This window comes from Mytilus trossulus, chromosome 3, assembly GCF_036588685.1.
Source record: "Mytilus trossulus isolate FHL-02 chromosome 3, PNRI_Mtr1.1.1.hap1, whole genome shotgun sequence".
NCBI classification, from domain to species: domain Eukaryota; kingdom Metazoa; phylum Mollusca; class Bivalvia; order Mytilida; family Mytilidae; genus Mytilus; species Mytilus trossulus.
In genome coordinates, this window is record NC_086375.1 from 85,455,530 (window position 1) to 85,524,176 (window position 68,647).

Sequence of the window (68,647 nt, forward strand, 5' to 3'; positions counted from 1 at the left end):
TTTGGGTTGTGAAATTTTACATTTTATGAAATGCAAAAACTAAACTGATTCAGACATGCAAATATCAACCCAACTGAGCAATATACAAGTACGTCAGGACGAGTCAACGGAATAAGGAAAGGAAATTCACGATTTAGGAAAATTGAAAATTGTTTTTGTATCAAAGAAATCTTGTTTACATGCAGATTCTATATCATCTGGTTTTCCAAAAAATGTAGTATAGAAATATTTTGTCACCACCGGACTCTCTCTTTCTCTCTCTTAATTCATTTTCAAAGGAATCATATTGATGTAACTTATACGACCTATGGGCAAAATCCGGGAGGGGTCACTTTTTACTACCAAATCGAATATGTTCTGTTAAATATCTATTTGAATTATTTATTAAAATTTTGCAGTCTAATGTTCTGAATTATTTCCCTTTGGTCACACATTATTTGTTTAAACTTTTGACAAACATAGAACTCTACAAAAGTTATCTGACCTATCAATGGATGAATATACCAACACTAAGTATAATTATGAAAAAATCAAATTATACCGTGTATAAGGACTTTATTTATTATAAAACAGAGTAAATGTGATATGATTGACAATATGACACTTATAATTATGTTTGTATATTTTTTGCCAGTATAATAGCATCGCATAAGTAATTTATTTACACACATCCTACATCACACATTCTTAAATTCCAACAAGATTGCATTGCATTATGGAATCTTACCAAGTTAGGTTTTTACGGTTGGTGTTGGAAGGGATAGCGTAGAAGTAGATATGAATATTCATGTACACTCGGAAGTTCTCTTAACGGAAGTAAATATGGGTCGTGCTAAAACAAGTAAACAAAATAGAAAAACGCACGCGCACATGCACGTGGGGACATCTATGAGAAGAAAGACTATATATTACAGATTACTTATGATTACAATTATTATATTTAACATGATTGAACAAAGCTAATAACATTTAAAATATATAGATTCTAACTGGGTACGATGGTGAGGTAAGTTAAGGTTCATCATAAGGAATTGAAAAATATGGCCGTGTTTACACCTCAAAAATTACTATGAGTACAGACAAACTGGTACATCCAGGAAAGTTTTAAGGCATGGCAGGAACTAGATATATAAAAGTTATATGAAGTCTACGTTTCAGAAAATTAAAAACTTACCTGCATTTTGATGTGCATTTTTTTCCAGTCTGCAGAAGATAGAAAAATAAACAAACACCCGAGTTTCATTTGATACGGTCCACTCAGTTAAACAGTTTAAACCTGTTAAATCACCTATTGTTTACAGGTGTATGTTGTCCATCTATTGTCCATTTTTAAAAATCAATACTACTCACAACATTGATTATATGAGGGGAGCTTCTCAATCGTTTTCACTACTTAGTTAATTTTTACACATTCTGCAGGAACGAAAAAAAATGGATAGCAAAATCTAGAAAAGTTTATAATTTTCTGAAACATAAAATGCATTTAAAATTTATATATCTAGTTCCTGCCATCCCTTAAAACTGTTGCAGGTGTATACATTTTTTTAGGTTAGTCTGTACTCAGAGTAAAATTTGGGGTGTAAATACGTCCATTTTAGCCAAAAGGTTATGATGAACCTTACGTTAGAGATCGTTAGAACACAGGAGTTTGGAATTTCGAGAGAAGCTCTACTGTGATAATCGACTTTATATTTTTACCCCCTTATTGATAGGATTTCAAACTCCTGTTGTTAGACATTTACAAGAAGTTCAGGTCACAGTAACGGACTTTTGTTAATTTAAAGGTAAATTAATAGATCAGCTCTAGTGTGAGATGATTTCCAAATGTTTTCAAATATCAATGCTATGTACATATACATATAAGTTTAACAATGTTTTAATAACCAAAACCATGCCAGGAAGTTAATGATTGGACCTATTGTCATGATTTTATTTTTATTTTCTCTTTCATCCTTTTTTCAAATTTTTTAAACATGGCCAGAAATTTTTAACATGCATGTATTTAAGAATTGATGTATTTACACTTGTATGCAAATTTGTCCGCCATTACATAAAATCACACAGGTTCCCGTAAACTTTGATATCATTATTCAAAACATTTGATGTTACAACTAAAATGTGATTGTTGCATGACGTGAAAAGGTTATTCGGAGGTGATATAAGGTCATTTGGAGGCAATATACAGCTAAATACCAAGAGTGTAAACAGGTTTATTGAATGCTTCTATTTGGTAATTCATTGGGGTGTAAAAGTGTTGACAGTCCTAAGCACTTCATTCTAAAAATGTGCGCACGGTCAACACTGTTACAACCCTATGAAGTTACAAAAAGAAGCATTCAATAATATAATTACATTTTTTAGCTATAATCATGAAAACACGAATTTTATAATAGTTTTATTTAATTCACCTAGCACTTTATTGTGAGACCACATGTTATCCTGAACGAAAAGTTTTATTGAGTAATGCAATTGCTTAAGGAATAACATGTGATGTGCAGTTAGCCAATTAGAGTAAAGTATTATAATGAAACATACATCTATTAACGTAATTATTAAATGTTAAAAGACTCCTTGAATCAATGTTACCTTGACATCATTTTTTAAAAAAAGTCTTTGTTTGCAACTTTTACCATGTACATCATATTAACATGAAGATATGTATATAATATTTTTTTCATTTCAGGTCAAAAATTAAATAAAATGTCTACCATTAACTTAAAATATCATCCAGATATTGAATCTGCTTATGCTGCAATTAGAAAGTATGAACTGGAGACCACTTCTAAGTACATATTATACTACAGAGAAGCTGGTTTCAATCAGAAAGGTAACTGTTTTGTCCCCTGCCACACAATGGCAGGAAATATATTTAATATTTTTAAAGCTTTTTTTTTCATCCTGCTAAATACAACAATACTCATATATAGACCTTAACTTATTTGTAAAGTTCACAGCAGTAAGAAACATTGAGTTATGGCAGAGTTATCTTCTTTCCTTTCATCAAGTTCATACAACAGGCTTGTTCTTATTGTTTTTGTAAATCCATTTAACAACAGAAAAAAGATATTGTGTTAAATTCTTTGATCATTACAAGTAAATTATAATTTTGATATATATATATACTTAACAGATAAATCATATTATTAAAGGAGGGATATTTGCAAAAAATACCATTCGAGAGAATGTTAATTTTCACGAGTCGTAAGGCGAGGGAAATTCATTCTCAAGACTAGTAGTTAACGTTAAAAAACACATTGATGATCGTGACATTACAAACGTCCAGTCAGATAGTGTATTTTTTGGCAAACAACACGGCATAGAGGGTAAAAAAGGCTTATCCTTTTTGCTTATACCTAGGCGGCGTTAAAAAATGAAAAATTTTCTTTTGATAACAGTAAATTGGTGAAAAATACACTGGCTATCAACCAATCAAAACCAAGGATTCTTAGATAAGGTGTAATTAAGTCCAAAATTATATACCGGTAAAGTGCGCTGGCAATATTGCATGTGCTTACAGGTTCAGTTTCTCTTGTAGACTTGGATAATTTGGACAAGAAAAAAATTTGGTGGGATAACCATATCCCCTTTGATGGTATTCCGTATTGCCTTTTGGGGTCTGAAGTGTGGGACTGTCATCACGGGCCAGACAGACATGTGAATGATAAAAAGAAACTTGTTGCCAAAAAGGTATTTCAAAATTTTCTTTTTAGCAATAAAAATAAGAAATTTATTTATTAACTTGAAAGACATTGTACATTTTACAGATTGATGTGTTAAATACAAACTAAATATATATGTACTTTTAATGTCTTTAATAGTTAATATATTTTAACAGTTTTGATTAGAATTAGTTTAATTTATAATACTCCTATCTCTTACATAGGTTTGGTAGATTCAAGGAAGTACATTGTGCAACCTTTGTACACTGGGTCCTATAAACAAGGTGATAGGTTGTGCTGCTGGAATAGGTCACCTTTTTCAGCTTGGAAATATTTGAATAGGGCGGTAAAACTATCAGAAATATTATTCAATAAAGTTCCCACAACTGCGTCAGTAATCTTTCTTGGTCAGTGTTTTATCAACCAATTTTCTCACATTTGACACTTTGTTATTCCACTTTTACATAACATTACATAGAAACCCAAATAATATTGGAAAAGAGATATAGGAAGATGTGTTCAAGTTGTGAGTGCCAATGAGACAACTCTCCATCCAAATAACAATTTATAAAAAAGTAAACCATTATAGGTCAATGTACGACCTTCAACATGGAGCCTTGGCTCACACTGAACAACAAGCTAAACAGGACCCAAAAATTACTAGTGTGAAACTATTCAAACGGAAAAACCAACGGTCTAATCTCTATAAAAAATGAGAAACAACAAGAAACATGTATATATTACATAAACAAATGACAACAACTGTACATCAGATTCCTGACTTAGGACAGGTGCAAACATTTGCAGTGGGAATTAAAAGTTTTAATGGATCCAAACCTTCTCCCTTTTTGTCGAGCCTTCGATTTTTGTCGAAAAAGAGAGACTAAGCGATCCTACATTCTGTCGGCGGCGGCAGCCACAAATATTCACTCTGTGGTTAAAGTTTTTGAAATTTTAAAAACTTTCTTAAACTATACTGGATTACTTCCAAACGTGGACAGAAGCTTGTTTATGATCACAAGATAGTATCCAGAAATTAATTTTGTAAAAATAAATTCCATTTTTTCCGTATTTTACTTATAAATGGACTTAGTTTTTCTGCGGGTAAAAAATTACATTCACTCTGTGGTTAAAGTTTTTAAAATTTCCATTACTTTCTTAAACTATCCTGGGTTTGTACCAAACATGGACAGAAGCTTGTTTATGATCATAAGAAAATATACAGAAGTAAATTTTGTAAAAAAATTAATCCATTTTTTCAATATTTTACTATTAAATGGACTTAGATTTTCTGCCAAGAAACAACACATTCACTCTGTGGTTAAATTTAAAAAAAAATAATAACTTTCTTATACTACTTTTAATTTGTACCAAAGTTAGATAGAAGCTTGTTTATGATCAAAGCTAGTATTGAGATGGAAATTTTGTTAATATTTTGTACATGTGTATGTGTATTTTACTTATAAATGGATTTAGTTTTTTTTTCCAGTTAACATTACATACAGGCTGCAGTTAAAGTTTTTAAACATTTATTAGATTCCTAAACTATCCTGGATTTTTACCAAACTTGGTCAGAAGCTTCTTACAATCAAAAGATAGTATCAAGAATGATATTTTTATTTTTTTTCCCTCATTTTTGTTGAGCCTGTGTTTTTCAGCAAAAGTAGGCGAGACACTGGGTTCCACGGAACCCTTACAAATTATGCTGAAACAATAGCATAACATCACAACATAGAAAAACACATGATAAAATATCAATTGGCAGACTTAGTTAGGAATCTGATGTACAGTAGTTGTCGTTTGTTTATGTAATATATACGTGTTTCTCGTTTCTCGTTTTGTTTATATAGATTAGACCGTTGGTTTTCCCGTTTGAATGGTTTTACACTAGTAATTTTGGGGCCCTTTATAGCTTGTTGTTCGGTGTGAGCCAAGGCTCCGTGTTGAAGGCCGCACTTTAACCTATAATGGTTTAATTTTTAAATTGTTATTTGGATGGAGAGTTGTCTCATTGGCACTCACACCACATCTTCCTATATCTATTAACTCAATCAAAAAACATAAATTAATACATAATAGGTATACATTTTTGAAATTTAAATTTTATGAAAAGGGTGGGGTAACAGAAACCCAATGACACCCCCTTTCAATTAAGTATTGAAGTATGTGCATCTTAAAAAAAATGTACATTTAGTTTTATCATTTAAATTTAAATCAGTACCCTGAGATAACCTTTTAATACTAAGGAGTCAATGAATTAAATTTAGTATTTTATAAGTTGTTATATGTGAAACACCTATAATTAATTGTGATACATACAATTGAGAATGGAAATGGGGAATGTGTCAAAGAGACAAAAACCTGACCATAGAGCAGACAACAGCTGAAGGCCACCAATGGGTCTTCAATGTAGGGAAAAACTCCAGCACCTGGAGGTTTCCTTCAGCTGGCCCTTAACAAATATGTATACTAGTTAAGTGATAATATAGATGATACATGCATGGATGTTGTATGTGCATTTTTTCCATTTTTTTTACAGGATGAGATGGAAGAAGAACATCCATACACCAAAAATTCAAAGAAAAGGTTTTTAGTTCAGAGTACCAAGAAGATGGACTGCAAGTCACAGATCACTCTTAAAGCTGTTGTTAAGTTTCCTGACTTTAAGGTAAACTATTCTTTTTCTTTCTTAAAGTAACTATATTCCTTAAATGGAAGATACCTAAAATGTTACCAGGAAATGGTTGTTTATGTTGCTTAAAATTGTTATAACACTCAATTCATGGTATCCTGATGAACATGGAAAATTATAGTACGAGCATGCATTTTGTACTTAAGACACATATTCTTTTTATGCCCTTAGGCACCTACAATAGTAGAGAGTCATTATTTTTTCTGGTCTGTGTTTGTGCGTCCGTCTGTCCCGCTTCAGGTTAAAGTTTTTGGTCGAGGTAGTTTTTGATGAAGCTTAAGTCCAATCAATTTGAAAACTTAGTACACATGTGCCTTATGGTATGATTATTCTAATTTAAATACCATTTGATTTTTTACCCCATTTCACGGTCTATTGAACATGGAAAATGATAGTTCAAGTGGGGCATCCGTGCACATTCTTGTTATTCATCTTCTTTTCCAATACATAGAATTACAAGTGGGGATATAATTAGTACTACAAGTAGAGTTTACTTTGTAGTAACTTTGAAAAGTACCTGTATAGTAATAATGTCCATTGTCCTATTATGACAAAAAATGTTTATAGTTATTATTCATTTATATGAATATAAAAAACTGATCCAATGTTACAGGTTGATGGCCTTGATAGCACTTACAGGAGAAAAAAATGTGCATCCAACCTTAGAGCAGCCAATTTCAATCATGTAAAGAAAGACGTGAAGATTGTGTTAATTCTTCCTGATGCCAAATCTCATCAGAATCATCTAATTGGTGAAGTAATGCATATATTTATCATCTTAATACAGTGCATACAAATAATGTAAAAATGTTTATAAAGTCATTGTTAATTTAGAAATTAGTGTGTTCATGACAACTTAAAAAAATGTGAAACATAATTAAAGCAATTACCAAAAAAAATATTACAGCTGAAATGATCACTGCAGATTTTAATAACTACAAATTTTGCAATAATTTACAATTAATTTGTGTGAGTTCTTTAATTTCTTTCCTACGATCTGATTTCTTCGGTCATTCTTTTTTTGTCATACGTAGGTTCAGATGTGCAGTTTCATATTTTATTAAACATGTTAAATATTTCATTCTTATAAATGTGAAGAAAAAGATATAGTTCCTCACATTTTTTTATTTAATTATCCAATTGTCAATGAATAAATAAAGAGAGTAACTTATCAAAGAATTCAAATATTGAAAACGTATTCAATAAGTGACCAAAGAACACAATGATTCTTGTATACACCAGGGACAGTCTACAATGTATACTAGTGGGACTAGTCACTTATAACCATGTCTATACAAATTTGCAGACAGAACTGTGCTGTTGCTGATGTCACTTGACTTCATAGCAATTTTTTTATATTTACGAATTTTTCTTCATAACTGTACGTTCAAGTTAAACGAAAAAACATTTTTATCAAAATTTAAACATTTTGTCATTGCAAAATGCTGTTTTTCAAAACATTCCTCAGATAGTTTTATAAAATATAAGATCTTTTGAACTTTGAGGTATTTTGTTAGTGAATTACAAGTGGTGGCCATCTTGTTCGATATGTAAACCCTTCTACACGACTGGAGTGTTCTTCAAAACGATACGTCTCAATCTGATATTTTTTGTCATGGTAAATGGATATTAATCAGATTTTATATTAACAAATATGTACTGTGAAATAAGCAAATAGCTAGTAGGTTCCTATATCAGAGATACGAAACCAAGTGTTTTGTTCAGTGGTATCGAAAGAAATGAGTCCCGTTAGTATAGAAAGTCCCTGAATACACATAAAATCAATAGGTTGTAATGTTGCTTATTGAATGTTTTCAATATATGTGAATTCTTCCATTACTTATTAGATATAAATGTTATGACATTCTCCTTTACTGTATACCATTTTATTAGTTGTCCCTATCCATTTCAGTTTTCAGGATACTCCCAACCACTTGATAGCCAAGTGAAAGAACACATCAGGGAATTGGTTTTTGATGGTGTCAGGAAAGTGTCCGAAATGAAGAGGCACCTAAACATCTTTGTTAAGAGAGAACTTTCTTTGGACATGCCTATAACTAACAGAAGATTTCATCCAAATGAGCGAGACATAAGAAATCATATGTATTTAGCCTTAACCAAGACAAGGTAGGATAATAGTCAGTACTATGGTCATGTGTTTGATTTTAAGTTTATCAGTCCACTACCAACATAGGTTGAAGGGGACCTTAGGTTTGCATCTGTCTGTCAGTTATAATCAGTTTTCCACACTTGTTTTCTTCATGATTGAAGACGCTGATTTGATAACTGGTATGTAGTTTTTTAATGTCAAGTTACAGATGTTCAATTTTTTGTTCCAGTGTAATGATTTTGAGTTATGGTACTTGGACTTGGAAAATTCACTCAAATAATTAGTTTCCACACCTTTTTCATCAAGCTTAAAGATTTTGTTATATTCTTTACATCATAACAAGTTATAGCATTGTGTTCCAGTAAAATGAAATTTTAATTAGTAGTGACTTAGAATTGAGCCTCACCGAAAGCTTTTTTTAACATGTTTTTATTAGCTCACCTTGCCTGAAGGGCAGGGCAGCTTTTGGTTTTTATCTTAAATATTATTATAAATAAAGATAAACTGTAAATAGCAATAACGTACAGCAAAATAAGAGCTCCAAATAAGTTCACTTGATCAAAGTGGTCAAGTGACCCCTTAAGGAACTAATGTTCTTTAAATTAAATTTTTAACAATGTTTATAAATTTTTAACAATTTTTACAAAATATTTCCCACTGTCACTTCTGGGCCAATTTCATTATAGATAGAGATAATTGTAAGCAGCAAGATTGTAAAGTAAGATCCACAAACACATCACCAACACCAAAACATAATTCTGTCATGAATTTATCTGTGTCCTTTGTTAAATATGCACAAAGACTGAGATGATCCACACAGGCTCTTTAGAGCCTTTAGTTCTTATCATTTTTTTTTCTTCATTTTTTTCCCTATAAACATGATAAATCATTCCAATATTTTCTATAATATATCATCTGAATATTGTCGATGATATGGTTCAAGAATGAAGTCTTTTGCAAAAGGGGGATACCATTTATAAAAAACAAAACATTTTTTTGGATTGTTTAATGGTATGATGTTGTCATCATCTGCGTTGTCGTTGTCAGACAACCAGATTCTAATAGAGTTTAAAAAGTAAGAAATTTGTATTTATGATTTTTTTTCAGGTTTTCAAAGAATGATCAACAGAATTTACAATGTCTGGTGAGGAAATGGGAGGCTGAATATACATTGGATACTTTTTAGCTCACCTGGCCCGAAGGGCCAAGTGAGCTTTTCTCATCACTTGGCGTCCGTCGTCCGTCGTCGTCCGTCGTCTGTCGTCGTCCGTCGTCGTTAACTTTTACAAAAATCTTCTCCTCTGAAACTACTGGGCCAAATCAAACCAAACTTGGCCACAATCATCATTGGGGTATCTTGTTTAAAAAATGTGTGGCGTGACCCGGTCAACCAACCAAGATGGCCGCCACGGCTAAAAATAGAACATAGGGGTAAAATGCAGTTTTTGGCTTATAACTCAAAAACCAAAGCATTTAGAGCAAATCTGACATGGGGTAAAAATGTTTATCAGGTCAAGATCTATCTGCCCTGAAATTTTCAGATGAATCGGTCAATCGGTTGTTGGGTTGCTGCCCCTGAATTGGTAATTTTGAGGAAATTTTGCTGTTTTTGGTTATTATCTTGAATATTATTATAGATAGAGATAAACTGTAAACAGCAATAATGTTCAGCAAAGTAAGATCTACAAATAAGTCAACATGACCAAAATGGTCAGTTGACCCGTTTAGGAGTTATTGCCCTTTATAGTCAATTTTTAACCATTTTTCATTAATTAAAGTAATCTTTTACAAAAATCTTCTCCTCTGAAACTACTTGGCCAAATTAATCCAAACTTGGCCACAATCATCTTTGGGGTATCTAGTTTAAAAAATGTGTGGCGTGACCTGGTCAACCAACCAAGATGGCTGCCACCGCTAAAAATAGAACATAGGGGTAAAATGCAGTTTTTGGCTTATAACTCAAAAACCAAAGCATTTTGAGGAAATCTGACATGGAATAAAAATGTTTATCAGGTCAAGAACTTTCTGCCCTGAAATTTTCAGATGAATCGGTCAATCGGTTGTTGGGTTGCTGCCCCTAAATTGGTAATTTTGAGGAAATTTTGCTGTTTTTTGTTATTATCTTGAATATTATTATAGATAGAGATAAATTGTAAACAGCAATAATGTTCAGCAAAGTAAGATCTACAAATAAGTCAACATGACCAAAATGGTCAGTTGACCCCTTTAGGAGTTATTGCCCTTTATAGTCAATCTTTAACCATTTTTCATAAATCTAAGTAATCTTTTACAAAATCTCCACTGAAACTACTAGGCAACAATCATCTTTGGGGTATCTAGTTTGAAAAATGTGTCCGATGACCTGGCCATTCAACCAAGATGGCCGCCATGGCTAAAAATAGAACATAGGGGTAAAATGCAGTTTTTTGTTTATAACTATGAAACCAAAGCATCTAGAGCAAATCTGACAAGAAGTTAAATTGTTAATCAAGTCAATATCTATCTGCCCTGAATTTTTCAGATGAATTGGACAACTGGTTGTTAGGTTGCTGCCCTCCAATTGGTAATTTTTAAAGAAATTTTGCCGTTTTTGGTTATCTTGAATACTATTATAGATAGCGATAAACTGTAAACAGCAATAATGTTCAGCAAAGTAAGATCTACAAATAAGTCAACATGACCTAAATGGTCAATTGACCCCTTAAGGAGTTATTGCCCTTTATAGTCAATTTTTAACAATTTTCATTAATTTGGTAAATTTATGTAAATTTTTACCAAATATAGTTCTCTGTTACTAATGGGCAAAGTTCATGATAGATATAATTGTAAGAAGCAAAATCGTTCAGTAAGGTAAGAACTTCAAACACATCACCATCACCAAAATACAATTTTGTCATGAATCCATTTGTGTCCTTTGTTTAATATGCACATAGACCAAGGTGAGCGACACAGGCTCTTTAGAGCCTCTAGTTTTTTAAGACTGGGGTGAGAATTATTAGTTACCTTATGAATATAAGAAATAGGAAAGATTATCAATGCGTTTTTGATGCTTTCTGTCTTTTTACTTTGTTTATAGGAGATTGAAGTTTATGATATTGTAAGTTTTGTTGGGAAGATATCCAAAAATATTTGAGGACACATCCTTTATGTTTGATAGATTTCCTTTATGCTATTAGAATTCCAGTATACAGTAACATATCTTGGTTACCTTAATCCATTTCTCAAATTAAGAGATATAGGAGGGTCTCTAAAGTTCTTCCTTTGACAATAAGTATGCTCTTTGTGAAAAAAATTAGTGTTAGCTTGATGTAAATGAGAGACTGCAATGCCAAGTGGTGTTTCTAATTCTTTCTTTTTCTCTTACAATATGCAGATCAGATGGTAAACAAAAAGAAAAAATTAATGATGATGTTGAGGAAGTTCCCCAGTTTCTTTTTGTTCATCAATCGGAAACACAGAAGAGGCTTCTAAATATTTATGGCCAGGAGATTTGCTTGTTGGATGCAACATATAAAACATCGAGATATGACCTTCCTCTGTTCTTGGTTTGCGTCAATACAAATGTTGGATATAGTGTTGTAGCGTCTTTTATAGTTGCTAATGAGAATCGCTACACCATTCAAGAGGCACTCATTAAATTGAGAGATTGGAATCCCATGTGGAAGCCCAAATATTTCATGTGTGATTTTGATTTGAGAGAAATTTGGGCGCTTGAACAAACATTTGAAGGTAAACTCAGGAAAAATTCATGAAACATTGTAACTGAATTATCAATTTCATGTTTTACAAATTACCTTCAATATCACTACTAACATATTTACTTTAATAAAAAAAAAGATTTTTTTTGCAAAATCAGCATAACTATTCAGAATAAGTGTATTTTATGCAAATTGAAAATATTATACAAACTATTGATCATTTCCTGAATTTATGATTAACTTTTATTTTTGAATATCAATGCATTGCTTAAATTATTAATTTTGTTTCTAGATTATATCCTCTACTTGTTGGTACGTATGATTTGGTAAGTGGGTGGTTGTGCTTTTTAATTGTTGTACTGGCATTTATATCACTATATATTCACATACGTACATACATACATCCTGAACATACATTGTACAAGCTTTTTTTAATCGCACAAGCTTTTGTTTATATCACCTGCTTATTATTTTTCTTTAGATTTATGCTCTTTTCTTTATATCATGAAGAGCACATTTTCATGTCAATACTTCATAATATGGCTGAAAGTTATTATAATGTTGTATACATATACATTGAAGGTAAACTTATAGTTTGGATAAAGAATAATTAGGATAGTGTTATTTTCCCTGATTAATTTATTATTAGTTTTACCATTGTTTCAGTTCTTAAAATTTTTTAAATATTATGAATCAAAAATTCAATTTCCCTTATTGTTTTCCTTAAGAGTATAAATTTCATACATTTTAATACTTATGATTTTCAGTTCCAGTTATCATAAAATGGACACATTATGGAAATCTTTCAGCTTTAATATTGTCATCTTTATACTTTTCTGATTGGTGGCTTACTAGTGTTTCAATATATATGTTATATATATATAAACGAGTCTAAATTGAAAACTACGTTCAAACCTATGACTGCGTTGGATAAAAACCGCAATTTTTATACGTGTGCATGTCAAACAAATTTCGTTGTAGAAGGGTCTATATATAGTCAGGGGCAGATCCAGCCAATTTCAAAAAAGGAGTAAAGAGGGATTTCAACTTTATACTCCCATTCAAATGCATTTATTGTCCTAAAAAAAAGGGTGTCCTACACCAGGACCCTTTGGATCTGCCACTGATATAGTGTACAGTGTTACATTCAGTGTTCTTATTTTAATTGATATTTTAGAGAAATAATTTAGTATAATTACTACTTTATTTCTAATAATTTGATGAACTAACTATCAGAAAGAGAAAACCTGCATTGTTTTTGAAAGTTTATAAATCACATTGAAAAAGTAAAAACTTTTTATATTCTGGCATATATGGTTTTTAAAAACACATATATGAAAATAAAATACAAAATAGATAATTTTACTGCAATTATATGGTTGGTCTACCTTGTTGCATCTTACTTTAAATTCCTTATTACAATTATTAGCTGATATTTCAAAAGAATTTTATTCCTTTTTTAAATAATTTTTTTTTTACACGACATAAAACCATATAGTTAACTCCTTACATTGATTTTATAAAAGTGAATTTATTGTTTATGTCAGTTGCAAATTACAGTATGAATGCATGTTACTTAGTTATCAAGTGTTTAGATGTGTTGATTTATGTAAAAGATTCTTTTGGAGTGTGCCATTGAGCACCTAAATACATAGCCTAATAATATTTTAACTTTGTAATTGAATAGAACGATTTGTATGTTTTAGGTTTAATGGTGTATCTTTGTGACTTCCATAGGGAACAAGCCTGGCACAGATGGCTAAGAGAAATTAAGCATGATTGCATTGATGAGAAAGATGAAATTAAAAAAATGTAATGCTTATTTATAAAGTTAAAAAGATATATTCATTGTCACATGTACTTCTGAACTCATAAAAAAATACTAAATTATATAATGTAGTTGATGCTACATGATGGTTAAAATTAAATGTTACTTATTGCATTTTACCAGCAACATACAAACGTTAAGATGTTTAATTATATTTCAAACAATCAATTACAGCTCTTCTATAAAAGCATGCAAAACAAAACTTTGGTCGGCTTGCTTACTATGTTTGCTTGGATGGTTGCAAACAATAGGTAGGTGGAGTTTCAATATATACTGGGATTTGATTGGACATAAATTGAAGTTAATGTTTATTGTCCAATCAAATTCCAGTATATAGTAAACAAACTACCTACCTGTTGTTTACAAACATCCAAACTATCACAGCAAGCAAGTTGATCAATGGTTTGCTTTGCATGCTTTTATAGATGAACTGTAAGTATTTAGTTTGCATACAGCACATGACTATGAGTAACAGTTTTCAATCCATGACAATTCTTTTAGAGTGCATAAAAGGAAAATGACCATGTTTAAACGAAAGTAGGCTCCCTGAAAATATAGCCCTCAATTAGGAAACATTTATTGATTTTGTCATACAGTCAGTTGTGAATAAATTCTGGAATGCACCAGTAAGACAAAAATTTCAAAGTTATCAAATTGTGACATATCCGTTTGTTAGTTACATGAATTAGTTACATATTTTTTCAAATGATTTGATTGAATAATTTTACTTTCAGGTTAAGAGAAATAGCTGATGCTGATTCTGCAGAGACATATGCAAATGCTTTGCAACAATTAAGAAGCAGTGATATTTTCAAGGCAAAGGTCTCCTTGAGAAATTGGCTCGAAAACAAATGGCTCCTGAACTGCAAGGTTTGTTAATTTAAAATTTAAATTTTGACACCAATTACCACCAGCTTAATTTTTTTGAAAAGTACAGGTATATAAAAGGGATAGTAGCTACAATTTTGACAAAATTATAACCAAGTTTTATAGCTGTTATAATCAAAGATATGTACTTAAAATATAAAATAAGATTGTTGTAATGTTAACATGAACTACAGATGTGGTAATACTTCATTATAAATATTGTGTTGTGTGTCTAGTCTTCTCATTGATTATGCATCTGTGGTGGAGAGTTGTCTCATTGTCAATCATACCACATCTTCTTATTTTTATATTATCAACAGTTGAACAGTTCAAATAACTTGCAACATTATCACACATTTTATACAATTGAAAAGTTGTTTATTACACAATGTTATTAGGTGTCTGTTTATTATAAATTTTTTCAGAGATGGTCAAAACTTTTCAGAAATTCACTCTTTAACATCAGAGTGAATACAACCAATGGCCTTGAAAGACAACACAAAGAACTCAAGGAAAACTACTTGACAGAGTATATAGATAAATCTCTGTCAAGTATGGTGACATCATTGGTAACCAAATACTTACCAGATAGTTATGAGAGGTATTTTTTACTCTGATAAGAAATTAATTTATTGTTTGAGACCATTTGCAGCCACTTTAAATCCCCAAAATGATTACTCTCATTATTTATTAGTAGTTAGGGAATACGTACCTAATGCAATTATTGACTGCATATATTTGTTTAAAACAATGTTAATTTTGGGTCAGTTTTTTTTTGTTGGTATATTGTATTATGAATATCTCTTTTGTAATCTAATAATGTTTTAAAAAGGTTGACTGAAGCACATTTTAAGAATGAAGAGTTCTATCCTTCTGACATTATGTGTGTGTTTCTGTCAATGCTTTTACACCAATAAAATTACAAAAGAAAGCTTTCAATTCTTAGTTAAATCAAAGTTAGAGATGCTGATTACACCAATACCATGAATACAGTAAATATTAATGCACATGAACAGTTCCTGTTATTCAAATTGTTGATTTTTATTCAGAGACCATGTTTGCCCATTCCTTAAGTTGTTTTGATTGTATCTCAAATTAATACTTTTAATGCCCCACCTACGATAGTAGAGGGGCATTACGTTTTCTGGTCTGTGCGTCCGTTCGTATGTTCGTTTGTCTGTCCATCCGTTCGTTCGTCTGTCTGTCCCGCTTCAGGTTAAAGTTTTTGGTCAAGGTAGTTTTAGATGAAGTTGAAGTCCAATCAACTTGAAACTTAGTACACATGTTCCCCATGATATGATCTTTCTAATTTGAAGGCCAAATTAAACTTTTTACCCCAATTTCACGGTCCACCTAACATAGAAAATGAAAGTGCATGTTTCAGGTTTAAGTTTTTGGTCAAGTTAGTTTTTGATGAAGTTGAAATCCAATCAACTTGAAACTTAGTACACATGTTCCCTATGATATTATCTTTCTAATTTTAATGCCTAATTATATTTTTTATCCAATTTCACAGTCCATTGAACATGGAAAATGATAGTGCGAGTGGGGCATCCATGTACTTTGGACACATTCTTGTTTTACTGTATTTCAAATTAATACTTTTTACACAATTTTAATTAAATCAAATAGATTGGATGAAACTCACAAGTCAAAAGTTCAAATATTTTTTAATTTTGTTAATTCACTTTTTTCGTTTTATTTGAAAACTAATGTTATAAAATGTCATTCTATCTTATTTACCAAATCCCATTCATCATTAAGGATGGTTCTATTTTCCAGGTATAAAGAATACAACATTCAGTCCTTGGATAACTATAGAAAGTATTCTAATGATGTTCCAGAGTTTTTAAGAAGCCGTCCAAGAAAATTTGTTGACCATTGTTTAGCCAGAATTCCACCTGCGGCTACACTGATCCCCATTGAAAATATGGAAGAAGTTAACCATGATATGCTGGTTAGAAGTGTTGAGTCTGACAATTTATACCAAGTTAGACTCAATGATGATTTACCGAAATGTTCATGTCCAGATTGGAGAAAACATCACTGGCCATGTAAGCATATGCTGGCAGTCATGATGAACATGCCAAACAAAGATTGGAATACACTGCCAGAGTACTACAAAGCAACCCCTCATTTCAACATTGATTTTGGACTTCTGGAAACAAACAGAACAGAAACACTGATTGTTAACAATGCAAGCAGCTCAATGAAAGATGAGTGCCAACAAGATTCAACTGCTTGCAGAGATAACACAGTAGAAAATTCCTCTTCCAAAGCTCGAAACTTATGTTTAGACAACATTAAACAAATTACATCTAATTTATTTTGTATTAATAACAGCCAATACCTAGAAGAGTTAAATAATAGACTGGCAGTGTTGGTAAAGGAAACGGAAATGGAAGCACCTCATCAAAATGGTCTACGATTAAATTTGCCTGCTACCAAAAAGAAGACCATAAGTAGAAAGCAGAAAAACAACCTTCAGCAAAAAAAAAGTAAGTTCCCCGTACAATTTTTTTGGGATAAAATTATGATTAAATTGTTGATTTTAATGATCACCTATTTAAAATGTCAAGAACAGTTTGTATTAAAAAGATCTGCTAGGAAAAAAGCAATTAAAAAGCAGTAAGGAACAGGTGTAATAAGTTTTTTAAAGTTGATGCTGCTTCACCTTGACCAAAACTTTGACCTAATACAGGATAAATGAACATGATTAATAGATGGACACACAGACCGGCAAACATAATGTCCTGGTACTATCTATAGTATTGAGGGCAAAAATATATACACTTCAAATTAAAGTGTGTAAAAGTGCTTCTTACACTAAAATTATTTCATGTATAAAGAAATTTGAGATTAAATGTGTTTTAGCATAGATGTTCATGTTCATAAGTATCTATGGTTTGTTTAGTTTTAATTGTGGGCTACCTTGACTGTTTGGAAGTTATGGCTTTTGAAAGATTGGAAAATGGCAAGACACAATTTAATGTAATAAAAATCTGGTTAACCGTCTTTTAGACAGCCTTTTGATTAATTTGAGTAATGTAGAACAGTTGAAGCAATATTAAATGCTTATTAACTTTAATTCAAATTGCAGGCAATTTCACAAGACGTCTTACCAAGAGATCTGCAAGCATAAAAAAAGTGCCATTTATGCGAAGACCACATTGGAGAAAGTACGCAAAGACACTATCACCGGTTAAAATGAGTTCAAATGTATATTCTGCAGGTAATAGTTATACATTGTTTGAATTTAGTTACCCTTTTATAATTGTACAAAGAATTAAGGGAGACAAATCTTACATTTATCAATTATTGTGTAAAAATATGAGTATCATTGTAGAGTGTTTGATCTTATATTGTAAATGATCTTTTCTAGATCATTCATTGAGGATTGTTGTGTTACCTTCCTTTTCTCATCTTATAATTCTTTTAGCATATATTCTCAAAAAAATGGTAATATAAAAACTTACATGATATATGTAATCAGATAGATCAACATTTATGTCCCCTATTAAAAAATATGAGAATAGCCTATGCACATTAATTTCATTCTATAAGGTTTTTTTTAATGAATTTCTAATGGAAATCATATATTCCTACATTCATATAAGTGTACTACAATACATATCCTCCGTGGAATTTTGATAAAGCTTGAGTCTTTCTGAACTTTTTAATTGATTACACTGACTTGACTGTTAGTACTGCTCTATGACTATTGCAACTCATTTACAATTCTAAGCAAATTGCAATTTGTTATATAAAACCATAAGTTGCAATCGGTGGAGAGCAACACTAACAGTCAAGTCACAGTAAAATGTAACTATTGAGAGTGGAGAAATACGGTACTGAAAATTATAAAAAAAAAATTGATGTTTTTATTATTGCAAAAAATGCAACAGGGTTATAAACTGCAATAATTAAAAAACTTCCAATTTTGAAATCTTTTATATGAATCAAAAAGGATTTTTCAGGATATCACAAAAAATAATATCTCATTTTAGTCTAAAAGGACATTGAATAATTTCTGAATTTACAAATCATTTGCCAAGGACAGACATTTCAAGAGTTAAAAGAAAGATTTATTAACAAGCAGTTGGGAAATGTAAAACAGCACATACTTCTATTATTTGATATATGGTTCAAGGAACAAACCTGCTAATGCATAAAAGAATTTAACAGAAAATGAATACTACAGCTGTTATTAATTTTTTAGGGCTATGCAATGAAGAGTCAAAGAAATCAATGACAATCAGCCTCACAGAAATAGATAGAAGAAATGGTAAGTATGAATTTAATTGTTTCAACAATAATTTATATGTTCCAAAACAAATAAATGATGGTGTAGGCACAGTAATGCATTTTGAAATTTTTCACACGATTAAATTATAGTGCTAGATGTTTTTGATTCTTACAATCTATCAATGTTAGTTGACAATATACTTCTTTGAAAATAATTCATAAATTTATAAGCCATAGATTTGTTGGAAATTTACACATGGCCTGCCTGGGTTATGATATTGTAATTTTTGAGATCTGTGTCTGTGAAGTATTAATGAAATTGGAATTCAACTTTATCATTTGTATACTTTTGTATAATTTCAGCAACTGACTTGTTGAGAAAAATTCAGTCAATTGGAAATGCATCCCATTATATTCTGGCCAAGGTTTATGGGGTAAATGTAACAGACATTGATATTGCATCACTTTTTGGGAATCGTTGGTTGACTGATCAGGTAAGTTTTAAAATATTCAAATATTCCAGATTAATTCTAATATTTTATATATTACATTTTTGAGTTGAAACCTATCAAGATCATGATTTTTTTTTACTTTGGTGGACATTGAAAATTGAAAATGGCCACGGAGGCCATAATTTTCATAGAAACTATAGATTTTTTTGATTTTTTTTAAATTTCTAATTTCAATGGATGTGGTTTAATGCAAACTCTCTTTGTAGGATTGATCATTAGTAGGTGCCTTCAAGGGTAAAATTGATGGATATTTTAATGACTTTTTTTAACAACATTTTGTATTGAAGATACATACTAGTTTTAATGTATATACTATATTCACTTCAAGGTGTGGAAGAATGTTATGACTTTGATGGTGTAATACTATACTAATACCTGCATTAAAGTGGTAACAATTGAAAACTGTATATTCTTTAAAAATTATAAATACTCTAATCCTAAACTAAGGTTCTAACATTAATTTAAGTGCTGATATATTTAAATTTTAAAAACATCACATTTTTATTAAGGTTATTGATGCCTACTTGGCTGTACTTTGTCAAGCACAACAAGACAATGGAAGAAATATCTTGCATATAACTGCTGCAGTAATGACCAACATATGCAAAGGAGATTCAATTGGTAATCAGAATCTATTCCAAACGGTAAAAGTCTATTGATTTAATGAACATTCAGTTAAAATCAATGCTGATATGCTATCATAATATACCAGTGCTAATAATATACAGCATAGTAATTACATTTATTACAGTCAAATGATTTTGAGAAAAATTTGAATTGATGATTTTACATGCTAAACATACATGATATACTAGTTAAAAACATGCATTGTTTTAATTCTGTCTTCTTTTTTTAATGATTAACAACCAAAAAAATAGCAAGGAACAAAGAGACTTAAAACTTAAAATCTATATAGAAAAAACCATTATCTACATGTAAGATTTTTTTTTTATATATTTTTAGAAAATCTTAACAGATTATGAGATGATATGTGGAGTGTATAATCAAGCAGGGAATCACTGGGACCTAGTGGTAGTTGACATTTAATAACATGCATGTCAGCTTCTTGTGATTTTGATTTCTGAATTTTTACATGATGTACCCTCATTTCTTTTTTTACTGCCTTTTAAGATGATATTAGGAATAGCATGTAGCAGTCATCACTGGAAATCTAAGGTTTTTTTTGATACCCCTCCCCCTTTAAAAAGGGGGTATACTGTTATAACTCTGTTGTCTATTTGTCAGTCTGTCATTCCCAAATTTTGATCACATTTTTCTCAGGAACTATAATACAAGGATATCTGAAATTTGGATTCAGGGTTTATAAAAGTCAGCCATATCGTGTGTTGTTTTTTTAGATTTATCACTCAACTACTTCCTGTTAACCAAAATATTTCGACGGGTGTATCATCAGTGAGCAGTAGCTCACAGTTCTACTTGTATTTTTAAATTTATTTTTTTTTATAGATATTAACACCAACTGATGGACGAATACAGTTTTACAATCCAATGGGTTTCGAGGCACCAGTTGCGTATCAAGTTCAAAGAAACTGGAGGTACTTTATATTTTATGTACTGATTGTTGTATGGCTGTTTATTGGACTTATTATGTTTTACCATTGTCTCTCCATCTGTTTGACTGTCCATCCTCATCATGTGGGACTATTTCTGATATGACATTGAGGATTTATGTAACTTTATTCTTTAAAAAGCAAGGAGCTTATCATGGGATCCTGGCACAGCAGAATATTTTATAAAATCTGCAAATCTATGTATACAACATGAAAATAGTTATATATCTAGTCAAATAAGTGAAAATTGCTAACGAAAATAATTCTATTATCAGTTTGAAAACAGCAGACAACATATAGTTTTCTTTTGAAGGTCAAATGACTTTTTTTATATGATTTGACAACATTTTTTCATTTCTTTCAGTGACTATTTGGCATATAGAACCCACTTATTTGCAGAAAAAACAATAGAATGGAAATTGTATGTTGAAAAACATGCTTTGCAGTTAGATGGTTACAATTGTGGTGTATATTGTTTAATGGTAATTAGTCTGTTATCTTTTTCCAATTGTTATGCTTATTTTAATTCATTCAAATGCTTTGGATACAACATCTTGATGTTTTTAATGAATTAAAATTGTATCAATGTATAAGACCAAAAGACATAGAAATAAATAGGTCACCGTACAGCCTTCAAGAATGATCAAAGACCATTCAGCATATTCAGCTACAAAAGGCCCCTAAATGACAAATGTAAAACAATTCAAGAAGAAAACTTACAGCCTAATTAATGTACAAAAATATGAACCAAAAATAAATATGTAACACAGCAACAAATTACAACCACTTTGTACAGTTTTTAATAAGGGATGATATGGAGATATTAATATATATGTAAATAATTATAAATGATGATATTCACATATTATTATTTTCATGGAAATATGTGAAATAAACACCATGAACTATAAGTTATGCCAAATATTGTAGTTTGCAGAGAGAATACTGTCAAAAAAAGAATTAACAGGCATTACACAAATAGAGGTCCAGGAAAAAAGGAAAGAAATTGCAGAGACCTTATTACTGTATGAAGGTAATTATATAGAAATTAAAATATCTTATGAAGAATTGACTTTCAGAGTATTTCTCTCCTTGTACAGTACTTTAAAAAAAAAAATCCTTTGTATGTATGTTTTTGTATAATCTGATGGATATATTTGATAATTTTCACAAATTCAGATGCATTCATCCCTCATTTTTTTTCAAAGACCAACCTTTAAATGAGTATTTTATAATCCACAGTTATAGGGGAAGAGATAAAATCTTCTTTTACCATCTTATATATAATTTTTGTAAACATTGAACATTTTTATTTAGATTCTACAAATGTGTGACAGTCTTGAGATTTCAGAAAATATCAGTGTTTATCATCAATTTCTCAGCAAATTCTGTTTGGAAAATTAGATCTTTACAAATGTAAATTGTTTTTTGATTGAAACTTGTCCATCAAATGATTTCATTGTTATCAGCATATTTTCAAGTAAACTTCAATTAAATTCTTTCCTTATTTCATAATTGAACCATCTGAGCACACTCAACCTCTCTTCAACAAAGAGTGTCACTCAAAACTCAAATGCAGTTGAACTGTTGCATTCAATTCAAATATATATCAACCATTTGGCTGATCTGAAATTAACAACTCTGACTGTTTTATTTTTATTTGTTTTTAATTTTGTAATAATTAAAACTTCCAAAAAATGTCTTGCAGTTTATATGAAAGATGCTTGTCCCTGCTGTGGATTTAATGTTCAAGAACAGCCTTGTGTAAGTAAAATCATATGGTATAGAATCAAGACATTCGTTTACAACAGACTACTGTAAATAAAGAAATTATTCCTGCATTTATTCTTCTGTTTTTGAAGAATGCAAAAGAATGTGAGATGATTTTTTTTGTGATTTCATGTTAAATCTGCATTGAGATATATGTATCAGATATCAGAATGAGAGTCTTAATAATTGCAATAATCACATAGCATTAAAAAAGTTGTAATAATTTCTAAATTTACAGTATATACAAGGAAATATTTTCATTGTTTGCCCCTGTTGTGGCGTAGGAAGCATTGAGTATGCTTTTATTAATTGAAATTATTTAATACTGTATATTCTGGCATTTGTTGAAGCCAGCACTCAGCTAAATGTTTTAAATCTATATTTGATTGTGTCTTACAATATCTATACCTGCTTATTATATGTAATGATTTTAACATACTGATGTAAACGTATTATAATTGTTTTATTTTCAATTTTGTGTATAATTTTTATATAAACAAATATTTTATGCAGATTGGTTGTTTAATTTGTGGTAGACACTTCCATAAACTTCCTTTCTGTGTTGGTGAGAGCCTTGCCAAGGAAGATGCTAATTTTTTCACTTGCAAGATGTGCGAAAACAATATCGTAAGTAAATGTCAATTTTGAAGTTCATATGATATAAAAATATGAGGATTTAGTATGAGTGATGGCTAATGAGACAACTCTCCATGTAAAAAGTTTACACATTTATAAAAACTTCTCCCCTGAAACTTCTGGACCAAATTTAACCAAACTTGGACACAACCATCACTAGGGTATCTAGTTTAACAAAGAACATGTCCCCGCCTGCCAACCAACATGGCTTAAAATAGAACATAGGGATAAAATGCAGTTTTTGGCTTACATCTCTGACTTAAGCATTTGACAATCAGATGTTGGTTGCTGCGTCTGAATTAATAATTTTATGGAAATTTTGCAGTTTTTTTGTTATTATTTAATATTATTATTGATAGAGATAAACTGTAAACAGCAATAATTCTTCGGCAAATTAAGATCTACAAATAAGTCAGACATGACCATAACTTTCAGTTGACCCTTAAGGAGTTATTGCCTTTTATAGTCAATTTTTTTTTAAATATCACAAATTTTTGTAACCTTTTACAAAAATCTTCTCCTCTGAAACTACTGAGACAAATTCAACCAAACTTGATCATAATCATCATTAGGGTATATAGTTTAGAAAATGTGTCTGACAACCTTGCTTTCCAACCAACATGGCCGACATGGCTAAAAATAGAACAGGGGTAAAATGCAGTGTTTGGTTTATATCTCTGAAACTAAAGCATTTAGAGCAAATCTGACAGTGGACATAAATATTCATCATATTAGAATTTATCTACACTGAAATTTTCAGACATATCCAACAACCCATTGTTGGGTTTCTGCCCCTGAGTTAGTTATTGTACGAAAATTTTGCAGTTTTTTGTTATTATCCTAGATATCATTATAGTATCTAATAATATCTAAAGATCTAATGCTCCAAATTATGTTTTTACCTTAATTTACATGATTTCCAAAGCATCAGTAAATACAGGTGAGCCACACAGGCTCTTGAGAGCCTCTTGTTTTAAATTAATAGGCACATGCCTCTCTGGTATCAAAGTGCAATTGGTATACCAAGATTTCTTTATATACATGAATTGTATACTAAGAACTTTATCCATTCTGGATTTGAAAAGCAGACCCTTTTAACCTTTTGTGAAGTGTCAGTTGTTTGTCAAACATTTTTTTTTTTTTTCAGATAACTTGTTATATATCAACATACTAAACTTAATAATTGTTTTATGCATTAATGTTTTATCTTCTGCAATTTAAATTTAATTGAAAATGGAAAAATAATTATCCTGTTCAAGAAAAAAATATAAATTATAAAATATATATTTTGTTTTTATTTATCTTAAAATTGTTATTTCAACCAGCAATTTTAATTTGTTGTAAGAAGTCAATAAAAAAAATCACAGAAAAGCTGAAAACACTCCTTAAAAAAGTGATATCATTATTAACCAGATCAAATAAAAATAAAATTGAAATATTATTTAACCACATATTTTTTTTATATAAAGATTCCAGACACAATAGATTTAGGTGGAATATTGGAAGAAAAGCCTGTTAAAGATTCAATTAATCCAGATCAATGTAAGTAAAGCTTAACAAATCTACAAAACTTTTTCTGCTTCATTCATCCCTAGTTATTTTCATTTCATTGATAATTTGTTATACCCCTGCTTTAAAAAAGGGGGGTATACTGTTTTACCTCTGTCTGTCCTTCCGTCAGTCAGTCAGTCGGTCCGTCCCATGAATATTTTCGTCGCATTTTTCTCAGGAACTACCATACAAGGATTTCTGAAATTTGGTTTCAGGGTTTATATAAGTCAGCTATACCGTGTGATGGGTTTTCAGATTCAATACTTGACAATTTCCTGTTTACCGAACACTATTAAATATATTATCCACTTGCGGCAGGGGTATCATCAGTGAGCAGTAGCTCGCAGTTTCACTTGTTTTATAAACTCCTTCATTTTAAAAGGCAGACATACAGCATTAAATGTATCATTTATGTCTTTATACAATGCTACATTTATGACTTATAAACTCTCCTTGACATTGTGAAAACAATTTGCAGGAATTCAAAAAACTTTAATATGTACTTTATATTTCCTGATAAGTTTTTATGCTAGGCAAGTAACATAAGGAATTACCATTGTCTGTTTATAGATTTCTATTATATGTAGGTGTATTTAAGCCTATGTTCACCTGTATTTTTTTATGAACATCTTACAGACTGTGAACCAAAACCAGAAATGAAGAAGACTTTTACTGGAACAACTGCCCTGTTTGTGAAAAACCTCATTGAATCTGTAAGACAAATAATATGGACTACTAGCATAAGTAACATTACTGTTTGATGGTCCATAAAATATTTTATATGATACTATTATAACACCTAAACCAATTGATTTCAACACCTGTCTTATTACTGCAAAGTTAAATGACTCAACCAAATGGTATGCAACTTATACACAATATGTATTACCACAAAACTTACATCAAGTTGGAATTTGGAAACTGTCATTTCACTAGTTGAGTACCTTTTAAATGCTGAATTTGTCATTTCTATATTGTCTTTCTTATAAAAAAAAGATGTCTGCCATGACCAAATGTTATAGAACTTAAAAACTTAAAACATTGTTACAAAATAAACAGATCAAGCTTAAATTTGGGTTGCATAACTTTTACTAGTCATGTTCCTTTTAAAATGGATAAATGGAAAAATAACTGAATTTGTTTCTTTTTACTTCTTAAATATAAGAAAAAAAGATGTTATATGATTGCCAATGAGACAACTCTTCACAAGAGACAAAATGACTGCACAATAAACAACTACAGGTCACCTTACAGCCTTCAACAATGAGCAAAGCCTATACCACATAGTAAGCTATAAAAGGTCCCTGAATGACAAATGTAAAACTATTTAATAGAGAAAACTAAGGCCCTAATTCATGTTCAAATAATGAACAAAAGTTGCCTCAAACAAATGTTATTAAGCTAATATACACAGTGTTTAATTTACCACAAAACACAGTTCAATGTTTAAATATGGATGATGTCTTTTTCACTGTTCTAGAGTTTTATACCTTTTATATAACATTGTATGTAATTGTGGCGCAATCTGTGTGCCATTGACAAATTATTTATGGACACATTCTTATTTGCAAAAAATACCAATCAAGAGAATGTTGAATTTCACGAGTAGTAAGGTGAGGGAAGTTCATTCTCAAGACTGGTATTTTTCGCAAATACCCCTCAAGAACATGATATATCTGTTTAATTACACCGAATGTTAATGTTGAAACGCATTGATGATCGTGACTATACAAACGTCCAGTAGGATAGAGTATTTTTTGGCAAATACCATGGCAGAGAGGGTAAAAAAGGCAAATCTTTTTGGCAAATACCCTGGGGGCGTTAAAAAATGAACGATATTCGTTTGATAACAGTGAATTGGTGAAAAATACACTGGGTATCAACCAATCAAAACCCAGGATTCTTACATAAGGTGTAATTATTCTTATAATTTATATAAAAGTATCATTTAAAAACCTTCTATTCTTTTTTGTGCAGAAATTTTCAGAGGAGAGTATAGAGAATTTCTTTGATAAAATATCAATCCTTGATGTAAGAGATTGCTGGCTCTCTTTGGTTGACACGTTCATGGAAATTAAAGAAAATCTTCCTTTCAATCCTGAAGATGTGAAATGGAAAGTTCCTGAATGCAGAAGAAAACTATTTTCGATGGGAGAGTTTGGTGATGGGTAATTTATCAATTTCCAATTATTTTTATGACAAGTTTGTAATTAAAATTAAAATTAGAATTTGATAATAAATTGCTGTATAAGAAGTGCTCTTTCTGAATTTACCTTCATCAGGTACACTTACACCACAAAACAATATAGCCAACAAGAATGTGTCCATAGTACATGGATGCCCCACTCGTACTATCATTTTCTATGTTCAGTGGACCGTGAAAAGTGGGGTCAAAACTTTAATTTGGAATTAAAATTAGAAAAATCATATCATGGGGAACATGTGTTCTAAGTTTCAAGTTGATTGGACTTCAACTTCTTCAAAAACTACCTTGACCAAAAACTTTAACTTGAAGCGAACGGACACACAGACGGATGAACGAATGGAGGCACAGACCAGAAAACATAATGCCTCTCTACTATCGTAGGTGGGGCATAAAAACTTAGGATGCTAATATTTACTCATGATTTAAAGGTTAATATTGGTATAAGACTGATGAAAACAGGGATTAGTTGTAATTGAGGACAGTGTGGGTTTTTTCTTCATAAATTAATGTTAATACATTTATCGTTGAACATGGTAGGTTTTTTGCATGAACATTTGCAATTTGCAGTGCCAATAACTACACTATTGAAATATTGTTTCTTCAAAATATGTGATCATAAGGTATATTTATTAGCTATGAAAAAAAATTGTTTTAATGTTAATTGTAATTGATATATAAGTATTTGAAATTTATATGGAATACTCAAAATACCTTTTTATTATTTCTTTACTAGATACATAGAGAACATTCCAACTAAATACATAAGAGACCATGTTTATCCAATTAAAGTCCAAACCAAAGCTTCTTGGACAATTTTCAGTGGACTGTCTGTCTTCATTTTTGGAACTGAAACCAAAGCTCAACAAATTAGACTTGCCATTGTCTGCACAGAGTTTTCAGAGATAGATAAGGTAAAAATACATGTGCATTTCTGTTTGAAATTTTTTTTAGCCCTTCAGCTGATATAACCCATAACTTTGTGTCTCTTACTCAAAAATATTAATGTTCCGGACCATATGAGTTTTTGGACCATAGGCGTATGGTCATGGCCATATGCGTATACTCATATGGTCCGACCATATGTGTATGGTCGGACCATATGAGTATAATACTCGTTTGGTTATTAACGGGCCGGACCATATGAGTATTTGGACCATATAGGTATTTTTTTGTAAATCACATTATAAAAGTTTCAATAATACAAAAACGTTATCTAAAAAACAATGTATTATTTTTATAATTAAAATACTACGTAAAAAAGTTTTCATCGCTAATTACATTCTTGCATGTAGGCTTGGGGTGACATTTACTTCCTCATTGATAATGACCATCGGTATAAATTGTGATTATTATAATTTTGACAAGTAAGATAAATTAACTGTGAAACTTGTAATTTTTATTTAGCTAATCTTTTTACTATAATATAAAGATAAAATTAACTATATGATGGCGTCTTTTTAAAGAACAGTCATACCATATGAAGAGTTTAGAAGTATTAAAAGTAAACTGTAACAGAGTCTTAATTACTCCGACCATACGCGTACGGTCGGACCATATGAGTATATACCCATATGGTCATGACCATACTCGTATGGTCCAAATACTCATATGGTCCGGAACATTAATACAACTGATTGTTAAAAATCTGCATAAAGCAAGTGAAAGTCCAAGTTCAACTTAATATATCAAAGTTACATCAAGTCATTTGTAACCCCTTTGTTATCCTGTTGTAGCATGAAGTGCAGGTCATGGGTTTGACTTCAATTTAAACCAAAGACTTGCAAATATGCTATTTTTCAGCTAATTACATCGCATCAAGAGGTAAAATTAAGGATTGTTCTGCTCAGGATAATGGGTCTGAGTGACTTCATGTGGAGTGCTTTCTTGTGAACTAACATGTTAAAAGTCCAAGCCAGCATATTGTTCTAGAAAAAATACAGGGTCAATTTATTATTTCCTTATCATGTTGTCATCATGAATGTGCATTTAACTAGTCCTGGACCTTAAACAACCTTCAATCCATACATCTAGTTATTTGTTCTTTCTTCATACATCATGAATATCATATAGGTTTATTGGTGTGAATGCTTATGGAGGTTGTTGAACATAACATTAATATAAACTCTTTAATTAAATTATTGTTATTGAAATGATTTCTTAATATCATTGCAGACGCAAAATTACAATGATAAGACAATTATTCAGATGGAGCTGAAGAAAATGGATAATTTCTGCAAAGATGAAGATATCTTAGGTATTTCTTTGATAAATTGAGATAAAATTACATATTTTGAATTGACAGGTTATTCATAATACTAAAAATCAACTGGATACTTAATGTTATCTATACTGAGCTGAATAAGCTAAATTGGTTTGAATCTTTAAGATCTGATAACAACTTAGTGTAATGAGAAAAAAATAAACATGTTAAAATGTGATTGACCTTCCAACATTGTTTTTTGATGGATGTCATACCATAGTCTGAAATTTTGTGTCCTACTAGATAACCAATGCAAGCAAGATTTAACAAAAATACTAAAAATTTCTGATTTTTTAATTGTGAAATGAAAAAGCATAGGAGATATATTACTGTATTCGAAATTGCAAAGTAGTAAACAAATAGGATACACAAGAAAGGAGAAGAAAATCTGTTTTAATTAATTTATTATCTGATTTTAGGTTTATTTCACCTTAGGTTCATTCCAATGGCATTCAAGTTGAATGTTTGTATTCACAAACGACTTAATGGCATCGAAGAAACATTCAGACATGAATGCCAGGAACCAAATGGAACGGTTGAATTCTTGTCCATGCATCTGAAAAAGGAGCCTTGTGTGTCATACCACCTACTCGTAGATGGTATTTTTATCTTCAACAGAGGACCAGAACTAAGAGAACAATGTGGGGCAAACCAGTTTGGGCTCTGTCAAGGTGGATCAGAGTCCTACATTCAGTGTGGTAAATGCTTACAAAAGTACCATAGACAGTGTGTCATTGTTGAAGTTGAGAGTTTTGCATGTGGTTGCCACATAGAAAGGCCACTGAAAAGTAGAAAGTAAGTATATACAAGTCTTGTCTATCTTGTCTATATATATAGATTCTAACATTGGTACCAGCGGATTATCAGATTTATCCAATAGAGATTTAAAAAAGTTGTCAATTTCACCTGTTAGTATATTTTAGGTCATCCAGCTAGCTGATAAAACATAACAACCTTTCAACTCATCCAATCATCTTCTTAGATCATTGGCAACCACATTTGGATTTTTTTTTGTATGCAATTATTCTTGAAAGAGTTAAATTGCCAAAGATTTAGAGAAATATATTTACACAAAGATGTCTTTAAGTAAAATTAAATACCCTGCATTTATCATGCCTACAGTTATTGAATGTTGAATTGCTGAAAGATATTCTTGCAAGCATGCAAGAACTGAAAAATTCATTTACACATTTATGAAGAAACTTATTGAAAAAAGTAAAATCACAAAAATACTGAACTCAGAGGAAAATCAATTCTGGAAAGTCCATAATCACATGGCAAAATCAAATAACAAAACGCATCAAAAACGAATAGACAAGAACCAGAAAAGACAGGTTTTATTTATTAAATTTGGTTGAAGTATTTCAATTCAATAAAATATTAATTTATAATTTGGAATGGACATTATCACAATTACTTATCAACTAAATCAAATTAATCTTTTTCCAATAGATTTATATTTTTTTATTTGAATTTGATCAGGTTATATCTTTTGTGATGAATGTCATAACACAAATAGTTTTTTGTTGTATCAAAGAATATGAATGCTTTTGTTTCTTTCTCTTTAAACATGTTGTACATGTTTTTTAGCTCAGGTTTGTTTAAATGCATACTATATATTAACTATTCACAAAAATCCTCAATGTATTTTATTGCAGTGAAAGAATTTATAGATGCAAAGAAGAATTTATGAAACATGTGAAGAGTCTTGATATTAAAGTAAGACATGTTACTGTAGATCAATATATATTTCTAATTCTCAAGAAATTTGTTCAAATTATTAAGAAGAAGAAGAATTTAAATTTATTAAGTTTCAATTTATCATCACTTCGTGACATATCCATTTATTAAAAAAACCAAAAACACAGATTTATTGAATGGTAAATATGACTTATGTCTGATGTATTCATATCATCCCAAGTACTTTATGTTTGCTAGCATAATTAAATCAAATTAAAATTAAGTAAGTACCTGAATTGGAAATAGGATATCTCATCATTTTTACATTGTGAATCAACATGACCAATGAAAGAGAAGTACAGAATTTTCTTTACCTTTTTTCCAGTATTAAGGATGTACTTAGGTGAGGTTTAGGAATTTGTGTCAAATGTTTGGACTCTTTGAGTTTTCCATACAATGCAAGGTAAAATATTTTGCCCCCATAACACCCATTTATTTTTTCATATAAGTCTTAATAGCTTATGAAAGGTCATTTACCTCAATTTTAGAAGATTCTTAATTTTTCTTTCTTTTCTTTTGTTTTGAGACCCAAATAATACCAATGCAACTATAAGGTAAAAGTCTGAGTCACCCTTTCCCCCCTATATTTAAAATCTCAAATATCTTGAAAGGGAGTTCCATGACCTATCAATATTTTTAGCTTATTTGTATCCTGAACATATGCTCTACAAGCTAATAGTATCATTTTCAAATTCTTAATTTATTAATTTTGACTAACCTCACCTACAATGACCTAAGAACATGCTTTAGTTTCTTTTATTTGACTCTGAGTATAAAGACCAATACAGTTAACCATTAATCTTTTCCAGGAGCAATACAGCCAGTTAATTACACTTTATTATTACATTTTTTCTGTAGATATAGATAGAAATAGATGTAAAACTTATTGTATTTAAATTTACTTTTTTCTGAAGAAATTGGTATCAGATATTTCTTGTGAAAAGATTAATTCTGCACGCTGGCAAACCATGATTGGAACTAACCCAAAAGAAAAACAGATATGGAAAGATGGGAATAACATGGTTCTAACAATGACTGGGGCACCTACAGTGAGTCTTTCAATTTTTAAGAACATAATCTAACATATATTTATATTGAAAAGTTTTAAGATTTTGTCCAAGCTGTGCACAAAATAGGAAAAAAATAAGATTGAAAATACACCAAATATTTATATTCAATATGAATATTCGCATTTTGTCTATTACAATAAATTTTTTCATAATGTTCTGCATACATTGTAGTATCCTTCATAGTATAATTATATATATATATATATATAAATAGTACAAGTTAATTATTCTACAGGTCAAAAACTGAATATAACTGAAAGTATACTTCTCTTTTTTTAATAATATTACTGCTTAATTCATTATCATCAAAACTTACTATTTTAATTGTTCACAAATTAATTTTAGCTAAAAAAAATTAATTCATACAATGTAATTCGTAAAGCAAATGATTCTTAGTAGGGGTCATTCGATGTGTTAAGTGTAAAGTACCTGTTGCATATGTATGTGGTGTGAAATCAATAACCATTTATATGTTAAGTTAACCATTATTAAATAAATGAGTAACAGTATAAATTTGTTTGATGTCAACATGTAATGTATCAAAAAGTACAAAAAATGGCTTCTTTTTTTACAGGAAATAACAAATTATGTAATTCAGCAAACTAATTCAAAGTCATTAAGCGCAAAAGGATTTGTTATGGATGTCTTTGCGCCAGAGGTTGGTTATACTTGATATATTTCTATAATTTTATTTTGTGGAATGGTATAAAACATCTGTCATATCATATAACAGTGCTGTCATATTATAGATAGGTCACTCTACAACCAGGTGTTACTAATTACCAGCTATTGATGAAATTTAGAATACCATGCTAAAAAAAAAGTTGAAATAAGCTAAAACAATCACCTGGTGTCTGTCATAAACTTAAGATTATATATAAAAAAATAAATTATCTTTTTTGTTCTTGCAGGCAGTGGTAAAAGTAATTATGATGATAGAAAACATCAACAGAATGCGTGCAGAATTATTCCTGCTAAAAGATATAAGTGCAAATCATGAATGTAGTAACACCTCAAAGATATAAGGCTTTCTTATGTAATTTTTATATGTTTACAGTTTGTGAATGAAATGAGTCAATAATGACAAAGTATTTCAATAGGTTTACTATTTGCGACTAAAATGAATCATCAGTAATGACAGAGTATTTTAGTAACGACTGTATTTCAATAGGTTTAGTATTTGTGACTGAAATGAGTCAGTAATGACAGTGTACTCAATAGGTTTAGTATTTGTGACAAAAATGAGTCAGTTATGACAGTTTATTTCTGAAGATTTACTATTTGTCACTTAAATGAGACAGTAATGACTAAATAATTTGTTTGTGTCAAAAAAAAGTCCGTAATGACAAAATATTTCAATAGGTTTACTATTTGTAACTGAAATGAGTCAGTAATGACAAAATTTACTATTTGAGACTAAAACGAGTCAGTAATGACAAAGTATTTCAATAGGTTTACTATTTGTGACTAAAATGAGTTAGTAATGACAGAGTATTTTAGTAACGACTGTATTTCAATAGGTTTACTATTTGTGACTAAAAATAGTCGGTAATGACAGTGTACTTCAATAGTTTTACTATTTGTGACTAAAATGAGTCGGTAATGACAGAGTATTTCTGAAGATTTACTATTTGTCACTTAAATGAGACAGTAATGACTAAATTAATTTGTTTGTATAAAAAAAAAGGTCAGGAATGACAAAATATTTCAATAGGTGTACTATTTGTGACTGAAATGAGTCATTAATGACAAAGTATTTCAATGGGTTTACTATTTGTGACTAAAAATTAGTCAGTGATGACAAAATATTGCAATAAGTTTACTATTTAAGACAAATATGAGTAATGACAAAATGATTCAATTGGATTATTTGTGACTAAAATGAGTCGGTACTGACAGTGTATTTCAATAGGTTTACTATTTGAGACTAAAACGAGTCAGTAATGACAAAGTATTTCAATAGGTTTACTATTTGTGACTTAAATGAATCAGTAATGACAGAGTATTTTAGTAACGACTGTATTTCAATAGGTTTACTATTTGTGACTAAAAATAGTCGGTAATGACAGTGTACTTCAATAGTTTTACTATCTATGACTAAAATGAGTCAGTTATGACAGAGTATTTCTGAAGATTTACTATTTGTCACTTAAATGAGACAGTAATGACTAAATAATTTGTTTGTGTCAAAAAAAAGTCAGTAATGACAAAATATTTCAATAGGTTTACTATTTGTAACTAAAAATAGTCAGTAATGTCAGTGTATTTCAATAGGTTTACTATTTGAGACTGAAATGAGTCAGTAATGACAAAATAATTCAATTGGTTTACTATTTGTGACTGAAATGAGTCAGTATTGACAAAATTATAAATTAAATAGATTTACTATCTGTGACTAAAAATGAGTCAGTTATGACAGTGTATGTCATTAATGACAAAGTATTTCAATAGGTTTACTATTTGTGACAGAAGAGAATCAGAAATGACAGTGTATTTCAATAGATTGACTATTTGACACTTAAATGAGTCAGTAATGACAAAATAATTCAATTGGATTATTTTTGACTAAAATGAGTCGGTACTGACAGTGCATTTCAATAGGTTTACTATTTGAGACTAAAAATTAGTCAGTAATGACAAAATATTTCAATAGGTTTACTATTTAAGACAAATATGAGTAATGACAAAATAATTTAATTGGATTATTTGTTACTAAAATGAGTCGGTACTGACAGTGTATTTCAATAGGTTTACTATTTGAGACTAAATTAGTCAGTAATGACAAAATATTTCAATAGGTTTACTATTTAAGACAAATATGAGTAATGACAAAATAATTCAATTGGATTATTTGTGACTAAAATGAGTCGGTACTGACAGTGTATTTCAATTGGTTTACTATTTGAGACTAAATGTGTCAGTAATGACAAAATATTTCAATAGGTTTACTATTTAAGTCAAATATGAGTAATGACAAAATAATTCAATTGGATTATTTGTGACTAAAATGAGTCGGTACTGACAGTGTATTTCAATTGGTTTACTATTTGAGAGTAAAAATGATTCAGTAACGACAGAGTATTTCAATATTGAAAAAGTTAAGTTATTTTTTTGCAAAAATATTTTAGATGTCAAACAATGTACAATGAATGTAATGTTGTATTATGAGCTTTGTAGATATCCTTTGATATTTTCTAGATTGTATAATATTATAAGATACTGGTTTAAACTTTTATCAACGAATAATTGTATTCTTGTTACAAAGAACAGGTATGGAATCAATGTAATAACTGAAATAGATGGATTTATCAACTGAAGTTTTTATTGTTTAATTTGGGCTGAATGACTTCTGGTATAACCAAGATAATTTAGTTGTAAATGACACTCTTAAGTATTTGATCAAAACTAGAATATTTTATCAAGCTAATCAATACTTGAATTAATTATTGAATGGCTCGCCAAAGTGTTTTTTACATAAAAACTGTGTAAATAATGTTTGTTTACAATTTTACCTTACTAAACATGTGAATTTTAGAGTGTATCTAACGAGAATAAGATTGTCTTCACATAACTTACTTGTTGAAACAGGACGATATCACATTGTTAATAGATCAGAAAGAAAATGCATTCTCTGTACTTTAAATACAATAGAAGACGAGTTTCATTTCATTTTACAGTGTGATTGTTATAATGCAATTAGGAGGCAGTATATTAAGCCATATTATTATAAGCGTCCATTGTCATCTAAGCTTATACAGAAAATGTAAAAGACATATGTAACCTTTGTAAATTTCTTTTCCATGCATTTAAACGTAGAACAGACATGTTATAAGTTACCAATACTTATTATAGATCATTATTCTTCACGGATGTATTCATTTATCAGTCATGTATGTTTTAAGTGTTTATTTATGATATATTGTTTTTGCATATATGTTATATTTGTACTAATGAGCATAATTTGCTCAAAGTAATCAAGAACTGAAATTGAAAATCAATATGATAGGTTACATATTTGTAACTGAATGAGTCATTAATGACAGTGTATTTCAATAGGTTTACAGTTTGTGACTGAAGGAGTCCGTAAACTGGAGTCCTGCTAAATAACTTAATTTGTTCACAATAAGTATTGATGAATACTGTTACATGTAAAGTAGTACAAGCTAAATTTGAAAATGTATTGATTTACAATTTTCAGTTAATTTCATGTATGAGTAAATACTAAGGTTCAATACAGAAATTAGACAAATATGCCATAGAAACATCTATGGGACAAAACAACATTAGCTTGTACTGCATTACACGTAACAGTATTTGTCCATACCAATTTTAATTACATAAAATTGTCTCACAGGCCTTCAGATTTTTTGGAAAAATTAGTGTTCACCCTAAGAACTGGTTTAGCCACCACATAACAATTTCAAGTTTATTTACATTTTACAGTGTGTATATGTTAAGTATGTTTAAATGAGCATATGTTCCGATAGTTTAGTACTGTATTAATTACAGGTTGAAAATTACAGACAAAGTTTAGATGTTTATGAAGTGTCCTATATTTAATTGTCACAATTATTTTTTGTCACCCAATTATAAAAATCAATGTAATAAGTTACTTTTGCTAATATCAGCCCCTTGTTTCAGAATAAAAAATCAAATTGTGATTCACCTACTTATTTGGTGTATTTTATTTCAGACAATCTATCATATTTGTTACTGATATGTTCATAACTAATTATAATAATGGATTTTAATGCCATTTAAGGTGGTACCCAACACTTTAACTAAAGTTAATTTGGCTCGTTTAATTTTCATAAAATTTTGTCAAAGTATTTACTTTGACCCTTTAACAAATAAATAAAAAATTCAAAAACTTTCAACCAACTGTTTTGTCAGAAAAATTACACTGGTTATATAGCAGTTTGACGAACACCAATATTGATCATTGAAAAGCTTAAGGGGGCTCGCGGGTCTAAATCAAATTTTTTATTTAAAATAAGATTTCGCTATATTTTTCTATAAATTAACTTTATCTTATACCTAGTAGAAAAATGAAATAAAAAAATGGGGTCACCGTTCATTTACACTCACAATCTGCCTTCGAAAAAAGCATACATTTTTACTAATGTCCTTTTTTTCTGTTGAACTAATAGGAGAAAAAGCGGTAATATAGAAACTAAAAAAGAACTAAATTACATAAATGGCTAAAATTTTACAATTATTTAGTTTATGTACAGCTTTTTCGAAAATAACAATAAAAAATATAGGTCACCGATGAGTTAAAAAAGATATTTAAATTTTAATGCCAAAAAATGGCATTTTTGCACCAAAGGGAGATAATTTGGAGCTTTTTCAATGATATCTACATTTTAAAAGTCACCTGGGGCCAACACGAAGTGATTTTTTGGAATAATTTTTGTACCATATGATAAAGTAACAACTTCTTAAGGTAATGAATAAAATTTTATACCCGCGAGCCTCCTTAATATTCCTTTCATAACACAATGCAATTAAAACGTTTAGCTGACTTAACAGAGTTATATCCCTGTAGTGTTAGGTACCACCTTAAGGAACCTTGATTGATATAATAAATATTTTATTGTGTATGTTTTCTTATTTCTTCTGCAATACAATTTGTGAGATTCCTATTCATCTATATATTGACAAGTGTGTCATTGTCATGTCAAAGATGGAACCATTTTACATTTAATTTAAGAGTGTAGACCTTGGTTTAGTGAGATAACGCTTAAATCAGTTTTGCATTTGTAAAAGTCCACTTTCGTCATGTGTTTTAAGCATTTACTTGAACTGATTGGAATTAATCGATGTAACCTAGAAGTTTAGTTAGAATATATTTATGAAATTTGTTGACACAAATGTACTGATGATTTTTAAGAGTTTATCTCATAACATAGGTCGACCTCCTTAAAATCCACCAAATCTTCCGGATTTGATTGATCCTTTATACGTCATGTGGGTATAACTTTATGTATATTTCTCCCTTGGCTCAGTGTCTAATAACAGGCTCCTGACTTGGGGCAGGCACATACATACCGAATGTGGCTGGGTTTAAACCTGGTTTTATAGATAGCCTGACAGTCACACAAAATTCCATTACAAAGACATGTGAACAAAACAAAGAGACAAACTAGGTGACGTAATAGGTGAAATATCAAAATAGAGGTACAGCAGTCAACATTGTGTTAAAATCTTATTTACTATAAAATCAAAACAATATGTAACAAAGAAACACGAACAAGCATATAGACAAAGCACATAAGTATAAATGAAAGACAAGAATACAAAAAATTGACATAGCACAAAAACACAATGACAGGATGTATAAATAAAAGCAAATTGACAAAAATTGACTAAACAGTAAAAAATAACATTCACAAAGACATAGAAAAGAATACTATAAAAAGTTGTTAAGATGATAAACAACTTCAGTACATATAATCTATACTTGTCAGTGTTCAGTTTTAACCTATACTATTTATGTAGATTTCTTGATTTAATTCTTGAACAGGTCAGACAAAAAATAAAAATTTTGTATAAGATATGCTTCTTGTTTACAAAACAATAAAAGCCCATCTGGGTAGTTCAGTTATAAAAAAGTGTTTTGTTAGCATAAGAGGCCCTCATGTGTATAAACACCCAAAAATTGAAGATGTGGTTATATCAAGGTCTAGACAATGTAGACACCATGTACATACATCTGTTGTCCTGAAATAATATGTAATATTCGCTGCTGGACTTCAAAACAATTCAAATAGTATTTTGTCCTTATAATGAATATATATTTCCTTTCACATGAAGCTGCATATGTCTACCTTTGTTCTATCTCTTCGATATGAAGTTGTTATTTTGTATAGTATACATTTACTTATTGCCCCTAATCCCTTCGGTTTAGGAAAATGTTTCATTTGTACTTATCTGATTTGCATGATGCCTCTTATCGATCATCTGCTTTTGCTACATCCCTTGAAATTTTAATCTTATATACCTATATACATTTGCTCTATAACACCAAACAATGTAAACATGTCTAATTGATACATCTATACTTGGACCCCTTCACGTAACAGATCTATATATGATAAATATACCTCTTCATGTTATATTAAACATAATTTCCTCGTTAGGTTTACATATGTTCAGTTATACTTGTACTCTATCCCCTGAAGAAAACTTTGATTTTCATTGTGTATATTTATCTAAATTTGATGTACCTCCCTAATAAGTTATCAAATTGCCTCACTTTACCTATATATATTTGCTCAATCCTCTTTGCATGATTTTGGAATAGGCTTATATGATTTGACAATAGTAATTCCATTACCTTTATGGGGCTTGGATATAACTTACTGTATACATCTGCCTTTACTCCATCCCCTTTTCTTTAGGGAGGAGGAGATTTTTTTTTAATGGAAAAAACACTACCTTTGGTCTTTGATTTTTACTAGTACAAGCAATGTTACAGTTTCAACTGATCGTATTCATGTAGAGGTAGGGGCTCGATTCATAAATGAAACAGACCAAAGATAAGTTTGTTGTATAAAATAGACCACTTGTTGGCAAATCAATGAAACACAAATTTCGGAATTACAATCTTGAATGACTTGTTTTGTTAACGAGATAGGTTCTCATATGTATCAACCTCTCAACAATTACAAGTACAAGGTATATCATGGTCTAGTACATAGCAAACTTTATGTAAACACATCTGTTGTACTTAATTTGTATGTAATACTCGCTGCTGGACGTGAAAATCTCTTCAAATGCTATAATGTCTTTATAATGCACTTTTACAAATTGTGACTTTGATGGAGAGTTGTCTCAATGGCACTCATGCCAAATTTCTTATATCTTCATTTTGCTTCTACTTCAATCGACTAGAAGGATGTCTCCATTTCTCTGAAACCCTTTCACATGAAGCTGCATTTGTCTCCCTTTGCTCCATCTCTTCGATATGAAGTTCATATTTTGTTTAGTATACATTTACCAATTGCCCTCAATCACTTCGGTTGAGGAAAATGTTTCATTTGTACTTATCTGATTTGCATGATGCCTCTTATCGATCATCTGCTTTTGCTACATCCCTTGAAATTTTAATCTTATATACCTATATACGTTTGCTCTATAACACCAAACAATGTAAACATGTCTAATGGATACATCTATACTTGGACCCCTTCACGTAACAGATCTATATATGATAAATATACCTCTTCATGTTATATTAAACATAATTTCCTCGCTAGGTTTACATATGTTTAGTTATACTTGTACTCTATCCCCTGAAGAAAACTTTGATTTTCATTGTGTATATCTATCTTAATTTGATGTACCTCCCTAATAAGTTATCGAATTGCCTCCCTTTACTTATATATTTGCTCAATCCTCTTTGCATGATTTTGGAATAGGCTTCTATGATTTGACAATAGTAATTCAATTACCTTTACGGGGCTTGGACATAACTTACTGTATACATCTGCCTTTACTCCATCCCTTTTTCTTTAGGGAGGAGATGATTTTTTTTTAATGGAAAAAACACTACATTTGGTCTTTGATTTTCATTAGTACAAGCAATGTTACAGTTTCAACTGATCGTATTCATGTAGAGGTAGGGGCTCGATTCATAAATGAAACAGACCAAAGATAAGTTTGTTGTATAAAATAGACCACTTGTTGGCAAATCAATGAAACACAAGTTTCGGAAATACAATCTTGAATGACTTGTTTTGTTAACGAGATAGGTTCTCATATGTATCAACCTCTCAACAATTACAAGTACAAGGTATATCATGGTCTAGTACATAGCAAACTTTATGTAAACACATCTGTTGTACTTAATTTGTATGTAATACTCGCTGCTGGACGTGAAAATCTGTTCAAATGCTATAATGTCCTTATAATGCACTTTTACAAATTGTGACTTTGATGGAGAGTTGTCTCAATGGCACTCGTGCCAAATTTCTTATATCTTCATTTTGCTTCTACTTCAATCGACTAGAAGGATGTCTCCATTTCTCTGAAACCCTTTCACATGAAGCTGCATGTGTCTCCCTTTGCTCCATCTCTTCGATATGAAGTTCATATTTTGTTTAGTATACATTTACCAAATGCCCCTCAATCACTTCGGTTGAGGAAAATGTTTCATTTGTACTTATCTGATTTGCATGATGCCTCTTATCGATCATCTGCTTTTGCTACATCCCTTGAAATTTTAATCTTATATACCTATATACGTTTGCTCTATAACACCAAACAATGTAAACATGTCTAATGGATACATCTATACTTGGACCCCTTCACGTAACAGATCTATATATGATAAATATACCTCTTCATGTTATATTAAACATAATTTCCTCGCTAGGTTTACATATGTTCAGTTATACTTGTACTCTATCCCCTGAAGAAAACTTTGATTTTCATTGTGTATATTTATCTAAATTTGATGTACCTCCCTAATAAGTTATCGAATTGCCTCACTTTACTTATATATATTTGCTCAATCATCTTTGCATGATTTTGGGGGAAAAAAAGTAAAAACACAAAAATACTGAACTCCGAGGAAAGTTCAAAAAGGAAAATCCAAAATCAAAAGGCAAAATCAAAAGTCCAAACACATCAAACGAATGGATAACAACTGTCATATTCCTGACTTGGTACAGGCATTTTCTAATGTAATGGAATAGGCTTCTATGATTTGACAATAGTAATTCCATTACGTTTACGGGGCTTGGATATAACTTACTGTATACATCTGCTTTTACTCCATCCCTTTTTCTTAAGGGAGAAGGTGATTTTTGTTTAAAGGAAAAACCACTACCTTTGGTCTTTGATTTTCACTAGTACAAGCAATATTACAGTTTCAACCGATCGTATTCATGTAGAGGAAGGGACTCGATTCATAAATGAAACAGACCAAAGATGAGTTTGTTGTATAAAATAGACCACTTGTTGGCAAATCAATGAAACACAAATTTCGGAAATACAATCTTGAATGACTTGTTTTGTTAACGAGAAAGGTTCTCATATGTATCAACCTCTCAACAATTACAAGTACAAGGTATATCATGGTCTAGTACATAGCAAACTTTATGTAAACACATCTGTTGTACTTAATTTGTATGTGATACTCGCTGCTGGACGTGAAAATCTGTTCAAATGCTTTAATGTCCTTATAATGCACTTTTACAAATTTTGTCTTCGATGGAGAGTTGTCTCATCGGCACTCACGCCAACTTATATCTACATTTTGCTTCATTCTGTATATTTATATAAATTAACTATACCTTCCTAATAAGTTGTCGAAATACAGCTTTACTTTATTTATATATATTTGTTCAATCCTATTCGCATGATTGTGAAATAGGCTACTCTGATTTAACAATCTCAATTCCATTAACTAACAGGACTTGGGTATAAAATTGGTGTATACACGGTGGGTAAGGTTGTCCTGTGAGAGAATGTTCTATGCTGGTGATTTGGTTCTGTCAGGTGCTGGTGGGTTTGTTTACATTGTATCAGAACGGCAATAAAACAACCGTTTTGTTGCTTAACTTTTCTCTAACACGTCATTAGTACCATTGAACGAATATTACAACAATTTGTAATTGCAAAAGTCGTCGAAGTTCGCCAAACGAAATTGTCCTACCGATGTGCTGGTGATTAGAAAAACGGTCCTGGTTCTGTTCTCCTATGTCCTAGTTCTGTGCCTTTATGTGTTAGATAAAAGTGGCATATATTCAGGATCATTGATGCTTTACTGTTATTGACTTATAAAACTGTTATCTGCTTTGTTGAAATTGACATTGTTGTAATCTAATTACTGTTATCATGAGAGAAAGAAATACCCCTATTTTTTTATTATTTTTTTTTTAACTGTAATCTTATTTCTTGACCTGATAACGGAACCCCTCTTGTCCCTTTTAAGATAAGAGATATGTTTACGATTTTCGGGATTACGACGGGTCTTTTTGCATGATCACCAAACTCCGTTGTAAATTATACAATACTTATATAAAGAAGATGATGTGGTATGTTTGTCAATGGACAAATTTCAATAAAAAAAACCAAAGGAACTATGTATTAACAACCACACATCTTCGTACGACCTTCAACATTTTTATATATGTTCAATGATGTGTGTTCTTCTGTTATTATTTTATGCAATAAATTTTCTTGTAGGTATACCACTGTAACAATGAAGGAGGAAATGAGGAGGGGTTGGTTGGGTGGAGGTGGGGAGGGTATGTGGAGCGCAAACAAACCGTGATGATGTTTATGGCTATGCGGCATGGGCTTTAATCATTGTTGAAGCATCAATTTAAGGGGCATTTAATATCTTAATCAATCTATTCTTATTTTAGATTTATATTGTTATCTGATATTGTACGGAAAATGTTGCCCTTTTATGTAATGCAAGTTACGATAATTTGAAAACACATATTACTCAGCCAAATTAATGCACAAAGGCAAAAATAGGTGTCACAGAGATCCTATTGATAACAATTCAGTATCTACCCAATTTTATTGATTTTGTAACATTTGTTTCAAATATGACTTCTTATCCAAAATCACCAGCACCGTATCAGTACCCACCAGCAAAGTATCAGGACATGAATAAATTGAGAAATTGTAAAATTTTAATAAATTGCAGTTTTTTCACAAAATAGTTTTGTCTTGTGGATTGCTGTATATAAAGCGGACTCTGTGAGCATTTTTGTCGAGTCTGCAACTTTTTTTGCAGAAAGCTCGACATAGGGATAGTGATCCGGCGGCGACGGATTTCTTTATATTTTAGAAGATAGAAGACCTGAATGCTTCATACTTTGTATATAGATGCCTTATGTTACCAACTTTCCGTCAGTCACATGTCCAATGTCCTTGACCTCATTTTCATGGTTCAGTGGCTACTTGAAAAAAAAAGTTAAGATTTTGTGTAATGTTTTTAATTCTCTCTTATTATAAGTAATTGGATAACTATATTTGGTATGTGCGTACCTTGCAAGGTCCTCATGCCCGTCAGACAGTTTGCACTCGACCTCGACCTCATTTCATGAATCAGTGAACAAGGTTAAGTTTTGATGGTCAAGTCCATATCTCAGATACTATAAGCAATAGGTCTAGTATATTCGGTGTATGGTAGGACTGTAAGGTGTACATGTCCAACTGGCAGGTGTCATCTGACCTTGACTTCATTTCCATGGTTCAGTGGTTATAGTTAAGTTTTTGTGTTTTGGTCTGTTTTTCTTATACTATATGCAATAGATCCACTGTATTTGGTGTATTGAATAATTGTAAGGTGTACATCTCTAGCTCACAGTTTTAATAAAGCTTTATATTTAGGTCTATCAACATAATCATTTAAAATGATTAGTAAAGAAGGCGAGACATTTCAGCGTGTGCACTCTTGTTGTTTTATTTTTTCAGTTCTCGATTTTCTGAAAATGAGCACTTTTGTGTTACGCATACTGAAACAGTTTAGAGGGTCAACTTTTTAAAAGGTTTGCCGATGAACCTATAAGAAACAAAATTGAAAAATCTCAATTTTTTTCATCACAATTTTTATGAGAGAAAACGTAAAAAATCATGATTCTCGTCTTTGTTTACATTTTTCATTAATTACCAGCATCGTCAGGACCGAATCATCAGCACAGAACGTTCTCTCGCAGAACAACATTACACATCGTGGTATACATCTGCTTTTATTCCATCCCTGTATGCTTAAGCCTTACTCAGTCATATATGTCCTATATCGAACTGTGATGTATTTAATCGAAGTTGATACAAATCGAAGTTGATTCCAAGAACTGTATATCTCTTCCTTACTTCTATACTACTATACTAGGATTTGACCATATGTTACAATAATTGAAAAGCATTGGAAAAAATGCAAGGTATCTAATTTCATTTAACGACATATTTGGTGTTAATATAAAAAGAGGTCCGAGGCTATGAAAGAAATGTTGATGACCTCAAGCTTCGAGAGATATGAAGATTTGGTCACTCTCAAAAATTCACATTTCCCTCAGACAAAGCCCTCGTGAAATATGAATATTCTTGGGTGAAAAAATCTTCATATCTCCCTCAGGAACGGGAAATGAACGAATAAAGCTATATATAATTCGTCTAAACATCAACCATACAATGTTAGATCTGTAAATTTGCTTTCGCAAATATTTTGTTCTTCCCTCGCAGGGATTCGAACCCATGCATGCTACTGAGATATCGTGACATCAAATCGCCTGCACTGTAGCCGTTCCGCTAGCCCACTTGATCACCTGGGCTTCATTTGCGAAAGCATATTCACTGATATTTCATTGTGGTGTTGATGTTTAGACAAGTTGTATATATATATACTGAGCTATCGTAACACCACATCGCCTGCACTGTATCCCACGCGGATATATATTCAAGCCCGTGATGTGGGTATTTCCTTATATATATATGTCTATCAATATTATACGATGCCCTTTTATTGGATGTGGATCCCCTTTATTGGATGTGGATATACATTTCGGCTTCTATCTTACTTTGTTCCATCCGTTTTCTCCCTCGTTTATATATGACATATCATAGTGCCGATCTTTGTACAACTATATATTTAATTTATAATACATTTAACCTAATAGTATACTGTATTGTTTTATGAATCAAGAAATTAGCTTTCTTTTTAAATTATATATACTATTATGTCTACTTCGTAACTATTTCCTTTCGGTATTTTCTCATTTACTTGTAGTTTGTTAAGAAATGAAAGTTTTACATGTTCGAGACGATTTATATCATCCCGTTATTTTTCTACTCGAGAAAGTCGCGAAAATATTTTGTCAAACCTAGTCCTTTAAAACATATCTTAATCTATAGATGGATTTTACTCATCAGTTTTAACACACAATTAAGCGGAGATGGTAAGCGAGTCGATCTTAAATGCTTGTGAGCACCTGAGACTACTATAACACATTTAGTAGTCTCAGTGAGCACACAGCAGCATAAAGTGTTTTAAATCTGAATACAATGATTGATAAAGAAAATGTGATGATTGATATGTCTCTCTAGGAAGATAAACAAAATACAAAACCCAACATGACAACATACAGTATTAAGCAATGTATAGATCACTATAATTAATTTTAGTAGCGGATAAGCTTCAAACGGGAATTTGTGTGTCTGTGTTTTGGACAAGGGGAATAAAAGAGGAAGAAAAGGGGGGGCATAATTTTTTTTCTCGAAAAAAAAAATGTTATGATTTAACAGCTAGTCGTTTACCCTAAATCATTTTCTTAGCACTGTTTGTTCCTCGTTATACAATAATTCAAGAGAAGAACATTGCGAATGTCGGGATCTGAGGGCCATGTAAACAGGCGGAGCGACTCTTTTTTTGTACATGGTTTATACATATGCAGGGGACATATATACTGATATTTTCTAAATCGATAATTTTTATAAGTCAGTGAACCGTGGCATTGCGTAAATGAACTAATTAAGATACTTTTATTCATATATGTTAAAATTTGGATGATATTACAATTCGCAATCAACTGTTCTAATTTCTTTCACGACCATGCTTTTTTTTTTATCTTAAGAAACCGATTTATCAGCATCTGCCGTTTTCCTAAATTTTGAATTGAACTTCATGCCAACAGGTCTAAGAAAAAAAGCATTTAATGCTTCCAGAAATATGTGTTTTCTCAAAAGTTAATCAGTGCTCGACTTTTTATCTGTGATTAATAAAAAGATAAAAAAAACAATTCGAAAAATTATTATTAGGCTTTTAAGAAAAACATTAATTTATAATTGTGTTACGCAGCAGTACGCAAGCAAGTTTCATTAGAAAAATACAATTAATAATGTATCGGAAAGTTATAATCTATTAATAAATAATACTGTGCAACATGCTGATATGATTGTCGGGATTGCTATCCCAATGTTATCTTCTTCACGATAAACCACGATGCATTCCGCAAACCGATGAATATTCATAAACTGCTTTTACCTTATCCCTTTTAACATAAACCGGTTTTTACATTTGATTTCATAACCGGAAGTAATAAGTGTTACTATATATGTTATGTATATATTTATTTTTAGTTTTGACGTCAATTTTGTAAACAAACATATACCGCATACTGAAAAGAAATGCTGATTTGTCATTTTATCGACTAAATACGGTAGCCCGTATGTCATGTAAGTTTTTATAAGAACAGATTGTCTACATACTTTGTTATTTAATGTTAAATATATGTTTTAAATAATATAAAATGTATATGACAACCTTAACTAGCATTTGAATGTAATAACACCTTGACCGCCATTTATTTTAGGACTTAAATCTGTCAAATATAAAGTTGTCATTAATGATTCTTATAATGATAATATAAGTTAAAGTTTAAAAGTGTGATAAAGTAGTGAGTGTTGGTATTGGACCTTACACCAACGGCCTACATATGTGGGTGACGGGTTAATATAAATCTATAGTATTGTATTATACACTATTGTATAGTATACACATACATGTATGTCAGATATAGACAGACCCGTATATCCGCAGACTGTTATTACTTTGAGTACGGTGTGTGACAGTGTGTGTCAAAGTAAAATTTTCATCACTTGAGATAACTTAAAATGAAAAGTGAAACGGATGATCTCCAGTTAATTATGTTTATTGTAATAGTACCCCCGTGTCTTCTATACGGACATTATTTTTCACACAAATCAATATATATTTATACTATATAATAGTCATTTTCAAATCTCATGATGTCATTAAAAACTTCCCAGTATCGATATAGCTTAGTATGGGTGTGTATGGAACGCCGTAGCTGTCCATTTAACTTCCAGAAAGGAGGGGGTGTTTTTTTTTGTTCTAAAATAACTCTGATCCCCAATTTGATGGTCAAGCAGATGACAACAAAAATATATTTTGAATGCTAATCCCCCATGCATTATTGTTATTGTACACTTTGCCAAATGTAGAAGTACACTGTACTGGCGTTATTGTATACTTTTTTAAATGCAGTAGTACACTGTACTGGTGATATTGTACTCTTTTTCCAATGCATTAGTACACTGTACTGGCGATATTGTACACTTTTTCAAATGCATTAGTACACTGTACTGCAATATTTTAAACACTTTTTCCAAAGCAGTGGTACACTGAACTGGCGATATTGTACACTTTTTCCAATGCATAAATACATTTTACTGGCGTGTTGTACTAACTGTAAAAGCATTGATATATCAATACGTATTTGCTCTGTTTATTGCAGAACACAATGGGATCGTTACTTGTAACACCGTCGTCGGGTAACCGACGAGATATACAAACACAGAATAACCATTCAGAAAGAGAAGTCTGCGAAGATTCGACATTGGAAGATATTTGTCCAAAGAGACAACTATACTCTACAAACAATTATTATCAGTACTACACGGGACAGCTAGGACCAAATCACTTCTTTCATTTATACACCGAGTTGTGTGGAATATCTATTTACGGGGAGGAGTGTGATTTAGAATGGAATTTATTAAGACTTTATTTAGGCCATGGATACAGGCATATAGATATTGTGACCTGCGAAGACTTTGTTGAGAAAACTACCATGAGGTATCTTCGGATCGGGATCAATTTTGGTGAGGAGCTTGACGAAATGGATTTCCGAACAGAAGTAGAGAAAAAGAGATTAGAAGAATTCGGCAAAATAGGTAGTAAACTTTTAAAATACCCATCTCATGGACAACAACTATTTTGTACAATTAAGACTGGTGATATGTACACTGCTACATTTATGAAATTCCCCTTCATGACAGAAGTATTTAATCAGTTACATCTGTCAACTAGATCCACACTTATGTCGACAACCGAAGCCCGTCTCAAAACATGCAAAAGACTTCAGAATACATACGATGCAAGCGTGGAAGACTTTGCATACAACCTTGCTGAAGCGGGTCTGTATCTCACTACAGACGCAGTGCTTTCACAGTGTTTTGAATGCGGTGGATTAGTAAACATTGGAAAATTAGACTTTGATCCCTGGCACATGCATGCAAAATATCACCCATGCTGTCCTTTCTTACTAGAAAACAAAAGACAAGATTACGTGGACAGAATAAGGAGGGAGTTCAAGAAACAAGTTGTCCTTAAACCACGTTGTATTTTACAATTCGACAATCGATGGCATGCACCGGATACGGAGGAGAATAACGACGATACTGATTGGACAGATTCAGGGTCAGAGTGTAGTGACTATTACTCCGAAAACTCGGAAAATGAAGAAAACAATATTGATGATGGATGGTAAATTTGATAATTGTTTTCTGTCTTCAGAAATCCATTCCAAAAACTATGTTGCGTATTTTCCAGGAACAGGCAGTGCTTAAGCTTTATCATGATAGAAATTATTACCTTCTGATTTATATTGAAATGTTTAGAAAATAAGAATAATGAAACTTTGAGTTTCATACATTAGAACTTTTTAAGTTTCACTAGAAACTGACATTAGTGTGATTCATCCAATACGGGGGAAAATGCTGAGTGTTACAACATTTCATCATCCTTGTAATATCTCGCTATATTGTCAAAGTTACAAAAAATATTTTACAAGCTGTATCCCAATCTTTTGTAGTAAGCATCATTCTAGCTGATATTGTTTTAATAAGAAATCTTTTTGAAGCCACGGTGCATATAGGATAAATCATATGGTTTCCTATATCAAAATAATTCTATGTTTGTTATGCCTTTGTGGTAATAAAAGACAATACATTCTACAACAGTATTAGACTTCTAATTGTTGAGAAGTTATGGACAGCCGCTTTCCCCCAGTGAGTATTGCTTGTGAACGAGTATATGAGCCTAATGACTTTAATATTACCGGCATTGCTCGACACACGAATAAAACTTGAGTAGTATTGGTCGATATATTTCCCATAAATTCATTTTGAAATATATTACTAATATGTTCAAATACATATAACATAATCCAATCCAGTGCATGATATTGTTTGCCTTAAATTACTGGAGAATACAGGCTTTTTCCCCTGGAGAAAAATCCCAATTTGAAAAAAAAATGGCTTAAAATTATTCCCAAAAAGACAAACTTTTTTCCCAAACAGTGCAGTCTCAGTAGTAATTGTGCATGAATACAAACTGAAAAAACACTAATTTAAACATTATCCATGCCTAAAATGGCTACATGTTAAGATTTGAGGGTCTATTAATGTATCATCACTGATAATAAGGGTTCATTGAGGTTTTACCTCTTAAAAAGGGGTCTGCAAATTGAAGTTACAGTCAAATTCATGGTTTATTATCAATTTCCGAATTTGATCAAAATGGCGCATATTTTCCCAATAAAAAAGGGTAGAGGTAGTTTTGAAAAAAGCAAACAATATCACTGCAATTATATTTTGTCAATATCGGAAATATTGTGTGTTATGGTATGGTTTGTCATAAAGGGTTTGTCCCCTTTACACAAAATCAGCTGTTAATATGTCCATTAAAACAATGGTTTCCGTGTAATGACTTGCCAACAATGACACATAATGATACTGAAATTAGATTTACAAGTATCCTTTTCTTTTAGGGTAAAAAAAATGGGCACATGACGTTTGCGCTTTTTTACCTGTAAAAGATAGGATATTTGCGCTTCAAATACTATATTGACATCTGCGCTTTAAATTTTGAATCACCTGTATTTAATTCATCGCACATTTGCGCTTTTTACCTATAGTTGTCCACCTGTAATTGTAATGAGAAGTAATATAACGTAGATGAATTTGACTTATAATTTTCATTATTACGACACATGGTGCAGAATCCTTCAATATCCACTTTAATGAACAGCTCTACTTACTCATTCTGCCAAAAAATCTTTTTGAAGCGTATCATTTAACAACAGTCAGCGAATTACATTACGATTTGTTATATTGATGAGATGAAGAGGCACCACAGAATTGAGAAACATGATTATTTGTTTGAAATATGGTCGAAAAATCAGTCAGAACAGATAACAGACATTTTTTTCAGTCCTTGGGATTCGGGTATCTTGCGAAAAATGCATGTGATGTCTGATCATGACTGTACGTGTTTTCATGTCTAGGAATGTTTACTTTTACTAGTTTTAGCTGTATACAAACTTTTTTTAATATAAATCAATGTGCTCAGACATTTGCTATGCAATGATTTTTAAATTTTACCTCTGCCAAGTCAAACCTGGCGGTCCTAAGCCCGGATAAAAAGGAAATAGTCATTAAACCAAATACTGTGGATTCATTTATTTTCGTGGGTACCAATTTTCGTGGATTAAGAAAAACTTGCTTATTCGTGGATATTTAATTTCGTGGTTTTGCTGAAGTCTGCATACAAACCTATAGAAAATTTATCATTAGTTGAACATTAAATTTCGTGGTTTAATTGTGCCCACGAAATCCACGAAAATTGGTATCCAACGAATAATAATGAATCCACAGTATTGCAAAAGAGCAAATGTCCTATGTAAAAAGCGCAAATGTCCATTTTTAAAAAAGCGCAAATGTCCTATGATTTGAAGCGCAAGTGTCCAAAAATAAAAGCGCAAATGTCCTATGAAAAAGCACAAACGTCCTGCGCCGAATAAAATTCACAAAAGATACCAAGCTAATAATTTGGTATGCCATACTCGCGTTTCAAAGTATGGTATCGCAAAAAGATAGTGCGACCACAACGTATTGCACTGTCACGGGTTGCCACAAAACCAGATTCAGCCCACCATTTTTTCTTAAAATATCCTGTACCAAGTCAGGAAAATTACCATTGTTATAATACTATAGTTCGTTTTCTTTTGTGTTATAGCTCTTCTTTTATATTTGATCTGGTTCCCTCGGTTTAAGTTTGTAACCCGGATTTGTTTTGGTTTTTTTTTTTTCAATCGATTTATGAATTTCGAACAGCGGTATAGGTGGCACGGTAGTATGGGGATAATGATAGCCTTTTTAGAATTTTCAACACTTTCTAACATTGCAAAAAATTCAACATTCACAGTTAACTGAAGTACTTTCATTTTACTATTCAGAAATGAATTTGAATATGTATCATGACCGTTTACTTTTTTTGCTATTTTTAAAAACCTAAGGCCACTAGTACTTTTAGGTCTTTTATGGTGCAGTGAATACAAAATTTAAAAAAATTCTCAAAAATTCATTTTCATCTGTATGTAAAAATATTTCATATTTTTCTACACCTGATTCATCCCTCAGTTTGGGAAAGTAAGTTCAGTTGATACTGTATTTTTTGTCCAATCACACTGTTTAAATACATTAACCTAAGTACAAAAGAGCAACCTAAATTCTGGAATGCAAATACTACCGTGCCACCTATACTGCTGTTGCCTTATTTAAGTTATCGCATTACATATACAGTTAACACTAAACCAAAGGAAGGAAGTTTTAAAAAATATTTGTGAAAACAGAACAGAAAAACTTCTGACTTAGAATATCAATTTAAGATACAAACAACACTAATCTTCATCAAAAACTTTTTAAGTTAATATACACTTTAGTTTCTTACTGGTGGCCATGATTTTAATTTGTGTCTCTAAATTATCCTTGTCCAGAAATACTGATGATAAATTAAACAAATACTTTTAATCCAGCTTCAATACGGTGACAATTTCCTAAATTACAAAAACGTGAAAATATTGCAACGGATGAGGCATCTGATGCTATTTCGTCAATGATGGCAATCCACCCATAAACTGCATCAATGGAATAACATTAGTACAAAAAAATATGTTAACAACACTTCGATTTTGGCAAAAACTGTTAACAAAAATGTTAAAATGCTAATAACAGTTAACAAAATGGGTTGAAAACGGTTAACAGCTTTAATTTATCTCAGATAACAGTTAACAACATCTTGAAAAGAGCCAAAACAGGTTAACATAAAAAGGTATTGCCCCCACCTCTTATGATAGGTCACTTTTGCTTGAGGAATTACAATGAATTAAAAAATCCGTAACGGGTAAAATTAGGGATATCTTTTAGACGACTTCCCTCTGTATCATTTATATAGAATTGAATTTCTTTTATGAAACTTAACAAAATACCAGCTTCATACTTTAAATTAATTGGTTTCAAAACTAGTTTTTCATCAAAATATTAAGTGTCGCTCGGGGTGTCATATTTTGCATCTCAAGGGGTTGAGGCTTCCAATAAAAAACGAATAGATTTGCATATGAATCATGTAAATCTGTCTTTTGTCTGATCCTTTTTAATTCAAACACAACTACTATATTATGATAACAAATAAAAAACTAATAGTACTTCATTTTGTCTGTTTTTCTAGTCATATAAAACATGTGCTTTTGATTTCATAAATAGTAAAAAATGACTCAAAATATTTTTTTCACAGGTGGAAAAAGATTTCGTTTCCTTTTCAGTCACTATCACGGTCAACAAAAAGTCACTGATGTGGCTTAATGCACCGAAACATGGTAGAAAATCACAGAGCAGACCTCCATATAAGATTTTGCCGAAGCCACCAACAGTCAAACTCCATCAAAGTTCATCATCAGGCTCATATCGAAAGCGGACGTACACACCGCAAAAAGCCCTCACTCCAAAACGAATTCGGTTACTCTCGTCAATGAAACACTCACCGGCATCTTTATCATCAAATAACAAGATAGCTCCGAGAAGACCTGCAGACGATGACACTTCTATTCTTGCATGGCTATTTCAAAACAGCGATCCAACATCTTAAAAAAATCAATTTTGCTGCTGATTTCCTAATTTTTATCCAAATGGTAAATTTGATAGGTAGACCAAAAAGTATTGAACATATTACAAAAAGCTTTTGTGATCGCAGAATGGTCAACCCTCAAGCCGAAGAAATAAGTTTTGCAGTTCTAAGTCATAAGATACTATCAGACTTCATCGCCAGATATATTGGTTCTAACATTGAAACACGTCATCATGTTCCAAGAGGCTGACATGATTTCTTTGATACAAGATGTCTACCGTGCTTTCATGGGAGTTTGTTCCAAATATGTGACTGTCACTAGAAAGAACCGAGTTAATTCAAGAAAGGCAATGTTTACAAAGTTCCGTTAGCTGAAACAATGAAACACTGATCACAAACACAAATATCGATTGATGCCAATTGTCACCCGCCATTCCTTAAAACTTTTAAAGACCAAAATTTTGGCAGATGACGAGCTCTTTGCGGCCTTTCAATCGTAGACCTAAATCTTTAGGCGCCTCGTGTGCTCTTTGGCAAAGAAAAAGTTCCAAAAACTTGTCTATATCCAATAATTGTTTGCTTTGTATTTATTTGGTCTTCCAGTAGTGTTTTTCTTTCCTTGAATTTGTTCCATCTTCAAAACCGTCTGCACATAACATGAACTAATAATTTTGTTTGTTACCTAACATTTTCAATACAGGAAAACAAAAAGAATGCCTGGTCACACTTTGGGATATCAAGGTCCATGGCGATGAGGTCATTCTTTGGGATATAGATAACTATTGCGATGAGGTCTGATAGTATCTTTTGATTTAAAACTGCATAATTAATTACTGCATCTTGGGGATCGCCCATTCCGCGCTCGCACAAGTTTTCGGTAATGTATCCAATAAGTTTTTGTCCACCCATAAACTATAAAAATTTACCGTGAAAAAGTCTGTAGCGAGTTTTCCAAAACCTCTTAAGTAGTTGTTTCCCGATACCATAGTTCCGATGTTATATTTTTTTGACATACTGAAAATCTGACCGTCCCAAAGAAAGTCGAAGAGAAATATTGTCGAAAAGATATTTATTTGCTTTTATCGTTCGGAGAAAATATAGAAAATCAACAGCCATATAAATTGTTGAGAACAGAGTGTCATCGGCTTCATGTCTCCTTTAAGCAGTATTGTCATTTGATGATAAAGATGCCGGTGAGTTTTGCATTTGAGAGAGTAATCGATTTCGTTTCGGAGGGAGTTGTTTTTGCAGCATTCACAAACGCTTTTGAGGGGAAACTGGTGAAGATCTTTGATGCTAATGATAGAGTTTGACTGTTGGTGGCTTCGGCAAAATCTTATATGGAGGTCTGCTCTATGATTTTCCTACATGTTGCGGTGCATTGAGTCACTTCAGTGACTTTTTATCTGACCATGATAGTGAGTGAAAAGGAAAATTAATCATTTTCTAGCTTCAAATCAAAATATTTTGATTCATGTTTAACTATTTATGAAATCAAAAGCACATGTCTTATATAACTAAAAAACAGGCAAAATGAAGCTCTTTCAGTTTTTTATTTGTTATCATGATATAGCAGATGTGTTTGAATTAAAAAGGATCAGACAAAAGACAGATTTACATGATTAATATGCAAATCTATTTGTTTTTTATTGGAAGCCTCTACCCCTTGAGATGCAAAATCTGACACCCGAGCGACACTTTATATTTTGATGAAAAACTAGTTTTAAAACCAATTAATTTTAAGTATGAAGCTGTTATTTTGTTAAATTCCATAATAGAAATTCAATTATATATGAATGATACAGAGGGAAGTCGTCTAAAGTAGTTTTTTATCCAGAAATTTGTATATGAAGCCTCAAAATCTGCAACACCGAAAACTAGGGAGAAGTGTTTGAGAAAACAGAGCACTGAAAACGACTCATTTTGCTTTCAGGAAATAGATTGTGTTTCAGTTCCTTCCGTGCAGTACATTATATGGTACTAAGAATTCTAAATAAAGAAATTTAAATACTTGAACTTACTTTGACAGTTTTTCTTCGCTTCGAAATTGCCACCTCGTGTCAAACATAGCCGGCACCCCGTATGAGGCGTTCTACACGGTGAATTAATTAAGACAAAGTAAAATGAAACTGAACCGCAGTAGCTTTAAAAAGGGGTCTACAACTTCTACTCAAAACATGGTAGTATATGAGTGAGAATGCACGAGGTAATAAATATCTGGATCCATTTAATATGAGAGCTGATACTATTTCAGAAGGAATAGAAAATAAACAACCACAGAGAGATGCATGATAAACTGTATGAAAATAATATTGTTGTCTTTCTCTTTAAACAATTCAATCAGAAATATTAATAAAACAAAACCACCTTCTTACGCATAAGCGTATGCAATTTGCATTATTCAAACACAAACTGTAGCAGATATTTCAATAAAAAGAGTGTTGCGCTGTATGCAGAACAGCATATAAAAAGCATCGTTAATAGACAAATAGTATAAAAAAGAAGATGTGGTATGATTGCCAATGAGACAACTATCCACAAAAGACCAAAATGACACAAACATTAACAATTATAGGTCACCGTACGGCCTTCAACAATGAGCAAAGCCCATACCGCATATAGTCAGCTATAAAAGGCCCCGATAAGACAATGTAAAACAATTCAAGCGAGAAAACAAACGGTCTTACTTATGTTAAAAAATGAACGAAAAACAAATATTTAACACATAAACAAACGACAACCACTGAATTACAGGCTCCTGAGGCCAATTTGAAGAAGAATGAAAAGCAATGCATTCCTTACCTTTAAAATACCCCAAAATATTCTACAATTATATCTAAATTTCATAAACAAGCGAATGTAAGTACAGGTTTAAAGTGTCACACACAATACTAGTATTTGGATTCGAGCGTCACTGATGAGTCTTTTGTAGACGAAACGCGCGTCTGGTGTAAATACAAAATTTAATCCTGGTATCTATGATGAGTTTATTTACTGTTTCTAAACGTCGAGTTTTACGACTATCCCTACCAATTTCGGGAATGCACTTTTTGATTTATAACATGGAATTCACCATTGCTTCAAAATATGTATTTTTCGAAGAAGTGAAATCTAATTATCATTCAAACTTCATCATTGCTCTCATTATTAAGTAAAACATGAACACCTGAACACTAAAAAATCCTCACTCTGTTGATCTCTGTTGGTAGTGTAATACTAAAAGTAGTAAACACAGAATAGTTTTACTGATAACTGTTTTACCAATCTCGTGCAGTGAGGTAGTCCAAATATATTTATCAAAGTTGTACAAAATCGAACCTGTAAAGTTGTTGTTTATAGTTAACACGTTTTTGGTTAATTATAGTAAGGTCGGTTCGATTGGGATATTGAGTTCATGCACGAGTGAACTCATGTGGTTTAAAGTCATTCGAGCCATTGCAGTCAAAGTGTACAGTAGCATTTTATTAGTTTCTCTCCAACTTGTTCTTTTCGTAATATGGCAAGTTTTGAACGTGAAGATCCTCTATGACATTATTGTACTGACTTAACAGATAGAGACATGCTAACCAAAGTTGCAGACATAACCTTGAACAATTTCTTGAGCGGAACAAGTTATTACGATTGCTGATAAGTCACCAGCAGGAAGGGATACAGCTAAAGAATACCTGTCATACGAGCTTGCTTAGGTTTCCGATGACGAGAAGAAGATTAGGTCCGCTGCAACACGGACCTTGACGCACCAAGTAAAACAAGTAACACGAGCATGTTAAACATCAAGGTGATCAGTATTGTTTACATAATGTATAGTTTTTCATCATATTGAATATAAAATTATATTTAGATACAATTTAGTACATGCCATTTGAATATGAAAAAGATTCCCTCTTCATGATCTGTTTTGGGAAATGAGAAGAACATATATATATATAATATGAAAGATAAATTATACAAATTCATTCGTTTTAGACAGGATTGATAATGGTTATTGTATCCCGTTTATTATGATTCAACCAGTTTTACTGTTATATTTATCAAGAACTATATAAAAATGCGGAATTTGTTTCAGAAGCTAATCCAGAGAAAGGATTTGTAAAAGGTGATCATTTTTTACCTACATATAGTTAAACAACACGTTTGGGAATATATAAATTAGTTCTTCTTTTCATGGTATCCAGCTGTTCAGTATACATCATATTTTTAATGAGTACTAACTATTTAAAAAAGTATATAGTTAACATGAGCTATAACTAAAATATTATTATACAGTACCCAAGAGTTTCAATTTGATTATTGTTGCATAATCTACCACTGGGAATGATACTAGTACATTTCTTTTAAGTTATTACTTTTTGAGTAACTATTTTTCTTAATTGCTGGGCATATTTGAGTTAAATCTACTGATAGTTATATTAAGGCACTAGACTATTAATAATTTAATCTACTGGACAGGTTGTTATTTGAGCCGCTGGGTTAGTTGTAAGTGAAGCCACTAGGCATGTCGTAATATTAGCAACTTGGCTATAGTTATTCAAACCGCTGGACTGTTGTCATTGAAACTACTGGGCGGGTTTAATGGAGGCCACTATTCGTGTTGTTTTTGAAGACATTGTACAGATTGTGTTATTGATGTCACTGGGAGTGTTTTTATTGACGCAACTTGGCGTGTTGTTAATGACGCCACTGGGTATGTTGTTATTGACGCCGCTGAGCGAGAAATATTGACGCCACTGTGCGTGTTGTTATTGACGCAACTTGGCGTGTTGTTATTGATGCCACTAGGCGTGATGTTATTGATGGCACTGGACAGGTTGTTATTGACGCCACTGGGCGTGTTGTTATTGAAGCCACTGGGCAGGTTGACATTGAAGCCACTGGGCGTGTTGTTATTGAAGCCACTGGGCGTGATGTTATTGACGCCACTGGGCGTGTTGTTATTGAAGCCACTGGGCAGGTTGACATTGACGCCACTGGGTGTGTTGTCATTAAAGCCACTGGGCGTGATGTTATTGACGCCAAGGGACAAGTTGTTATTGACGCCACTGGGCCTGTTGTTATTGAAGCCACTGGGCAGGTTGACATTGACGCTACTGGGCGTGTTATTGAAGCCACTGGGCAGGTTGACATTGACGCCACAGGGCGTGTTGTTATTGACGCCATTGGGCGTGTTGCTATTGAAGCCATTGGGCGTGTTGACATTGAAGTCACTGGGCGTGTTGTTATTGAAGCCACTGGGCAGGTTGACACTGAAGCCACTGGACAGGTTGTCATTGAAGCCACTGGACAGGTTGACATTGACGCCACTGGGCGTGTTGTTATTAAAGCCACTGGGCGTGATGTTATTGACGCCACGGGACAAGTTATTATTGACGCCACTGGGCGTGTTGTTATTGAAGCCACTGGGCAGGTTGACATTGACGCCACTGGGCGTGTTGTTATTGACGCCACTGGGCGTGTTGCTATTGAAGCCATTGGGCAGGTTGACATTGAAGTCACTGGGCGAGTTGTTATTGAAGCCACTGGGCAGGTTGACATTGACGCCTCTGGGCGTGTTGTTATTGACGCCACTTGGCGTGTTGTTATTGAAGCCATTGGACAGGTTGACATTGAAGCCACTGGGCAAGTTGCTGTTTAAGCCACTGGGCAAGTTGCTGTTGAAGCCACTGGGCAAGATGATTTTGACGCCACTGTGCAGGTTGTTATTGACGCCACTGGGCGTGTTGTTATTGAAGCCATTGGACAGGTTGACATTGAAGCCACTGGGCAAGATGCTGTTGAAGCCACTGGGCAAGATGCTGTTGAAGCCACTGGGCAGGTTGTTATTGACGCCACTGGGTGTGTTGTTATTGACGCCACTGGGCGAGGTATTATTGACGACACTAACCGAGGTAGTATTGACGCCACTGGGCGTGATGTTTTTGACGTCACACGGCGAGGTATTATTGACACCACTGGGCGTGTTGACATTGAAGCCACTGGGCAAGATACTGTTGAATCCACTGGGCATGTTGTTATTCAAGCCATGGGCTAAAAGCTAATCCATTAGGCATGTGGTTATTGACGCACTTGGTTTGTTGTTTAAGACGCCACGGGGAAATTTGGTATTGAAGCAACTGGACAGGTTGTTTGTTACGTCACTGGGCAGTTTGTTAGTTTGTTATAGTCGCCACTTGGCAGGTTGGTATTGAAAACATTGGACAGGTTGTTTGTAAAACCACTTGACAAGCTGTTAATGAAGACGCTTGGCTGGTTATGGTTGAATCCACTGGACTGGTAGTTATTGATGCCGATGGACAGGTTGTTGTTGACGCAGCTGGTCGTGTTGTTATTGAAGACACTGGACAAGTTGTTATATAAAACAACAATGCTGATTGTTAAATTAAGCCACTGGGCATGTTTTTATTGACTCCACTGGCCATCTTAGTATTTACGCCACTGAGCATGTTGTAATTGACACAACGGGGGAAAATTATTATTAATGCCGAGGGAAAGGAGGCGGTTGAAGTCACTCGGCAATTCGTAATTAAAGCCATGGGTTAATAGTTATTTGACGCCACTGTGTAGGTTGTTATAGACGCAACTGAGCGGAGTGGTATCGAAGCCGCTTGAGGTTGTGTGTGAAGCCAGTGGGCAGTCTGTTGGTGAAGACACTTGGCTTGTTCTTATTGCAATTGACGCCCATGGGTAGGTCGTCGTTGACGCCACAATTGAAGCCATCGGGCGTTATGTTATTGAAGAAACTTCAGTCTTGGCAAATTGTAGTTAAAGCCAATGGGCTGATAGTTAATTAAGCCAATGAACATGTTATTATTGACGCAACTGGATATATTTTTATTTTTACATATCGGCATGATGTCATTTAAGCCACTGGTCATGTCGTTTTAAAATATAGGCTGATAGTTATATTAAGACACCAGGCATGTTATTAATGCCACTGGACAGGTTGTTTGTAAAGCCAATGGGCCGGTTGTATTTGAAGACAGGGCACGGTTCATTTATTTTACATAAATAAGGCCATTAGTTTTCTCCTTTGATTTGTTTTACATTGTCTTATCGGGGCCTTTTATAGCTGATTATGCGGTATGGGCTTTGCTCATTGTTGAAGGCAGTACGGTGACCTATAGATGTTTATGTCTATGTCATTTTGGTGTTTTGTGGATAGTTGTCTCATTTGGCAATCATACCACATCAGTCTTCTTTTTTATATGTTCTTATTGACATCAGTGGGCAGCATGTTGTTGAAGACACTTGACGGGTTGTTGTTGAATACACTCGGCATTTAGTAATAAAAGTTACTAGGCTAATAGTTAGTTATTTAAGCCACTCGACATGTTGTTATTGACGCCATTGGCCAGGTTTTTATTGAAGATACTGGACTTGTAGTTATTGCAGACTATTGGGTAGTTGTTGTTGAAGACACTGGACTTGGTTTTGAGGACATTGGATTGATAGATGTTGAAGACACTGAGCTTGTTGTTGAGGACATAGAGTTGATAGATGTTGAAGACACTGATCTTGTTGTTGAGGACATAGAGTTGATAGATGTTGAAGACACTGGGCTTGGTGTTGAGGACAATGGGCTGGTTGATGTTGATGACACTTGCAGTGGCTTGGCTTGTTGTTGTTAAAGCCACTGGGCATGTTGTTATTACAAACACTTGGCGGGTAGTTATTCAAGACACTCGGCATGTTGATGTTGAAAACACTGGGTAGGTTTTTGTTGAAGACACATGGCAGGTTGTTGATGAAGACTCTGTATGTTGTTATTGAAGACACTGCTGACTGTTGTTGAATACTTTGGACAGGTTGTTTAGTTATTGAAGACACTGAGCTGGTTGTTCAAATTCTCGGCTGGTTGTTAAAGATATTAGGCTGTTTATCGTTGAAAACACTGGACAAGTTTTAATTAAAGGCACTTGGCTGGTTGTTGTTGAAGACACTAAGCATGTGGCTTTTGATGAAGCAACTAGGCTGTTTATTATTTAAGTAACTTAATTAGCATATTATTATTTTTTTAAGTCACTAGTCCGAATGTTTAGACAATACTGATTGTTATTGAAGCTATAAGGCTGAATTTCAGACATGTATATTGGTATATTATATAACAAAATTAATTTCTTTGAATAGTTATATTAAAGTTGCTGCCATACACCTTGATTGATATCTAGTTAGAATAGCTTTCAACAAGTAGTCAAATGTTCATATAGGTTTCGTCTCTCGTATACAAGAGCCAGTGCTAACACCTGTACTTCTGATAAGATCTTTTCTGAAACATAACGGGTTAAAACAGACCAGAAAAAACGATGGTTACGTTAGAGAAGACGTTCCAGCACAGTCAGTTATCTGTTCATAGAAATTCAAAAATTAGATAAATATTCAATGCTATTTTCCCGTTCTTTGTGTTTCGAGAGCACTTGTCTCTGCAAGTGGCGTCTCCCATGTAAGAGTTTGTGGTTATTTGATAAATATTTTATGTTCGTTTGAGTTTACGAATTAGAATTTAAATGTATTTATCAAAGTTGTACAAAATCGAACATGTAAAGTTGTTGTTTATAGTTAACACGTTTTTGGTTAATTATAGTAAGGTCGGTTCGATTGGGATATTGAGTTCATGCACGAGTGAACTCATGTGGTTTAAAGTCATTCGAGCCATTGCAGTCAAAGTGTACAGTAGCATTTTGCAAAATAAATAATATTATTAATCATATTATTTATTTTCAGATTTGTGGACCACAAGTATGGGGAAACCAGTACCAGCTGCTTAATAGCTATATATTTATATGAACTTTCAACAATATTATACTCATATTATATTTATAATAAAATGTGCGCTTGTCTCTGCATGTGGCGTCTCCCATGTAAGAGTTTGTGGTTATTTGATAAATATTTTATGTTCGTTTGAGTTTACGAATTAGAATTTAAGTGTGTTTTCCTAAGGAATATCATAAAAAGAGGAGTAACTCTATCTTATTTTATTACAAACAATATTTGGTGTGATGGACAAATTTATTATAAAGTGCGTCGACGAATATGTATCAACATTTATGTAAAGCGATAATGAACTATCAACCCAAAGCATTAGCTCAACCAATTCGTGGCTCAAGAAAAAAAAACTACAAATCATATTCTTTGTCATAGTGTCATAAAATCATAACATATCTATAAACCTTTCTTTTCCGTTCATGAATTAGGCCGTTAGTTTTTCTCGTTTGAATTGTTTTACATTTCTCATTTCAAAGCCTATAGATGCCTATGTGGTATGGGCTTTTTCAATTGTTGGAGGTCATACGGTGACTTATAGCTGTTAATTTCTGTGTCATTTGGTCTCTTTTGGAGAGTTTATTGGAACTCGCACAACATCTTACCGTTTTATAAGTAAATTAAATGTTCCATTTCAAATTTTTATGATTTTTGACCGCATTTATTTTGTGTCAGAAACCTAAACTATGTCAAAAACTTGATCACAATCTAAATTCAGTATCATGCTTGAATATTGTGTCCACACTTGCCCCATTGGCTCAGGGCTCGACCTCTGGTGTCGTATCAGGCTGCGCTCGGCGTAGTATTTTATCAAGTCATCGAAAGTATATTTATACAGTAAACTGTGTGCATTTATATAATGCTTACTAGGCTTATTGCAGGATGAATTGATAATATCCTATAACAAAAATACCATAAACTTTTTATAGACAATAATGAATGCAAATGTAAACACTGAGTCTAATTCATAAGATATTCATAATAACACTGTGTGAACATACTGAAGTAAAATACGATATTTAGAACACTACGTGAACATATTGAAGTACAATAAGATATTTAGAACACTACATGAACATACTGAAGTAAAATAAGATATTTAGAACACAACATGAACATATTTGAGTTCAACAAGATATTTAGAACACTACGTGAACATATTGAAGTACAATAAGATATTTAGAACACTACATGAACATATATAATGGTGTCCAATAAGATATTTAGAACACTACATGAACATACGGAGTACACTAAGATAATTAGAACACTACATGGACATATTGAAGTACAATGAAATATTTAGAACACTGTGTGATTATGTTAAAGTCACATGAGCAATACGATATATGGGAAACTTCGTGAACATATTGAAGTTAAATAAGATAATAAGAACACTGCATGAACATATTTCAGAACAATAAAAATTTTAAAACACTACGTGAACACATTGGAGTCCAAAAATATATGGTAAACTACACTGTGTGAACATATTGAGGTACAAAAAGCAATAAGATATCTAGAACACTTTAGTGGACATTTTAAAGAACACTATGAAAACACTAATTAAACAAATTGGAGTCTGATAAGATATTTAGAACACTACGTAGGACGTGGACACTAAATAAGTCCAACAACGGTTGCCGTCTTAATTTGTTTGTTAACCTTTTGAAAATAAGGACACTTATGAAACATACTTAGTATTCTATTATTGTTAAGTCTTATCTGGATATATATTCATTTTATCAAATTCATGAAATTGTTAAGAGATAAATCTGACTAGATTAGAGCAATATATACTGACCATCAGTCCAGCACCCGGAATTTAGAACTTAAACTAGAACTTAAAATGAACTCGATCACCGGTTTACAAAATTGACTCTTTAATTTTCGAAAATAATTGTCAGATAACAGTTTTTCATCATTTTAAAATTATATATGTAATTGACATTAAATAAATGTTTTGGATTAACCTTCTTTATGGTTGCTTCAGCCTAAAAAAAATGAACGCCAAAAATGTATCAACATATCTCGAATGAACAAATACAGTACTTATAGAATTATTGAACTTTTATGAAGTTTTGATAATGCAGATTAGAGTGTTTGTCGAGCCTGCGACTTTTACCGCAAAAGCGAGACATAGCAATCCTACATTCCGTCGTCGTCGGTGGCGGCGTCCACAAATATTCACTTTGTGGTTCAAGTTTTTGAAATTTTATTTACTTTCTTAAACAATTTCTACAAAACTTGGACAGAAGCTTGTTTGTGATCATAAATTAGGATAGAATCCAGAAAAAAATTATGTAAAAAAAAATGTTTATCCGTATTTTACTGATAAATGGAATCAGTTTTTCTGCCAATTCACCTTACATTCACTCTGTGGTTAAAGTTTTTAACAAATCAATAACTTTCTTCAAATATTCTTGATATCTACTCAACTTGGACAGAAGCTAGTTTATGACTAAAAGCTTGTTTAAATGTATCTAGAAGGAAATTTTGTTTTTATCTAAAGAGTCATTGACTGTCAAATTCATGTTCACCGACAAAATGATAAAAAGTCTATAATAAATAATTTAAAAGACATGGGCTCCATAATATGAGTTATCGTGACGTGTGTATTTTAGTCCAGACGCCATCTAATTTAAAACAATCAAGTTGATCTACGAATATAAAAAAAAACCACGTGGTTCGATTGCCAATGAGACAACTCTTCACCGTGAAGAGATCAAAATAACACAGAAATTAACAACTATAAACTATAGGTCATCGTACGACCTTCAAAAATGAGCAAAGCCCATACCGCATAGTCAGCCATAAAAGGCCCCGTAGACTGCCGTCTGTCATATAAGCAATCTTAACATCGACATAATAACTCATAGATAGCAAACTCGTGCAATTTGATTTTTCTAGTTCTGTTTAATGTCATATTATAGGTTAAACATATATGTTAATCGTCGTTTTTATCTGGTATAAGAATGAGTTTTGTGGATCGAATCAATGAAATGAATTACCTTTGTTTCACTTTCAATGTTGACATGTTTTCCTTATAACCTCTGGCTAAGGGGTTAAATTGAAGGTCACATGAATACGGATTAAATGAGATCAAATATTAACTTCCAAGTGAATAATTCATCATCGATCCTTCCTAGCTTATTTGTACAAAATTGAACTAAACTGCGGCTGCTAAAAGCAAAATCTATCCGAAAATGTAAGTCTTATATCAATTATTTTGAGGGTCTTCGGTGGTCGAGTGGTCTTAGTCAGCATTTTTTTATTCACTTATATATAAATAATTCATGCATATACATGTATATATGAATTATTTGATAGATATGTTATATAACAGATATAAGAAGAGGTGGTAATAGTGCCAATGAGACAACTCTCTCAGTTTGTAAAAGTAAACCAATATATGTGAAAGAACAATCTTCAGAACGCAGCCTTGACTCACACCAAACAGCAAGCTATAAAGGGCCCCAACAATTATTAGTTTTAAACCATTCAATCGGGAAAATCAACGGTCTAATATATACAAACGACAACTATTGAACGTAAGGTTCCTGACTTAGAACAGGTGGAAACAAATGCAGCGGGTTTAAACTTTTCAATAGATACCAACCTTCACCCTTACCTTAACAATATAGCATCACAACATAAAAAGACACACTATAGAAATAGCTCATGATGTAACATAACTATACATTAATGAAGTAAGTGTTAAATTACTTTATTACTGAATTTATCAGGCTATCTATTTTGTGTGGAGATCGTGGATATTTTTTTTATAGATTTTTCTGCACAGTTCTATAATCTATTTGCACTATAAATTGTCCGAAAAATATACAATAGGCCTATATATATGTCTTAACTTTTAGAATAAATATAACAACCCAGTCTAGTTTGTTTAATTAATTGAAGAATATTTATAGACACTTATAAAAATATGATCGGTATTTTAAGGTGTGATGATGTTTGCTCTTGTTAACCTTGTTTATCTGGAAATTGTTTACTTTTATCATTAAGTGATGAGCAATGTTTGATTCTGTCTTTGGGTGGAATGCCGCGTCGTGTTCGATCTGACGTCATTTAGAACAAGAATTAATTCAAAGGGTCAAAATTGAGAACGAACGTACATGTCTTTCTTGGGGTCACAAGGTCTTTAGATTTAATAGGGTACGACTACATATGTCACAAATGTCGTGGGAGGATGTTTTATTGCTTTTGTATACAATTCGAGTTTGTAGTGCAGAATATTCATTTTCATCCTGTTGTGTGAAGAATTTTATTCTCAACTATTACCAAGGCAGGGTAGCCATTTCCCTCATTTCTACCCCCCCCCGCTTTTTTTCCCCCGTTTCATTTGTCGAGGAGAATCTGATTTATTCATCAGCATATTTGGCTTTGAACTCAGTGGATTTTGTAAAACTGCGAGTGAATTTGGCACATTATGTCTTTTGTCTTCTAAATTATGGTCTAGGTATTCTATAATAAGAGTAAGAGTATTTTACTAATCTAACAATGAGTCCCCTCAAATAGTAGGGACCTCATTTTAAAAAGACCTTTATTTAATTTTTAAAAATGCACATAGACGAAACAAGGCTGTTTGAATTGTACACATGCTCCGCTTCTTGATATATACATTGTTTGACATATTTTGTTTTTCTGTTTTTTTCCGGGACGAACATTTGATATTCTATGGTAGATTTTTTTGGCGGATTTGATATTCAATATCATCTGGTGCTACGCATGCTTAATTCTATCCACATTTGTACATATTAAATACCTGCATGATATTAAGTTACAGAATATTCATTTACAACCTGTCTCATGCTAGATTATTCATGTTCATATCATAACTAGCCAGGATTCATTTTTAATATCGTAACCTGACTCCCCAATCCCCGAAATTCAAAAAATCGACTTTGAATAAGTAATTTTTCTTGACTATTTATATCTATTTCAGATTTTGAAAGCAGAAAAATCCTAACCAAAAATTCCTTCACAATTTTCGCGAAATTTTATCGTCATTGTTTCCCAGTTGCTTAGGTGAATTTTCAACACTGTTTTTGAGTGTCCGATTTATTCTTTTCAACTGTCCATGTCTGTATGCATTAAACCACGGTGTAAATAAATATGTTCAATATTTATAGAAAAACTTGAATCCCACGTACGTATTTTGATAATTTGGTATTAATTGCCTAGTTAAAAAAAATCTTAGAGACGTATGTATCTTTGACGAGATATTAAATACACATAAAAGCCAATTAATAAATAATTAAAACCGATTTTAAATAAGTGTGTAGGATTCGATAAATAACGTTTGTATGAGTTTGTAATCTGTGTACATTTCGGACTATATGCAGTTTACTATAGAAATAAGTATATGTTTTACGAGACATCTATACCACCAGAGACTTAAGGGAAATGATGCAAAACCCATACCACAAATCAAGCAATTAAAGACTTCATATTGTAATCAAAATACTGACGTACTGTTTACTCGAAAAAAATTTTACTCGTGTGACACCTGCTTGTGTTTACAGTATGTTCTGGTATACCATTTCTTTAAAACTTTACATAGGATACCGGATACCCTTGTTCGTTCTTTTCTTCATTCTAAACATTTCGTATTTTAGACATAAAACCTCACGGTGACCTACAGTTGTAAATTTCTGTGTCATTTGGTCACTCAGTGTGAAGCGCTGTCTCATTGACAATCTTGGTGAAGAATTTTAAAAAAGTTGGAAA

The 68,647-nt window shown here is 31.9% G+C and overlaps 4 protein-coding genes across 4 annotated transcripts; all 4 read left to right on the top strand.

Moving 5' to 3' along the window:
• Window positions 1–1,869: 1,869 nt before the first annotated feature.
• On the top strand, window positions 1,870–9,647 carry LOC134711096 (uncharacterized). Its single transcript, XM_063571534.1, has 6 exons — window positions 1,870–2,827; window positions 3,536–3,687; window positions 6,199–6,327; window positions 6,965–7,108; window positions 8,264–8,478; window positions 9,569–9,647. Exons 1-6 carry the CDS (start codon window positions 2,701–2,703, stop codon window positions 9,645–9,647), a joined length of 846 nt encoding a protein of 281 aa, XP_063427604.1. The 5' UTR covers window positions 1,870–2,700.
• A 1,903-nt stretch (window positions 9,648–11,550) lies between these two features.
• Window positions 11,551–13,913, top strand: LOC134711097 (uncharacterized). The gene is made up of 4 exons (XM_063571535.1): window positions 11,551–11,558; window positions 11,835–12,190; window positions 12,452–12,485; window positions 13,866–13,913. The coding sequence occupies exons 1-4, from the start codon at window positions 11,551–11,553 to the stop codon at window positions 13,885–13,887; spliced, it is 420 nt and encodes a 139-aa protein (XP_063427605.1). The 3' UTR covers window positions 13,888–13,913.
• A 296-nt stretch (window positions 13,914–14,209) lies between these two features.
• On the top strand, window positions 14,210–33,704 carry LOC134711098 (uncharacterized). The gene is made up of 24 exons (XM_063571536.1): window positions 14,210–14,238; window positions 14,722–14,857; window positions 15,280–15,455; window positions 16,637–17,352; window positions 17,955–18,086; window positions 19,074–19,139; window positions 19,463–19,593; window positions 20,121–20,255; window positions 20,575–20,643; window positions 21,079–21,167; window positions 21,547–21,664; window positions 22,113–22,215; window positions 22,891–22,946; window positions 23,466–23,579; window positions 25,058–25,130; window positions 25,776–25,852; window positions 27,117–27,307; window positions 28,079–28,256; window positions 29,518–29,599; window positions 30,025–30,400; window positions 31,264–31,324; window positions 32,260–32,394; window positions 32,990–33,073; window positions 33,327–33,704. The coding sequence occupies exons 1-24, from the start codon at window positions 14,210–14,212 to the stop codon at window positions 33,438–33,440; spliced, it is 3,441 nt and encodes a 1,146-aa protein (XP_063427606.1). The 3' UTR covers window positions 33,441–33,704.
• A 13,789-nt stretch (window positions 33,705–47,493) lies between these two features.
• On the top strand, window positions 47,494–49,938 carry LOC134712697 (uncharacterized). Its single transcript, XM_063574488.1, has 2 exons — window positions 47,494–47,613; window positions 48,696–49,938. Exon 2 carries the CDS (start codon window positions 48,702–48,704, stop codon window positions 49,725–49,727), a length of 1,026 nt encoding a protein of 341 aa, XP_063430558.1. The 5' UTR covers window positions 47,494–47,613; window positions 48,696–48,701; the 3' UTR covers window positions 49,728–49,938.
• The last annotated feature ends 18,709 nt before the right edge of the window (window positions 49,939–68,647 follow it).

Excerpts from the sequence above, each read along its gene's own strand:
- LOC134711096 (XM_063571534.1), top strand. The coding sequence starts at position 2,701 with ATGTCTACCATTAACTTAAAATATCATCCAGATATTGAATCTGCTTAT. Across the intron at positions 2,828-3,535 it reads AGCTGGTTTCAATCAGAAAG|ACTTGGATAATTTGGACAAG; the intron begins GTAACTGTTTTG and ends TTTCTCTTGTAG. Across the intron at positions 8,479-9,568 it reads TTAGCCTTAACCAAGACAAG|GTTTTCAAAGAATGATCAAC; the intron begins GTAGGATAATAG and ends ATTTTTTTTCAG.
- LOC134712697 (XM_063574488.1), top strand. The coding sequence starts at position 48,702 with ATGGGATCGTTACTTGTAACACCGTCGTCGGGTAACCGACGAGATATA.
- LOC134711098 (XM_063571536.1), top strand. The coding sequence starts at position 14,210 with ATGTTTGCTTGGATGGTTGCAAACAATAG. Across the intron at positions 23,580-25,057 it reads AGATGTGCGAAAACAATATC|ATTCCAGACACAATAGATTT; the intron begins GTAAGTAAATGT and ends TTTTATATAAAG. Across the intron at positions 25,853-27,116 it reads TGAAAAACCTCATTGAATCT|AAATTTTCAGAGGAGAGTAT; the intron begins GTAAGACAAATA and ends TTTTTTGTGCAG.
- LOC134711097 (XM_063571535.1), top strand. Across the intron at positions 12,191-12,451 it reads GCTTGAACAAACATTTGAAG|ATTATATCCTCTACTTGTTG; the intron begins GTAAACTCAGGA and ends TTTTGTTTCTAG. Across the intron at positions 12,486-13,865 it reads TTGTTGGTACGTATGATTTG|GTTTAATGGTGTATCTTTGT; the intron begins GTAAGTGGGTGG and ends TGTATGTTTTAG.